The sequence below is a fragment of the Halichoerus grypus genome, chromosome 5 (assembly GCF_964656455.1).
Source record: "Halichoerus grypus chromosome 5, mHalGry1.hap1.1, whole genome shotgun sequence".
Taxonomy (NCBI): Eukaryota; Metazoa; Chordata; class Mammalia; order Carnivora; family Phocidae; genus Halichoerus; species Halichoerus grypus.
The window spans coordinates 87,144,784-87,208,139 of NC_135716.1; the positions used below are offsets into that span (position 1 = coordinate 87,144,784).

General features: G+C 43.3%; 1 protein-coding gene across 1 annotated transcript; it reads left to right on the plus strand.

Moving 5' to 3' along the window:
- Positions 1-18,608: 18,608 nt before the first annotated feature.
- Positions 18,609-44,781, plus strand: ACP6 (acid phosphatase 6, lysophosphatidic). Its single transcript, XM_036099903.2, has 10 exons — positions 18,609-19,292; positions 33,999-34,130; positions 34,250-34,380; positions 34,720-34,799; positions 37,512-37,599; positions 38,428-38,560; positions 39,565-39,665; positions 41,798-41,893; positions 43,789-43,954; positions 44,584-44,781. Exons 1-10 carry the CDS (start codon positions 19,074-19,076, stop codon positions 44,725-44,727), a joined length of 1,290 nt encoding a protein of 429 aa, XP_035955796.1. The 5' UTR covers positions 18,609-19,073; the 3' UTR covers positions 44,728-44,781.
- The last annotated feature ends 18,575 nt before the right edge of the window (positions 44,782-63,356 follow it).

The window sequence follows — 63,356 nt, forward strand, 5'->3', positions numbered from 1 at the left end:
GTACAGTGGTGCTTGTGATGTGTTGTCATTTATGCTTTCTCAATGGAAACTTGATCGTTTTAGCTTAAGACTGTGTCTCTGTATATAGTCGGTTGAACATGAAAATAAGTAACTGTTTTCTAACCTTCATAACAGTTAGTGACTGAGTAATGGATCAATCCCCGGAAGAGTGAGTCACTCTAGTTAGCCTAAAGATTCAAATAACTATGTGAGTTGAGTTGGCATGAGTCAGCCTTCGAAAGCTTGGATACTCCAAAGGTACTGATAAAATGGGCCCTGTGAAGCTGAAAACCACACTCCATATTCCTGATGAGCTCGCACAGTGCAGCCATGGCATGAGAACCTTTCTGAGCCATCACTTGACCTCTCTCTCTTTGACATCTCTTCAACAATAGGAGCACTCAGGTGCCGGTTAAGGATATTTTTCACAAAATAACAAGAAGGACCTTTTCATCAAATGTGGTTTGGCTGAATAATACTCTCAGTTGCAGAATGCCCTAAGATTTATTTTCAGCTCTTGACCACTTGCTGCTGTTGTGGTTAGCCATCAATTATTGAGTTGTTGCTAAGTGTCAATCTCTGTGATAAGCTATTTGTGTATCTCTAATCTTTAAGAAAATCCCAGGAGGGGGGCATTATTTTCCCATTTTATAGATGATAACATGCAAGTTCATAAAGTTTACATGTCTTGTCTGAGGTCACATTGAAGTAAGTGGCAAAACTGGGATGCAAATACACATCTGTCTAGCTCCAAAGCTTTCTCTTTTTCTTATTTCTTTTCTGAGTATTTCCTACCAGCTTTCAGAAAATAGATGTTAGTAGCCATGTGTATAAATAAAAATGCAATAGAGATATCACATAGTAATTTGAACAGGGGAAGTTTAATATGAGGAAATATTAACTATAACAGGGGTTGGAATAACAAGGACTTGCCTAAGTAAAGAAGCCCTCTTACAACTCAATAATAAGAAGAAACACAACTCATTTTTTTAATGGGCAAAGGATTTGAATAGATATTTCACCAAAGAAGATATATGAATGGCTAATAAGCCCCTGGAAAGATGCCCAACATCACTAGTCATTAGGAAAATGTAAATTGAAACCACAATGAGATACCACTTCATATCACTAGAATGTTTATATAATAAAGACAGATAATATCAAGTGTTGGCAAGGATGTGGAGAAACTGGAACCCTCATACATTGCTGGTAGGAATGTAAAATGGTTCAGCTATCTTGAGAAACCGTGTGGCAGTTTCTTAAATAGTGAAAAAACCTTACCATATAACCCAATGATTCCACTCCTAGGTATTTACACAAGAGAAAAGAAAATATACGTGTATACAGACATGAACATGAATACTCAGAGTAGCATTATTCATAACAGCCAAAATCTTGAAACAACTCAAATGAATTGTGAATAAATAAATACATGGGATAGATACATATAGTAGGCCATTATCCAGCCATAAAAAGGAATGAAGTACTGAAACATGCTCGACACGGATGAGCTTTGAAAACATTATGCTAAGTGAAAGAAGCAAGAGCCACATATTGTATGATTCCATTTCTATGAAATTTCTAGAACTGACAAATCCAAAGAGACTGAAAGTAGATTAGTGGTTGCTTGGGGCTGGGGGAGAGAATGGGGACTGGCTGAAAATGGGTATGAGGGATTTTATGGGGTGATGGAAATGTTGATAAAATTGCATTGTATTCTGGCTGTATAGCTCTGTAAATGCACTAAGAATTATTGAATTGTACACTTAAAATGGGTAATATAATTTTTTAAAGAAGTAAAGGACACTCTAAAGAATACAGGCAGAGCAGATATAAGGAGCAGCCACTACATCTGGGGCTCAGAGCCCCCAGAGAAGAGCACTCTCCACACGACAGATTCCATACCCCAATCCTCTCCTCCAGCCACCTGCCCCTCCTCCAACTTCAAAGACATTTGAAGCAATTGAAACTGAATTCCAATTTCCCACCTCTTTACCCGTGACCTTCTTTTCCTTTTTTCCCTACAGGTGAATGGTCCCCTTCTCTGATCTCAAAGCTGGCCATGTGCTCTGCATCCCACCTGCACTGTCCTGGCTCAGCTCCACGCTTCCTCCCCACCCCTTAAGAGTCGTCTTTCCCCACTACTGTCTGCAACATGTCAAAATGCTCACACTTCTTCCACCTGAAGAAAAGGAGAACACCCTCTATAATTCTGCAATTCCTCTGAACTACTTTTTATCTTCTTTCCTTCTTCCTATCTTCTCAAAAGAATAGTTGGCAACTAATTTCCACTCTTCTCCCATTTATGTGTCAACTCACAGCAATAAAGATCCTGCCTCCACTCCTTCAACTATTGCTCTCTGAAAACAAAAAAATGACCTCTTCCTAAACTCCCAATCAGATAGATTCTTTCTTTTACATCTCATATTATGTGGCCTCTCTAACCACTACCTTCCAGAAGCTCTCTTCTCTCTGGGCTTCTGAGACCCCAGCTTCTCCTGATAGTTGCCATGCCACCATGAGAAGAAGACTCTCTTCTCAGTTTCCTGCTGACTCTTCCTCTGCCTGGTGCTCCCTAATATTCTGACCTAAGCCCTATTCTCTTCTCAGACTCCACCCCCTCCCTGGGCAATGTCTTCACTCACTCTCATGGCTTCATCAACCACCTCAGAGCTGGTAGCTCTGCAATCTCTTGGAGTCAGGGATCCTATTGTTTTCTACGTCTCTTTCTCTGGTGGTAACCCAAAACCTGCTCCTCCTCCAGGGCTCCCTTCTCAGTAAATATCACCACAATCTATATAGTTATTGAGCCAGAAATCTTGGAGACATCCTTGTCTTCTTTTTCTCCCTCACTCCCCATAATCAAATTACTAAACTGTATTGCTTTTACAATGCCGTTCATTAATCCCTCTTTATAACTGACCCCTCCTTTCTATCCTTAGTGCCACTTGTAGTGTGCGTGTGTGTGTGTGTGTGTGTGTGTGTGTGTGTTTTCTTTTAAAGCCAGACATGGAATTATCATCACTGGGCATGAGGACCCTGAAACTGGAACCCCTTTGGTAACCCTCTGTTCTGAGTCAGGATTTGTCATAGAACAAGAATCATAAATTCAGTCTACAGGACCCACGCAGGTCACCCTCAGCAGTAAAGCTGGGGAGATGTGTAGACAGGGGAGAGGTGGGGACAGAGGTGAACTGGAGAACACATGCCCTGTCTGACGGCAGTGATACTATTCTGCTTCAGTCAACTGCACTGTGGAAATGCAGGCTGAGCATTGACAAATATTCTAATTTTCCCCCAAAGCTAGAAATTTGGATTTTTTTTTAAATCTAAAATCTTCCCTGTTCAATGTTGCAAACAAATTCAAAATATCTTTTAAAACATCACATAGTCAAACAAAGCACATCTACAGGACTGATATGACTTGCTTATGAGTTCCACCTTAGAAGGTTTTCTATCTGAGGAGGGACACGGTAGAAATGGTGTTTGGGGAAGATGTTTCTGGCAGCAGTGTGCACAGTCCCAACTGCAAGGAGAGGGTGAAGACAGGGAAAACTAGCTGCAAACCCAGGTATGGAGAGGAATGAATCTGGACTAGGGGGATGGTAGTACAGAGAGCATGCCTGGAGCACTCTGCACATCATAAATCAACTGAACAAGACCCAACCAGAGATGAGGTCTCGGTGGCACCATTTCGCAAAGGAATCCAGTGCAGTCTGAGTGCCTGCCTCCATTTCAAAGTCCACTCATCTACTGACATTTGCCTGCATTCCTCAGCCCCGTCCCATCCTCTTGAGGTGCCTCAGGGACCTCGGCACTGTCCATATGGCACTGATGAGGAAGTCTGCCTGCTGGTCCCAGAGCTGCCATTGTCTCATTCCATTACCTTATGCAAACGGCAGGCACGCAGAGCCTGCTTCTCCATCTGGATACCCAAAGGAAAGCCTTCTGGACACCCTGACCTTCCTCTTAGAGACAGAAAAAAAGGAGCAATGAGGAAATATTTGCAAAGCCCCCACACTCACCTGTTGGCAGATGAAGGAGAGTTGCTATATAAATTATTAAGGAAACCGACCTGAGCCAAAGGGAGTCATGGAAACTTCATTGTTATGCGTGGTGCGTGGCTGTCTTTTGAATATTCTGCTTCCTTTGTTTCCAATTTCCTTTTCTTAGTGAATCTTTCTCCCTCATAAATCTTTGCATCTCAATGTTCTGTTCTTTCTTCTTTCGTGTTCTGAACTGGGAGTTCTCACAACCCCTCCACGGTTAATCTACTCCTCCAAACATTGCGGGCTCTGAATGGCACTGTGCACAGTTATTGGTCTTGAAGGCAGGTGACACCCTTCTGCCTCCACTCTCTGGAAGGCCTGCTGCCCTGAAGGACAGGTCCTGGTGGGAAGGCAGGGGAGGGGGCGTTAAGGAGAGCCAGGCGGGCAGGGAATGCTCCCACCACTCTCTCCTCCTTTCCTAGCTGGCCAAGGAAACACTCTCCAACCATTCTCTAGAACAAACACACCAAGCACCAGGAGCTTTTTGTGAATCTGACAGCCAGTGATCACAGAAGAAGGAGTTCCAATTCCCCCAGGAATGGCACTTCGCCCAGAATCAGCATCAAGTGCCCTCTAGTGGGGAATCAGAGGCACCCTCTCTGAGAGGCAAATTCTCTGTCCCACCTGAATTGGGGACTCAGCATTAGCAGATGATGGGGAAGAAAATTGCAATTGGTATCTTCATCACTAAAACCAGAGAGAAAGGCTTCCTTTGGTGTCAAGAGGAATCTAACATTGGGCAAATGTGTGCCGCTCTAGTCAGGCCCCATGTCTCTGGCAGAAGCAGTACATACACATGGGAGGAACAAGTAGTGTGCTCTCTAGTTGGGGTGTGACTGTGTGGCAGGCACATGGGGTGCCAGGCCCGAACGTGTATCCCCTCTGCCCTTGCTTTTGAAATATGTTGAGGCAGACACAGCTGTTTAAACTGGCATCCCTGTTTATCTTTGTGTTCCCAGTGCCTAATAGTTAAGTGACTGAACTGAATTTAAATTGTTCTAGAGCTTGTTAACTGCAAAGGGACAGAAAAATTTCAGGAGGATGGTGGTTGGGGTGGATGGGGCTGCATTTCTACCACTCTGCTTTCTTATAGAGACACCCCACTCCGCAGAGCTTCTGCCAATAATCAAAAGAACAGGGTTGGTGTTGGGCTTAATTTTTTGTGCCTAGAGGATTAACATGATATAATGGAAATCGTGGGTTTTGGAGTCAGATGTGACTCCAGTTCAATGGGAGTTCCTCTACTTACTAGTTGTGGGGCCTGTATAAGTTTGTAAAATTTTCCACACATCAGTTCCTTCACGAACTTCAAAATGAAAATATTACTACCTATTTCAGAACCTATATATTTTATTTAGCCTAATGCAAACTATTTAAATCATTATAGACATATTTAATGACATGGAGAATTTATGATATATTAAGTAAAAAAGAGAAGGCTATGGAACAGTGTTATAGAATATCACCATTTTGTAAAGTGATGTAACACCACTGTGTGGGTGTCCCAAGTTTTCTCTGTTTGGGGTCTATTGCTACCACATGCACACAGCACTGTGATGGAAACAAGGGGACCCACCTAGTCCAGGGGTGCCTGTCCACTGTTGCAGTCTCTGTCTGGCTAGTTCTTTTCAAGGTCACACTCTCTGTGATTTGTCTCTAATCGCTCCCCAGGGAGGAAGCTCTGCACATTTACCATCACACCTATACCTCTTTCCCCACAAAAGCATCCTCTGAGGGTTAGCATTCCATGCATGAGAGTAAAGAACACTGGTAGGCTGATGAGAAGAGCTACTTTGCACTTTGGGGTTTTATAGACATTTGGGCAAAAGAGAACTAATCTAATCTAAGATTCAGGAGACTCTGCACTGTTACAAGTGACTATTTAACCAGTAATTATCTCATCTATGAAATGATAAAGAAAATGCACTGAAATGGGCATCCCATTGCCCTATTGTACTCCACTGATAATAGTAAAAGCTGGTTCAACCCTTTGGAAAACTATCCAACAAGAGCCTTTAAAATAGCATACCCTTTAACTCAGTAATTTTGGGAATCTATCCTAAGAAAACAATTCAGAACACATAAAAACTTTATGCACAAAGACATTCGTTGTAGCATTATTTATGCTGATGAAAAACTAAAAAAAAAAAAAAAAAGAAGAAACAATAATAACCGTTCAAGGCGTAAGTAAATTATGATACACCCAAATATTAGAATAGTTACTTAACACTGTGAGAAGTGGTTTCCAAAGACAGTGGACAACATTATGAATGTTTTTTTCCCTTTCTACTTAAATGTTTACCTCATTCTATAAGAAGTGAGGATAATTTTGAATTTGGAAAAAAAATAACCTCCATTATTTAAAAAAGAGTCCAGATTAGATCATCACTAAGGTCACTCGTCACAGGTTGGGTTCTTCAGGAGCAGATGTTGAGTTGCAGTTCAGGTATAAGATGATTATCAGGGATCAACACTTGGGCAAGGGAGGGAGCGGAAGGAGGACTAAAAGAGTTTAAACTGCAGTACAGACCTGAGGAGACTTTTGCCAACCCACTAGAGAGCTTTACAGCCAGCATTGTCCACATGAGGGTCCCACATTGGGTCAAAATGGCCTGACCTTCCTCAGTCATCAAATGTTGGCTGCACGCAGATGGGCACGACCTCAGGGGAAGAGTGGCCTCTGTAGCTGAGGCAGAATGAGAAGGACCTAACAGCTGGAGGCTCCTTTGGATGACCCTCCTTGCAGCTGGGCAGTCAGGCTTTCCTGGAAGGGAGATCGAGGTAGTGCATTTCCATATCTACTACTTCCCTCCTTCGTCCACGTTCTTATGCTCCCATTTCACATGCTTACTTATTAAACAAACATTAACAACAATACAATCTTATATAGCACTTTGATAATGCTTTCACATATGGCAGCCTTCCCTAATTCACAGAACGGAGCCAAGGAGAAGACTGTGAGAGATATTATTTAAAAGCACGGCACAATTTTTTCATGACATTTGCTTTCCGCACTTCAGTAAGGCCATTTCATCTAAGGTTGGTTCAAATTGTGAACTACGTAATGTTAGTGCTTCTTCTTCTCAATACATCTGTCTCCCCTGCTAGCAACTCTTCCTCTTGTTCCTGTCAGACAGCTGTTGCTCTAATATTGGCAAAAATCCCTTCACTCATTGTAACATCCTACCCCGGCCTCTCCTTCAGGTAGCTCCCTCTTTCTCTTCTACAACTGGCTAAGGCTGGAAAATGACCAACACATTTATGCACACATGTTCTTATGACTAATTACAATGCACTGTTCTTCCAAACACAGTGGCATTTCAAAAGTGATTCCTATATATAACACCAAAAGTGCAGGCAACAAAAGAAAAAAAATAAATTGGACTTCATCAAAATTCAAGACTTTTGTGTATCAAAAGACATTATCAACAGAGTGAAAAAACCCACAGAATGCGAGAAAATATTTTCATATCATATATCTAATAAGGCACCGATATCCAGAATATATAAAGAACTTCTACAACTCAACAACAAAAAACCCCCCAAATAACAGAATTCAAAAATGAACTTTTTGACTTGTATATATTCTTCTCCAAAGAATATATGCAAATGGCCAATAAGCACATGAAAAGATGCTCAACATCACTAGTCATTGGGGAAATGCAAACCAAAACCATAATGAAATACCACTTCACATTCATTAAGATGGTTATTATAAATAAACAAAAATGAAAACAAAACAGAAAATAAGGGTTGTCAAGGATGTGGAGGAATTGGATCACTTGTGCGTTACTGGTGGGAATGTAAAATGGTGTAGCTGCTGTAGAAAATACTACAGTAGTTCTTCAAAAAAGTTAAACATAGAACTACCATATGATCCAGCAATTCCACTTCTGCATATCCACCCAAAAGAACTGAAAGCAGGGACTTGAACAGATATTTGTGCACCCATGTTTGTAGCAGTATTATTAACAACAGCCAAAAAATGGAAATAACCTATTGATGGGTGAAGCGGTATTTACACACAATGGAATATTATTCAGTCTTAAAAAGGAAGGGAATTCTGATATGTGCTACAATGTGAATTAACCTTGAGGACACTATGCTAGGTGAAATAAGCCAGACACAAAAAGCTACATATTATATGATTCCATTTAAATGAAATGTCTATAATTGGTTAATCCATAGAGAAAGTAGATCAGTGGTTGCAAGGGGCTAGGAGAAGGGAGGAATGGAGAGTGACTGCTAATGAGTTTGCGATTTCCTTTGGGGGTAATGAATACATTCAGGAATTAGTGGTGATGGTTTGCACAACTTTGTGAACATACTAAAAAATCACTGAATTGTATACTTTAAAAGGGTGAATTTTATAATATGTAAATTATAGCTCGATTTAAAAATTTTTCAGATAGTTCCAACTTCATGAAGACTTCCCCGAGCCTTCTAGTTAACCACTCCCTCCTGTGCACAGCCTTTACAAGTTTACTGGGGATTCATGCAATTTCTTTGTATTATACCAGCCTCCTCTGATAACTGTGAGCTCCTCCTAGACAGGGCTATGTCTTGTCTTTGCCTGTATCCTCTCCTGCGCACAGTGCTTGAAACACAGCACATATTCAATAAACATAGGCTGAATTGAAGATATTGCCTGCCTTCCAAGACTTTATAATACAAGCAATATTGAACAATCTATTTGTTGGATATGATAAATAATATCCACACATTATGTGTAAGACTTTAGTGATATAAAAACAAAAGATGCATGGTCTCTCCCTTTAAGGAACTTACCAATTTTTGGTGGAAATAAGCATACATAAATACAGGCTCACCTCATTTTATTGTGTCTCACAGACATTTTGTTTTTACAAACTGAAGGTTTGTGGCAACCCTACATCAAACAAGTCTGTCGGTGTCATTTTTCCAACAGCATTTGCTTCATTTCTCTGTGTCACATTTTGGTAATTTTTGCAGTATTTCAAACTTTTCCATTACTATTATATTTGTTATGGTGATCCGTGGTCAGTGATCTTTAATGATATTATTGTAATTGTTTTGGGGCGTCATGAACCACACCCATATAAGATGGCAAACCTCATCTATAAATATTGTATGTGTTTTGACTGTCCCACCTGCTGAGCATCCCCCCATCTTTCTCCCTCTCCTCAGGCCTCACTATTCCCTGAGACACAACAATATTGAAATTAGGCCAATTAATAACCCCACAATGGCCTGTCAATATTCAAGTGAAAGGAAGAATCACATGTCTCTCACTTTAAATCAAAAGTTAGACATGATTAAGCTTAGTAAGGAGGGCATGTTGAAAGCCAAAGCCTGATCCAGAGTAAGGCCCTACTTCTCTTCAATTCTAGGAAGTCTGAGAGAGGTGAGGAAGCTGCAGAAGAAGAGTTTGAAGTTAGCAGCGATTGGTTCATAAGGTTTAAGGAAAGAAGCTATCTCCATAACATAAAAGTGCAAGATGAAGCAGCAAGTGCTATGTAGAAGCCGCAGCAAGTTATCCAGAAGATCTAGCTAAAATAATTAACGAAGGTGACTACACTAAACACGAACAGCCTTATATTAGAAGAAGATGCCATTACTTTGATAACTAGAGAGGACAAGTCAATGCCTGGCTTCAAAGCTTCAAAGGACAAGCTGACTCTCTTGTTAGAGGCTAATACAGCTGGTGACTTTCAGTTGAAACCAATGCTCATTTACCATTCTGAAAATCCTAGGGCCCTTAAGAACTATGGTAAATCTACTCTGCCCATGCTCTATAAATCGAAAAATAAAACCTGGCTGACAGCATATCTGTTTACAACATGGTTTACTGAATATTTTAAGCCTACTGCTCAGAAAAAAAGATTCCTTTGAAAATATTACTGCTCATTGACAATGCACCTTGGTGCCCAAGAGCTTCAATGGAAATGTACAACAAGATTAACATTGTTTTCATGCCTATTAACACAACATTCATTCTACAGCCCATGGGTCAAGGAGTAATTTCAACTTTCGAGTCCTATTATTTAAGAAATACATTTCATAAGGCTATAGCTGCCATAGATAGTGATTCCTCTGATGGAACTGGGCAAAGTCAATGGAAAACCTTCTGGAAAATATTCATCATCTTAGATACCATTAAGAACATTCATGGTTCATGGTAAGAGATCAAAATGTCAACATTAACAGGAAGAAGTTGATTTCAACCCTCAAGGATGACCTTGAGGGGTTCAAGATTTCAGTGGAGGAAGTAACTGAAGGTGTGGTAGAAATAGCAAGAGAATGAGAATTAGAAATGGAGCCTGACGATGTTACCGAATTGCTATAATCTCATGATCAAACTTGAAGGGATGCAGAGTTGTTTCTCAGGATGAGCAAAAAAGTGGTTTCTTGATATGGAGTCTACTCCTGGTGAAGATGCTGTGGAGACTGTTGAAATGACAACAGAGGATTTAGAATATTACATAAACTTCATTCACAAAGCAGCAGCAGGGTTTGAGAGCATTGACTCCAATTCTGAAAGAAGTCGTACTATGGGTAAAATGCTATTAAACCGCATCACAGGCTACAGAGAAAGGAAGAGTCAATCGATGTGACAGACTTCAGTGTTGTCTTATTTTAAGAAATTGCCACAACCACCCCGCCTTCAGCAACCACACCCCTGATCAGTCAGCAGCCATAACAATGAGGCAAGACCTTCCATCAGAAAAAAGTTTACACCTCGTGAAAGCACAGATGATGGTTAACATTTTTAGCAATATTTTTAAATTAAGGTATGTGCATTTTTAAAGATATAATACTATTGCACATTTAATATACTACAGTACAGTGTGATCATAACTTTTGTGCACACTAGGAAACCCCAAAATTCATTTGACTCGCTTTACTGCAGGGGGTCTGGAACTGAACTTGCAATATCTCCAAAATATGCCTGTAACTACGATACAAGGTAGAAAATAAGTGCCATGTGAATGGCATGAAGATCCACGCCTAACAGTTTAGTGAAGTAAAAAATGACTACCTTGGGGGTGATCGTGAAGATTTTGTTGAGGTAGAGGTATGAAAGTGAGCTTTAGGGATGTAACAAGATGTGAAAATGAAAGCCTCTGCTGAGGCACATTCCAAAGCTATGTGTTGGACCAAACTACAAACATCTTCAAAGTAGGTGTAAAAAGTGGGGGAAGAGAGGCAGGTAACTCTTAAATTGTCACCCACACTGATGGCATAGAGGGCCACTGAATCGGAGAAAGGAAGCCTTTTGAAAAAAAAGGATTTCTTTGAACAGAACTACCAGGTGTGAAGAATTCTACCCTCCTTCCCAAGGCTGAAAAAGGAGAGAGAGGGAGATCTGCTCCTTACCTCGAATCAAAGGGGAGGACTTTGAGAGAACCACCTACAGAGCTTAAGCAGTGTCTCTGGCAGTTTGAGGCACACAGGACTGCTGCTAGGCATGCACTTGAGAAACATAAATCTAGAGGGCTGAGGTGTGAGGAAGCAGCTGCACTCCCAGAGTCCACCTGGGCAAACGGTGCTTTCTTCCAGGGGACCAGGGGAGGTCCCGGGGGGTGGGGGGAAGGGACTCAGTGTGGTATTGCTTGGCCTCAGCTCAAAATGACCTCCTGCAGGGGTGGGGGCCTCAGCAGAAGCGAGCTGGAGGTGAACTGCTGCTTGATACCTTGGGCTGCAGAAGCGCGGGGAAAGGGAAGGTCTCTTGGGAACCCATGGAAGTCCCTAAGAGAGCAACCAGCTTTAACCAGCTTCAAGGTCCCCAGATAGCACCAGTTTGATCATTTCCACAGTACTGATCAACCAAGAATTATGCTAATTCCCCTCCCTAATCCCTCTTTACTAATGTCCCTTCCCAAACTCCAGACCCTGAAGGGGTCAGAAACAGGTTAGTAAAATGGACGAAGAGAAGAAGGAACTTGAGAGGAAGAAAGAGAAGAAGCCAAGAACTCTTCTCTTCCTCACCTTCAATCATCAGACTTCTAGCCTACAGTCAGCCCAAGCTGGAGGAGGGGAGAAATTTCAAGGTTCAAGTTCTAATTCTTCTCTGGGACTGCCATTTTAATTCCTGATTGCCATTTTATATTGTAACTTAAAAAGTGACTGAGTACTTTTATTACCTCTGAGGGACAACCTTTGTCTTTTCTAGGGGTAAGAAAGAGATCGCCCCTTGGTGCAGATGTAAAGAGACAGTGGGGGTCAAAAATGAATTTGTTTTAAGATTCCATTCTACCAGCTTCTCCCTCTCACTCTCTCTCTGTGCTCTCTCTCTCAAATAAATAAAATCTTTAAAAAAAAAAAAAAGATTCCATTCTACCAGTTGTCCTTGTTCAATGAAAATATTACAGGCAGAAACAGGAGAAGGAGCCTCCAGAAAAAGAATAGGGGAAGCCAGATCCAAGCTTTCTTTGGAAAAGGAGACATAGACAAGCACGTCTATCCCAGGGATGGGGACAGTGTGAGGGATGCTGTATCTATCAATAGTGCTCTGTTCATATTCCATTTGTTGGAAAGTCTTTGTAATAGACAAGAATTATTTCTGCACTAGAAGCTTTGCTTTGGTGGTTGCGACTTTCTTCTTTTGCTTGAAGCTTGTGGAAGTATAGAAGACAGCTTTCTAAACAAGCTCACCTATATTTTGACTCAAAATTTTAATGAAGCTTATCTCTGGTATGTCTCAAGACACAAATGATTGAGATTTTTTTAAATTCCAAAATAACTGTATGACACCAACAGAAATACCAGTACTCCAGGACTATAATACAGCACGGACACTAGAGTAGTGGACCACTGATGCTGTGAATCATCCCATGGGCAATGGGGAACCAATAAACGTGTTTAAACAAGGAATACAGATGTAGAGGTAGACATACCTCATTAGAGTCGTAAGAGTTACAGAGAGTATTAAGCCCACCTCTCTCTGCTGAAAGGTGAGCAACCTCACTGTGAGCCCCTGACACCGTGCACAGGGGGTTGATTCATGAGAGGAGGAAAGATGGGAGAAAGGCATGAAAGCCATCTGTTGTGTCCCCTCATCACCCATTCTCCCTTTTCTACTAAGAACAGTTCTCTAAGCTCCTTTGAAGAACTGCTTGCACCCCTTGTGGCTCACGTGGTTTGGGAGGGTTTGACTTCCCCTTCAACTCCAGGGATGGTCAGAAATGGTTTGTTCAGGAATTAAGCATGTGTTCCAAATCTGGCAAATGATTCTGAGGCCCAGGATTTCTGTTCGCATGGAGGGGGGGAAAAAGCTCATTGTTTCCGGTTAAGCGGAGTGGGGAGGAGTGAAACCACCATGGCCACCGTGCCACCCAGGGGCAGCCTAGCCATCACCAGTTTGAGAATAAAAGCAACGGAGTGAGAGATGAAGCTGGAGGCCGCAAAAGAAACCAGAAACCATCTGTATGTCTTCTCTGGAAAATGTCTATTCATGTCTTCTGCTCATTTTTTAATTAGAAACCAATGTTATCTGCACTTCTACCCGGCTAAGCCTGAGGCAGTTCTGAAGTTTTCCATAATGTGGGCTAATCGATTACTTTTTTTTTTCTTTTTTCCTGTTAAACCAGCTTGAATCAAGTTTTCTGCCACTTGCAACAGGAAGAGTTCTAAATGATATTCAAGAAAATAAGTTAGGAAGCCGTCAATCAGTGAAGTAATAATAGGAAGAAAGAGACTTACTGGTGAGAAGTCATGAAGGAAAACTAATGTTTTAGTCTCACATGTTGGAGGGATATCATCCATGCTCTATAGCACACAAATTACTAACCCCTCCCCAATATAAGTTTAGCAGTATATTCTGTGGCTCATATTGTAGGTCCAGATGTTACAGAGGCAGGGGTTCTAGTTCAAACGACCCCACAATCCAATTATAATTATATACTTATAATTATATAATTATATTATATATTTATAATTAATATAATACATAATTGACATTATTATTATTATTATTATTACTGATGGTTTTTCTCTTTTCCAAGCTTGTTGGAGAGATCACTAGGGGAAATAATTTGTTGGAGGTGAAACTATCAATCTTATCTGCCTCAATGTGTATCTTTACCTCCTTCTTTCCTATCTTAATGGAAGAGGTGACCCTTAATGAAAGACATAACCCTTCTGTCTATGGCTGATCTTTCTTTCTTTTTTAAGATTTTATTTATATATTTTAGAGAGAGAGAGAGAGAGCACGCACATGAGCGAGGGGGAGGGGCAGAGGGAGAGGGAGAAGCAGACCCCCTGATGAGCAGGGATTGGGGGGTGGCTTGATGCCAGGACCTTGAGATCATGACCTGAGTCAAAAGGAGACACTTGACCGACTGAGCCACCCACGTGCCCCTATGGCTGATCTTAATTGGATCTTAATTGGTGACATTTCTCCAGTCCAAGGCTGATCCTTCCTCCTTTCTTTATCACTGCTTCTCCCACCTCCTGAGGGATTTTGCTCTATCAATGATTCCTTTTTGTCTTGTTTCCTCTCCACTGGCAATTTTCTTCCATTTTTATAAGAAATCCCCCCATACTAAAATAATGCCCTCCTAGACTCTTCATCAGTAGTTCTCAAAGTGTGATCTGAAGAGCTCCTATATCAGAATCACCTGGGATGCTTGTTTAAAATGCAGAGTCCTGGCCCCACCCCAATCTAGTAAGACACATTGGTGCTCTGGAACCTGCGCTCTAACAAATACCCCAGGTGAATCTGATGTGCCATGCAGTTGGAGAAAAGTATTTAGTTACCTATTCATTACCCACTCTTGTATATACTGTGAATATTTCACTTTTCCATAGTCCTCAAATCTTCAAAAGCATCAAGCCCAGCACCCCTCCCCCACACATCCTGATTTTATAGAAAAAAAGAAACCATTAAAGGAAAAAAAAAACCTCTAATTCCCACACTATATATGTAACTTCATTCATATCTAGTCTTTCTACTTTCCCTCCTGTCAACATGGAAAATATGTACTTTCTCCTTCTGAGGCTAACTATGACATCTGAGTTCATTTTTCATCTTTTCCTACACTTCTAAGCACTTCACACGATCTATTATCCTGTCTCTTACATTTTTAATCTTTCCTTATCTAGAGCCTTCTTTCTATCGACATTTAAGCCTATGTACTGTTGATCCTTGGACAACATGGGGTTAGGAGCACCGGCCCCTCCCTCCCAGCATCCGCAGTCGAAAATCCACGTATAACTTTTTTGACTCCCCAAAAACTTAACTTCTAATAGCCTACTCTTGACCAGGAGCATTACTGATAACACAAGCAGTCAATTAATACATATTTTGTATGTTACGTGTATTATGTACCATATTCTTACAATCAAGTTAAGGTAGAAAAAAAGAAAATAATAAGGAAAACACATTTACAGTAGTATATTTACTGAAAAAAAAAATCCATGTATAAGTACACACCCCTGCTGTTCAAGGATCAACTATACAAACTTCTCCCATGGTCAAGATAATTCTCCCTTAATTTCATGAACCAAACACCTCCAGGCACTATACTTGTTCACCTTCTCTTCTCAGCTAAGCTTCTTGAAGATGCCTACACTGACCGCCCATCTGCTGCCCACTTTAATTTCCACCCCATTATTTCCCTGAAACTGCTCTCACTAAAATGACCCAAAATTACTTAGTTGTTAAATCCAATGGACACTCAGTCTGTATGTTATTTGACCCCTCAGTTCCATCTGACACTGTTGTCTATTCCCTTCTTGGAAACTTCCTTCTCTTGGCTTCCTTGATATCTAACTCTTCTTCCCATCTCTGTGCTGCTCCCTCCCACTCTCCTTCTCAGGCTTCTCTCCCTCTGCCCTTCCGTTAAGTGGTGGGCTCCTAGAGTCCTTTCCTAGCACCCTCTTTTTCTCTCCCCATTCATCTTATCCACGCCTATTGTTTCAATTAATAACTATTGCCGAAGAGTCCCATGTATACATTCCTAGTCCAACTTATTCTGAGCTCCGGACCCACATAATCAATTGTGTAGACTGTATTTCTACTTAGATGCCTCCCAGGTACCTCATCACATATATATTCAAAATTACCCTGGTAACTTCCACTCAAACTCCTTCCAGGTAAATGGCATCCTCTGCAAGCTGCCCAAGTCAGGAACTTAAGAGTCATCCTTGACTCCTTCCTCCCTCTCTCTCCTGTTAACTCACAACCAGAATGCTGCAACAGCCTCCTAACTGACCATTCTCCAGTTTTGCTTCCTTCCAATCCAGGGTGATACCCTGGAAGAAAAGACCACAGCTATACTGGCCATTAGGTCCTAAATATTTGCTGTAGTTAGTTTTGAAATTAGGCTCCTGTCAACTAAGGCAAAAATAAAGGAAAAGTAATCTTCATATTTTTTCAATGCTTGTTCTAATGCCATCACATTGCTCTAAAAAAAATTTCTCGGGAGGAGATTTATATAGGGAGCAAAAAGTGATGAAATGGACAATGTCCTCAACAAAATTCCTGTGATATATCCTACGATTTCATTCAGCAAGTATTTATGCAGTACTTACTATAAGCCAAGCACTGTGCTCACTACTGCAGATAAAACAGTGAATGTGGTTGTTTCTTATCTAATCTCATGATTAAAACCAAGTTTTGGCATCATATTAAATGCAACCCTCTGCACACAATTTGGTGGGAGAAGTCTGGTGTTCCAAGTTATCCCTGCCTAATGGCAAAACCTGGGGGCACAACAACAGTAGTTCTGTTCCTCTACCTCCTCCCTCCTCTCCTGGGGCTGTCCCCGGAGCATGATTTCAGGATTTCTAGCCTTTCTTCTAAATTACAGTTTACCACCACTACCAGCACCACCATACATCACATATTAAATATTTATAGGACTCCCCAAGAGTCGTCTTATATGTGCTGACAAACAGTACTCTCAACTACCACATGGAATCTGTCATTTTCCAACCTCACCTGCTCTGGCTTCCTGCAGAGATCTGCTGCTGAGCCATCCCCAGCACAGTCACCCCGACCACGCATTATGTGTCCTGTCCAGACAAGCTGCTGCTATTGCTCATACAGGTCAAAGGTGCTGCTCATAATGCTTGACAAATCGATGCTGAGGCTGCCACAGTGCAGGGTGTGGACTAGGGTGGCCTGTCAATTACTGGTGAAGGTATTGGCACCCAGATGCCAATGTCACATTGCCTTGAAGCTGCACTGATGTGCTAAAACTCCCAGGGCTCAGGGCCCTTCTGCACGAAAGTTGTACCACGTTTCCGCTGACCTGTTGAGAACAGCTCTCTCCAACCACCAGGATTACATTTCATCACACGGTTTCCGAAGCAGTGTTGTCTGGCACTCCTGATGCCTTATTTAGGCTATAGAAAAACAGCTTTTGGTTTGTAATCACATCAGGATGCACAGTAAGACTCTGAAGAGTAAGTCCATCCGTGGGCTAGGCTAGTGGGAAAACTGTGACAATGTGCAGTGTTCCAAAATGACCCTTCCCCCACAGTAGGGCATTCATAACATTCTAGCTTGGTGAACAAGTTTAGACCTAGGTCAGGACTCATACTCCATAATTATGTTGTCTTCACGTTTGATCCAGTTTGATCCAGGACTAGAATTTTTTTTTATTCTTTTTTATTTTTTATTTTATTTTTTATTTTTATTTTTTGCTTTATTGTATTCTTAACGTTACTTCATCTAGTGCTATTATTTTTTTTTGATTTTTTTAAATTTATGTTAATCCCCATACATTACATCATTAGTTTTAGATGTAGTGTTCCATGATTCATTGTTTGTGCATAACACCCAGTGCTCCATGCAGAACGTGCCCTCCTCAGGACTAGAATTTAGAAGGATTTAAGAACTCGTTAGAGGACATATATTCAGACTCTTCTCACAAATGTCCCTCCTCTCATCTTGACTTTTGCCTTCAGATAGACACAGCTGGTTCCATTGTGTCCTGTTGCAAAGATCTGGAACACAGGCTTGAGGTAACCCTATATGCAAGAGAAACCAGACCAATAGGCGGCTGTGTGTTGCAAATTAAGGTGTTTAGTCACTGGGACACCCGCAGGCAAGACCTGGATTTTTCCACAAGAAACGCTATGGATATGAGTAAACACATCAGTGAGCTTAAAGTTCTACATGTTTGCGACAATTTAGGCCTCTTTAAACTTAGAAAGGGTATAGTAAGTGAAGATTAAATATAAAATGCCTAGTTCCGCCCTTCGCAAATGGTCATCACTCAGTAAGTTGGTATCTGGGCTCTTAGTTTCAGCGACCTTCCAGGACTTCAAGAAAATCTACACTCCTTAGGCTTATATTACTCCCTTCTGCCACCCAATTCTACCCCAGTCTTCACTTTTCCTACCCTATCGGCCAGGGAAACTGGCGGATTCACTCCTATTACATTGGCCACCCAGTCCCGGCAACTTGCGCCCGCTGGGGCTCAGGAGCGAGGTCCACTGTCCCGGGCGAGGAAATACTTCCAACGAAGGGGCCCGCCGCGCGCAGCCTTTTGGGAGTTGTAGTTCTCAGAACTCAGAGCCTCCAAACAGGCGTCACCGCGGGACTCGTTTTCCCATGCTCCTATGCGCAGATCTACTTGGGACAAGCCTTTGGATGGGTGAAGAGGTGTGTGGAAGCTTGCTGACAGGAAAGTGGAATCTAGTCGTCTGTGTTCGTGGAGTCGGCTGCCGAGGAACTCAGGGCTGGTTCCTGTCCCTTCGGAGCCCTGGAGGCCAAACTTGGATTCCAAGTTTAAGATTCCCTGGAGGGTGAAAGATTAGGAGCTGAGCTTCCCCCTGCCGGGTCTGCAGCGGGAGTGGCCAACCCCGACCCGAGTTTAAAACTCCCAGGGAGTCTTCGCTGCTCCCACCTCCGCTTCAACCCCTACGCTCCCACTTGGGGTCTCCCTTAGGGCCGGGAGTCGCCGCGGTCGTTGGATGTGCGTGCCGGCGGGTTCCCGGGAACTTGGGGGCGGCCGCTGAGCCCCGGCGCGGGCGGAAAGTTTGTAGTCGCCTTCCGCAGCCTCACCCCCCGAGGGCCGCCCAGCGGCTTCCACCATGATCAGCGGTGTGTTCAGCGTGCGCATGTGGGGGCCCGTGGGCTTCCTGACCTCGCTGGCTTACTGCGTCCACCAGCGGCGGGCCGCCCAGGCAGAGCCGCGGAGCGCGGACGGCCAGCATCCCGTCGACCGGAGTCGGCTGGAGTTGAAAATGGTGCAGGTCGTATTCCGACACGGGGCTCGGAGCCCTCTCAAGCCGCTCCCGCAGGAGGAGCAGGTGAGAGGTCGGTCTGGGCAGGGGCTGGTGGGGCGAGGACCGCGTGGTCGACCCGGGCTGGACCGGGCGCCCTGAACACTCACCTTTGGAGTTTTACTCTCACTGAGCTGGATTCCTCTTGGGTCCAGACCGAGGGAAAACTGCTGTAGCCAGTTCCGCCCCCAGCTCTTGAGCAGAGGAGCTGCTGACCTGGTACTCCTAGCCCTCTTTCTTCCTCGTACCCTCCAGGTGTAAGGCACCCCGGGAACGTCCATCTGTGCCCCTGCTGGCTATGGTGTAGCACAGCTGGTCGCACTGTGCTACTTATGGTACTTATTTACAGCGCCTAGGGATCTTGTTAAGATGAGGATTCTCATTCAAGCAGGAGTGAGGTAGGCCTGAGATTCTGTATTTTAACAGCTATAGGGGTGAACTTGAGAACCAGAGTGTAGTGCATTTCTGTGTGACTGTTTTGAAGGTTGTCAAGAGTTGCAGGAACCTTTGTGACAGGAACCGCGTAGCTGGGATCACAGTGGATAACAGAGCTCAATATCTTTGGGAACAGATTTTTATAGCAGCTTTCTCCCAGGCTTTGCTGGAGACCATCTGAGATCCCTTGAAGGCTGCTTTTTTTTTGTAATAAGTGCTGTATCTTGGGGCTCTCCCTTTCTATTTTGGGTTTCTAAAACTCTTGTGGAAGGGATTTGAAGTAGGAAAATATTTTTAATTGGCTAGTCTTGTGGCTATAATGTCTTAAAATCTACCTGGTTCGGTCAGGATAATTATGACTAAAGCACAAATAACTAGTTGTTGTTTTTTTTTTTTAAGTGATTAACCTTCCTGAATTTGATTTTTGGGGAGAAGCAGTGAAGGTCTCTGACCTTTGATAGCAGGCAGGCCTGTAATTGAAGAACTGGCTTCCCAGTGAGGATAGAGGCAACCTGAAATCCCCAGGCCCCTTAGCCGTCACACTTACCTGTGGAGTGTTTTTGCATTATTGGTCCTCCAGGTTAGTTGGAGCAAGTTAAATAGATGTCCAAACCTGATATTTGGCATACTCTTCATGATCATAGTTGCTTTCCAGAAACCCTTAGGGTTGTGTCCTCACACTGTATGCTGGAAAATCTAGTTTTTAAAGCTGCTCACACATGAACTCAAACTTGCAAAGCACTTCCCACATAAATAAATAAATTTTGGCAGGCACTTAATTCTATTATCAGATTTCTAGTTAGCCTTTCTGAATGGCTATACCACTTTCTAGTATTGGAGTATCTAGTATCCACTTCCTGGTATTGGAGTTTCTTTTTTTCTCTTCCTCCCTTCTTCCCCCACCCCTCTTCCTTCCCTTCTTTTTGATGCTTTTTCAATCCCTTACTCTGCCTTTTTGTATTGGGTCACTAAATTTTCCTTATGATTTTTGTACAAAGCCCATCTCATGTGCACTCTCCCTTCTCCATTTATTCTTGTTACAGAAAAGCTGGAAAATAACATATAGGGGTGGAAGACTCATGTTAAAAGACAAAGCTATCAGTGGTAGCAAGAGAATAAAAGTCTAAATGTCTAGGCTTGGACCTAGTATGTACAGTATATATACTCCCTTAATTTAGATTCTTATAGGACTTTCTCCTGAGCCAGTACGTGTGTGATGGGTACCTTCTGCCATTATGTTGGAAGGGGCAGTTTGTAGCTCCCATAGAATGCCATCTTCACTCATCTTCTGTCTGTGTAGCCACAAAATAAGAACCATCTGAGTCCATGGCTTTGCTTTGCAATTAGGGAAGGCACTTTACTTCTCCTGCCTGCTCACATTCTCAGACTTCAGGCAAATGCATTAGACACCTTTGATTATCTCTTATAAAGTTGTGTGAATAAAAGCCAGGGATGGAACCAAGCCTCTTTCAATTTAGGCTGTGAGCAGGTGTCATCAGCTTCCTGTAACTTGTTTCTGGATGTTTTCTCTCAGGTTTTCTTTTCAAGATCCAGTTTGATAGAGGTTGTTATTGGGATTTTCTGATCTTCCTGGTTCTGATATTAACTGTAGTTAGAAGGGACTACCTGGCAACAATTCTAAAACTAAAATTGCCTTTGATAGATGTCTCCAGACTTGTGACTGGTTTATAGATGACAAGTCACTTCATTCAGTTGTCTCACAAATCTTCAGAAAGTAGCATTGTCTAAAATTAGATGTTTTTTTAAATTCTTAGTTTTCTTTTTTTAAATTTATTTTATTTTATGATGTTATGTTAGTCACCATACATTACATCATTAGTTTTTGATGTAGTGTTCCATGATTCACTGGTATAACACCCAGTGCTCCATGCAGTACATGCCCTCCTTAATACCTATCACTGGGCTAACCCATCCCCCAACCCCCCTCCCCTCTAAAACCCTCAGTTTGTTTCTCAGAGTCCATAGTCTCTCATGGTTCGTCTCCCCCTCCAATCCCCCCCTTCATTTTTCCCTTCCTATTATCTTCTTCTTTTTAACATATAATGTATTATTTGTTTCAGAGGTACAGATCTGTGACTCACCAGTCTTAGAAAATTCACAGCGCTCACCCTAGCACATACCCTCTGCAATGTCCATCACCCAGCCCCCCCATCCCTCCCACCCCCCACCACTCCAGCAACCCTCAGTTTGTTTCCTGAGATTAAGTCTCTTATGGTTTGTCTACCTCTCTGGTTTCATCTTCTTTCATTTTTTCGTCCCTTCGCCTATGATCCTCTACTTGTTTCTCAAATTCCTCATATCAGTGAGCTCATATGATACTTGTCTTTCTCTGACTGACTTATTTCGCTTAGCATAATGCTCTCTAGTTCCATCCACGTCATTGCAAATGGCAAGATTTTGGGGTTTTTGATGGCTGCATAATATTTGTGTGTGTGTGTGTGTGTGTGTGTGTATACACACACACCACATCTTCTTTATCCATTCATCCATTCGTCTGTTGATGAACATCTTGGCTCTTTCCATAGTTTGGCTATTGTGGACATTGCTGCTATAAACATTGGGGTGCACATACCCCTTCGGATCACTACATTTGTATCTTTGGGGTAAATATCCAGTAGTGCAATTGCTGGGTCATAGGGTAGCTCTATTTTCAACTTTTTGAGGAACCTCCATACTGTTTTCCAGAGTGGCTGCACCAGCTTGCATTCCCACCAACAGTGTAGGAGGGTTCCCCTTTCTCCGCATCCTAACTGACATCTGTCGTTTCCTCAGTTGTTAATTTTAGCCATTCTGACTGGTGTGAGGTGGTATCTCATTGAGGTTTTGATTTGTATTTCCCTGATGCAGAGTGATGTTGAACACTTTTTCATGTGTCTGTTGGCCATTTGGATGTCTTCTTTGCAGAAATATCTGTTCATGTCTTCTGCCCATTTCTTGATTGGATTATTTGTTCTTTGGGTGTTGAGTTTGATAAGTTCTTTATAGATTTTGGATACTAGCCCTTTATCTGATATGTCATTTGAAAATATCTTCTCCCATTCTGTCAGTTGTCTTTTGGTTTTGTTTACTGTTTCCTTTGTTGTGCAAAAGATTTTTCTCTTGGTGAAGTCCCAATAGTTCATTTTTGCCCTTGCTTCCCTTGCCTTTGGCGATGTTTCTAGGAAGAAGTTGCTGCGGCTGAGGTCGAAGAGGTTGCTGCCTGTGTTCTGCTCAAGGATTTTGATGGATTCCTGTCTCACATTTAGGTCTTTCCTCCATTTTGAGTCTATTTTTGTGTGTGGTGTAAGAAAATGGTCCAGTTTCATTCTTCTGCATGTGGCTGTCCAATTTTCCCAACACCATTTGTTGAAGAGAATTTTTTTCCATTGGACATTCTTTCCTGCTTTGTTGAAGATTAGTTGACCATAGAGTTGAGGGTCCATTTCTGGGCTCTCTATTCTGTTCATTGATCTATGTGTCTGTTTTTGTGCCAGTACCATACTGTCTTGATGATGACAGCTTTGTAATAGAGCTTGAAGTCCAGAATTGTGATGCCACCAGCTTCGGTTTTCTTTTTCAACATTCCTCTGGCTATTTGGGGTCTTTTCTGGTTCCATACAAATTTTAGGATTATTAGTTCCATTTCTTTAAAAAAAGTTGATGGTATTTTGATAGGGATTGCATTGAATGTGTAGATTGCTCTAGGTAGCGTAGACATTTTCACAATATTTGTTCTTCCAGTCCATGAGCATGGAACGTTTTCCCATTTCTTTATGTCTTCCTCAATTTCTTTCATGAGTATTCTATAGTTTTCTGAGTACAGATTCTTTGCCTCTTTGGTTAGATTTATTCCTAGGTATCTTATGGTTTTGGGTGCAATTGTAAATGGGATCGACTCTTTAATTTCTCTTTCTTCTGTCTTGGTGATGGTGTATAGAAATGCCACTGATTTCTGTGCATTGATTTTATATCCTGCCATTTTACTGAATTCCTGTATGAGTTCTGGCAGTTTTGGGGTGGAGTCTTTTGGGTTTTCCACATAAAGTATCATATCATCTGCAAAGAGTGAGAGTTTGACTTCTTCTTTGCCCATTTGGATGCCTTTTATTTCTTTTTGTTGTCTGATTGCTGAGGCTAGGACTTCTGGTACTATGTTGAATGGCAGTGGTGATAGTGGACATCCCTGCCACGTTCCTGACCTTAGGGGGAAAGCTCTCAGTTTTTCCCCATTGAGAATGATATTCACTGTGGGTTTTTCATAGATGGCTTTTATGATATTGACATATGTACCCTCTATCCCTGCACTCTGAAGAGTTTTAATCAAGAAAGGATGCTGTACTTTATCAAATGCTTCTTCTGCATCTATTGAGAGGATCATATGGTTCTTGTTCTTTCTTTTATTAATGTATTGTATCACATTGATTGATTTGCAGATGTTGAACCAAACTTGCAGCCCAGGAGTAAATCCCACTTGGTCGTGGTGAATAATCCTTTTAATGTACTGTTGGATCCTATTGGCTAGTATTCTGGTGAGAATTTTTGCATCCATGTTCATCAGGGATATTGGTCTGTAATTCTACTTTTTGATGCGGGTTTTTGTCTGGTTTTGGGATCAAGGTAATGCTGGCCTCGTAAAATGAGTTTGGAAGTTTTCCTTCCATTTCTATTTTTTGGAACAGTTTCAGAAGAATAGGTATTAATTCTTCTTGAAATGTTTGTAGAATTCCCCTGGGAAGCCATCTAGCCCTGGGCTCTTGTTTGTTGGGAGATTTTTGATTACTGCTTCAACTTCCTTACTGGTTATGGGTCTGTTCAGGTTTTCTATTTCTTCCTGGTTCAGTTTTGGTAGTTTATAGGTCTCTAGGAATGCATCCATTCTTCCAGATTGTCTAATTTGCTGGTATATGGTTGCTCATAATACGTTCTTATAATTGTTTGTATTTCTTCAGTGTTGGTTGTGATCTCTCCTCTTTCATTCATGATTTTATTAATTTGGATTCTTTCTCTTTTCTTTTTGATAAGTCTGGCCAGGGGTTTATCAATCTTAGTAATTCTTTCAAAGAACCAGCTCCTAGTTTTGTTGATCTGTTCTACTGTTCTTTTGATTTCTATTTCATTGATTTCTGCTCTGATCTTTATGATTTCTCTTCTCCTGCTGGGTTTAGGCTTTATTTTCTGTTCCTTCGCCAGCTCCTTTACGTGTAGGGTTAGGTTGTGTATTTGAGACTTTTCTTGTTTCTTGAGAAAGGCTTGTATTGCTATATACTTTCCTCTTAGTACCACCTTTGCTGCATTCCCAAGATTTTGAACAGTTGTGTTTTCATTTTCATTTGTTTCCATGAATTTTTTAAATTCTTCTTTAATTTCCTGGCTGACCCATTTATTCTTTAGTAGGATGCTCTTTAACCTCCATGTATTTGAATTCTTTCCAACTTTCCTCTTGTGATTAAGTTCTAGTTTCAAAGCATTGTGGTCTGAAAATATGCAGGGAATGATCCCAATCTTTTGGTACCGATTGAGACCTGATTTGTGACCTAGGATGTGATCTATTCTGGAGAATGTTCCATGGGCACTAGAGAAGAATGTGTATTCTGTTGCTTTGGGATGGAATGTTCTGAATAGATCTGTGAAGTCCATTTGGTCCTGTGTGTCATTTAAAGCCTTTATTTCCTTGTTGATCTTTTGCTTAGATCATCTGTCCATTTCAGCGAGGGGGGGGTGTTAAAGTCCCCTACTATTATTGTATTGTTGTTGATGTGTTTCTTTGATTTTGTTATTAATTGGCTTATATAATTGGCTGCTCCCATGTTAGGGGCATAGGTCTTTAAAATTGTTAGATCTACTTGTTGGATAGACCCTTTAAGTATGATGTAGTGTCCTTCCTCATCTCTTACTATAGTCTTTTGTTTAAAATCTAATTTGTCTGATATAAGGATTGCCACTCCAGCTTTCTTTTGATGTCCATTTGCATGGTAAATGGATTTCCACCCCCTCACTTTCAATCTGGAGGTGTCTTTGGGTCTAAAATGAGTCTCTTGCAGACAGCATATCGATGGCTCTTGGTTTTTTTATCCAATCTGATAGCCTGTGTCTTTTGATTGGGGCATTTAGCCCATTTACATTCAGGGTAACTATTGAAAGATATGAATTTAGTGCCATTGTATTGCCTGTAAGGTGACTGTTACTGTATATCGTCTGTGTTCCTTTCTGGTCTATGTTACTTTTAGGCTCTCTCTTTGCTTAGAGGACCCCTTTCAATATTTCTTGTAGGGCTGGTCTGGTGTTCGCAAATTCTTTTAGTTTTTGTTGTCCTGGAAGCATTTTCTCTCTCCGTCTATTTTCAATGACAGCCTAGCTGGATATGGTATTCTTGGCTGCATATTTTTCTCGTTTAGTGCTCTGAATATATCATGCCAGTCCTTTCTGGCCTGCCAGGTCTCTGTGGATAGATCTGCTGCCAATCTAATGTTTCTACCGTTGTAGGTTATCGACCTCTTTCCCGAGCTGCTTTCAGGATTTTCTTTGTCTCTGAGACTCGTAAGTTTTACTATTAGATGTCGGGGTGTTGACCTATTTTTATTGAATTTGAGAGGGGTTCTCTGTGCCTCCTGGATTTTGATGCCTGTTTCCTTCCCCAAATTAGGGAAGTTCTCTGCTATAATTTGCTCCACTATACCTTCTGTCCCCCTCTTTCTTCTTCTTCTGGGATCCCAATTATTCTAATATTGTTTCGTCTTATGGTATCACTTATCTCTGGAATTCTGCCCTCGTGATCCAGTAGTTGTTTATCTCTCTTTTTCTCAGCTTCTTTATTCTCCATCATTTGGTCTTCTATATCACTAATTCTCTCTTCTGCCTCATTTATCCTACCAGTTGGAGCCTCCAGTTTTGATTTCACCTCATTAATAGCCTTTTTGATTTTGACTTGGTTAGATTTTAGTTCTTTTATTTCTCCAGAAAGGGATTCTCTAGTATCTTCCATGCTTTTTTCAAGCCCAGCTAGTATCTTTATAATTGTCATTCTGAACTCTAGTTCCAACATCTTACTTAGGTCCGTATTGATTAGGTCCCTGGCAGTTGGTACTGCCTCTTGTTCTTTTTTTTGAGGTGAGTTTTTCTGTCTTGTCATTTTGTCCAGAGGAGAATAGATGAATGAGAGAACAAAATGCTAACAGGGTAACAACAGAAAAATATACACTGAACAAATCAGAAGAGACCAGAAATGGGGGAAAAGAAAGGGAAAGAAAAAGAAGAAGAAGAAAAAAAAGAATATGATCAGGCTGGTGAATAGATCAGAGCCACACATTAGATTTTGGGTGTATTTTGGTCTGTTAGAAGAAACTGCCTCCCAAAATTTTAAAGAAAGAAAAACTTATATATGTATAAAATAAGGGTAAATACGATGAAGGGATGGAATATGACTGTAAAGATGAAAATTATAAAAGATTTTATAAAAGGAATTGATAAGACGTTGGTTGAAAAAAGAAAGAAGAAAAATTAAAAAAAAAAAAGGAGAGAATGTGATCAGGCAGGAGACTAGAACAAAGCCATACACTAGAGATTTATGGTATATTTTGGTCTGTTAGAAGAAACTGTATCCCAAAATTCTAAGAAGAGAGAAAAACTTATATATATACAAAAAACAAGGTTAACTACAATGAAGGGATAGAATATGACTCTAAAAATGAAATGTAAAAAATATTTAAAAGAAAGAATTGATAAGACGTTGGTTGAAAAAGGGAAAAAGAAAAATTAAAAAAAAAAGAAAATTAAAAAAAATTAACTTTGAAAGACTAAAGAATCATGGGGAAAATGCCATGAATTCTATGTGCCGTATTCTCCTAGTGCTGGCGTTCTGCTATTCTCATTGATCGGTAAACTTGGTCTTGGCTGGCTGTTCTTCCTGATCTTCTGGGGGAGGGGCCTGTTGCTGTGCTTCCTAAATGTCTTTGCCAGAGACAGAATTGCCCCACCCTTGCCCGGTCCGGACTAAGTAATCTACTCGGGTTTGCTCTCGGGAGCTTTTGTTCCCTGCAAGCTTTCCGTACAGCTTTGGAGGCCGAGAGTGAAAATGGCGGCCTCCCAGTCTCCGCCCGGAGAAGCCGAGAACTCAGGGCCCCACTCCTCAGTGTGCCCCCAGAGAAAAGCAGTCAGTCACTCCCGTCTCCCCGGTCTCCAGCTGCACTCCATGCTCACCCGGCCTGTGACCGAGCGTTTCTATTCCTGGCTCACGACCCCGTGTGGAGTCTCCAAACCCAGCAGATCTGTGCAGTGCGCTCCCGCGCTGCTCCTCCCGGGGGAGGAAGGGGAGTCTCCCCGGATCTGCCGCTTGTTGCGTCCCTGCTGGAGGAGCAGTGGCCTGACTGTGCTGCGGATCACGGTTTATGGCAACCCCAAGCTGAGAGCCTGCTCCTCGGCTCTGTCTCTGCAGCTGGCTTCCCCGCTTCGATCCCTGGGAGCTCTGCCGCACTCAGGCACCCCCGATCTTTCTGTAACCCTGAGGGTCCTGAGACCACACTGTCCCAGCGAGGATTCCACCTCCCACTTAGCCACTGGAGCAACGTCCCTCAGCGGACGACTTTTAAAATTTCCGATTTTGTGCTCTGCTGCTCTATCACTTGCCAGTAGAGGCTGATGGAGGCCCCCTCCTCCACCATCTATCTTCCCGAATATCGCCTCGGATTCACTTCTCCGCACGTCCTACCTTCCAGAAAGTGGTCGCTTTTCCATTCATAGAATTGCTGCTATTCTTTTCTTCAATCTCCTGTTGAGTTTGTAGGTGTTCAGAATGGTTTGATCCCTATCTAGCTGAATTCCTGGGACCAGACGAAATTTAGGTCTCCTACTCCTCCACCATCTTGCTCCCCCTCCTAGATGTTTTTTTTTTTTAAGTTTTTTTTTATTTATTCATTTGAGAGAGAGAACGAGTGGGAGCACAAGTGTGGGGAGGGTCAGGGGAGAGGGAGAAGCAGACTCCCCGCTGAGCAGGGAACATGACACAGGACTCGATCCCGGACCCTGGGATCATGACCTGAGCCGAAGGCAGAGGCTTAACCGACTGAGCCACCCAGGTGCCCCTAAAATTAGATGTTTTATTGAGTTGTTTTCTTTTGGCCTGAATGGCTGTTGACTTACCTTCCTTTAGCTGTGCTTGGGAATAAAGCTCTGGAACTTGATTGGCTATTTTTCCTGATTATTAGGTTAGATCCAAGTACACATTGACAAGATAAATGTTTTCAGATTTCCCTCAGCTCACCTCTAACCAAGATGGCCTCCAACTCAGGCAGGTTCCTGAGTTTTTATAAAACAAAATCCAACTTATCTCAGCTCCACTACTGATTAAAGAATTTGGGTTCCCATTTATTTGATAATGTGGCAAGGTGGGAAGCATACTGTCAGTCTCATTGTTACTTAATACTTACCCAAAGCTCAGCTAAGAGAAGCCGTATTCAGGAAGCAGTGCATGAAGGATATGCCAGTGAGTCCATTCATTCCTCTGGAGCAGTGTTCTTAACTGCTTGTTCTTGTCAGGACATTAGATTCAACTGGGGAGCTTTAAAAAATACTAATGCCCGGGTCTCCTTCTAGAGATTCTGATTTAATTGGCCCAGAGCATCCAGACATGGCAACAGCCTCTCTGGTGAAGCTTTAGAATTATCTGGACTAGATAATATTAAAAAAATTGAGGCCCCACTCCAGGAGATCCAGATGTGATGAGCTCAGGATGGTGCTCAGGCATCAGTTTCTTTTTTTTTTTTTTTTTAAAGATTTTATTTATTTATTTGACAGAGAGAGAGACACAGCGAGAGAGGGAACACAAGCAGGGGGAGTGGGAGAGGGAGAGGCAGGCTTCCCACCGAGCAGGGAGCCTGATGCGGGGCTCGATCCCAGGGCCCTGGGATCATGACCAGGCATCAGTTTCTTTTAAAAAACTTTTTCTGTGATGCCAATGTGCAGCCAAGATTTAAAACCATTGCTTTATTCTAAATTCTACACCCAGAAGGGTTTTGTTTACTTCTATGTAGATTTTTTTCTTTTACCTTTGGAATGTAGCATATCAATCCCAGTATAGTATTATCTTCAAGAAATGTGCTTTGGTGAGTTGCCATCATTCTGTGTTTGAGGAAACTTGAGAAACAATCCCACAGAACTCATTGCTGTGACTACTGAGAAGATGTTCATTATATTACTCTATCCTCTTTATGAGGACCCTTGGGAGGAATTTGTCTGTTAGCATTAGAAATGGTGTGCTTCTCCTGAACTGTTGTCTTGCTTTTATCTTTAGGCTTGTCTAGCTGATCGAGTTTCTCCTTTACATAAAAGCCAGAAAGCTTAGTGCCGAATCTTTGGCCCACCTAACAATTAAGTATATGGATCTTAATAGTGTACATTTTTGGGCGCCTGGGTGGCTCAGATGGTTAAGCGTCTGCCTTCGGCTCAGGTCATGATCCCAGGGTCCTGGGATCGAGTCCCGCATCGGGCTCTCTGCTCCTTGGGAGCCTGCTTCTCCCTCTGCCTCTCTCTCTCTCTGTCTCTCATGAATAAATAAATAAAATCTTTAAAAAAAAAAAAAAAAAAAAAAAAAAAAAATAGTGTACATTTTTGAGAAACTTTATTTGTGTCCAGTTTTTGTCCCTATATTTGTTTGCTTCTGTCTTTCTTGCCTATTTTGAATTCGTTGTTTTACTATATTTTAGGTATTGCTATCATCTACCTGATGTTCTTAAAAATGGGGCATAAATAAGTAAGTAAAATTATAAAGTTAGTCTTTGCCGCTAACTTGGAAGCTGAAGAGCAAGAATAAGAATGAAAGTGTGCATGTGGGGTGGACACCATGTATGGACCTGGTGTATCATCTGTTAAAATTTTGAAAACATGTACTGCAGATTTGACATGACCTAGACTTCCAGGAGTCATCTCCTGGGAAACACCAAAGATCCTCTGTTGGTGGATATCCTTAACAAGAGGAGATTTCTCTCTTTCTCTCTCTCTTTTTTTTTTAAGATTTATTTATTTATTTGAGAGAGAGTGCGAGCAGGGGGAGGGGCAGAGGGAGGGAGAAGGAATCTCAAGCAGACTCCCTGCTGAGTGAGGAGCCCACCACGGGGCTCAGATTCTGAGACCATGACCTGAGCCGAAGTCAAGAGTCAGATGCTTAACCGACGGAGCCACCCAGGCGCCCCAGGAGATTTCTTAGTGAGGCTGAATAGGCCCTGTGGACTTGGTGTCAGAACCTGAGCTAAACACTGGACTTACAAGGTTGGATGATTCAGTGTTGGCTGTAAAAGAGATGTGCTGAAGGAGAGAGAAAAGAGATTCCAATTCCAGGAAGCCCTGGGAACACAAAGGAGGTACCTCAAACTTAAAATGTCCAAAACTGAACTCAGCTTGTCACCTGTCTTCTTTGTTGGTCTTAGTTTTAGTCATGGAGGACCTCTTGTCACCTTAGGCACCCAGCCTCAAAATCAAAGTAATTTTTTTTCTTTATTATTCCTTGTTCACCTACCAACATAGCCCCCAAATAAAACTTTTATCTACTCACTTGCCAGGTTTGGCTCACATGTCTTGCATCCACCCCTTCTATTCCTACCGCTCTAGATGAGGCCTTAGGCCCTCATCAGCTCTATTGTAGACATCTTGAAATTGGCTTCTGCATCAGTCTTCCCATTCCAGTTATGATCTGTGCTGCTGGTTTTCAAACTATTCTTTGGAGCCTGTAGCCTAGGGGGATGCCAAGTGGCTGGGGCTCTGTATTCCCACTCCTACTTCAACTGGAGGAACTCCAGTTTTTGCCTTTGTATATGGAAATCTAAAGTCAAATTCTATTTGGTATTTGCTAATTAAAAAGTTTGAAAACTGCTCCCAGGTTGAGGCAAACCAAACCACTTCTTTCGTATATGCATTCTTTGCCATCTCTGCTTTGCTCAAACTTCTGCCTATTCTTGGAATTCCAAATAACACCCTCTCCTTACCTACCTCTTACTCTCAAGTCCAGGTCTTTGCTTGTCTAAATCCTCTTCACCTCAAAGGCCATTCCTGTCATGAAACTTTTCCTGAATTCCCAGCCAGAAGAGAAGGTCATCTTGTCTTTGAACTGCTGTGGCCTTCATCTGGTTTCATGTGGCACATAGTTTCTGTTTTGGTGCTGCTATCATTTTCATTCATAGCTCGCTGTCTCTACTGACCTGAAAACCCAGAAAAGGCAGGGTCATATTATCTCCATCTTTGTGTCTTCCACAAGGTCTGGCAAATTGGTAGAGCTGTTAATTGTACCTACTGTGTACCAAGCCCTTTGCTGGGCCTTCAAAATGCAGGGGTAAATAGACAACCCCGTCTCTGTTCTCAGAGCAGGACTGCTGAGCAGGACAGACTAGTAAAGAAGCTCTTCTAATACAGTTTGGTATGGGCTACCAAAAGAGGCACTGAAGCTACTTTGAGAGCATGGGGCCATGGTCACAGCCTCTGGGAACATTTAAGCCATCTTGTGGAATGAGCAGAAGTCTTTCCAGATGAAAGGAAAAAGAAAATTTCAGGTAGAAGAAACATGAAGTTGAAAGGCCAGGAAGTGTGAGGATGGTGCTATAGGAGACAGAGCTGTATGGCTAGAGACTAAGTGTGTAAGACAGGGAAGAAATGATGAAGAGAGAGAGGGAGGGAGGGGCAGAGTCCATCATGTAGTTGTGAGCCCTTGAAGGGTTTATGCAGGGAAGTTATAGGATCAGAATTTTGAAAGAAGGAGCCATGATTAAAAGACAGTGGGAAGAAGGTCTGTGCTCTGAACACACAATCTTCTGATATCAGTTGCTGTATCACCCTCCCCCCCCCCGGGGGGAAGAGGCTCAGGTTTGGGGGACTGGCTGTGGGTGGGAGTGAGACAATGCCTTTTGAAAGAACGGAGGGCTTCCTTTGTGTGAAAGGAACCTGGGATTCCCAGTGGTACTCCTGATATTTCTGGGAGAGGCAAAGATAAATACAATGATACATGACATAGTAAGTTTACAAATGTTAGTTTTAAAACAAAAAAAAGTAGTGGGGAATTGAACTAGATATTACTGTGACTTTAAGTATTGTAGGAATTCAGATAAGACAACCTACTAAAAGCTGGAGTAGTCACTGATGGAAAGTAAGACTTGAGCTGTCACTGGACTTGAAGAGAAGTTGGATGGGCACTAGGGACAGGAGTCCCTCCAAGCAAGGAAACAAGCTAAAAGAAGATGCAGAGGAAGCGATGGGCATTGTCAGGTCTGGGGAGGGGAGGAGAGAGGCACAGTGACGGTACAGCAGGGGACGGGGGCTGGGCCAAGGTATAGAAGTCCTGGAAGGCCAGGTGCTTATTTCTTGAAACATTAGGAAAAAGCTATTGATAGGATGAAAGTGGCTTAGCAAGATTCATGGGGGTGGTGGAGATAATCTGTGTAATAAGGTTTTACACTCTGACAGTGAGATAAAAGAAGGACCTTTGGGAGTGACTTTTTCTAGCCAGTGATCAACAGAGTTTAGTGCATGGCTGGTGGAGCAGTGGGGGAAAGTCAGAGGTTCAAGTTTTGGGGCCCAGGAGAATTGTGGTATCGTTGCAAATCACATAGTATGTTGGGAAGAGGAGCTGGTGTATGGGAAGAAGAAAAGACTTTTGTTTTTAAAATTGAAGTCATCACATGTGACTCAGTGAATGTAAGAGTTTCGTGGGCAGTTGGAGCTCTGAGACCTGTGGCCACGTGTGATGTTTCGAAGCCTTTATGGTACAATGCAGCAGGAGCCAGACTGCAAGGAGAGAAGGAAGATGCTGAAGAAGTGAAGGTTTCTTGGGGGCAGCTACTTGTTTGAGAAATTAGATGAAAGGAGGGGAAATAGGTGGTAGTTACAAGGGACATTAAGTAGAGCCCTTAAGGGCGGGGAAGCATAGAAACCTGCAGGTCGATTCCTAAAAAATTCTTACAAGTATATGCTCACTGAGATTATATTATACTCATTCATTTGTTCACTCATTCATTCATTCACCAAGTGTTTGCCTGCTAGGCATTCTGGCCATTTCTCCCCTTTACTGCTGTCTGGGCTTAGTGCCAGACAACATCTGAACAGTGAGTGCTAGTGGGGCAATAACAGGACTTGGGCTAAGGATGCCTGGAATAATAAATTACGGTCTTTTCTTCCCTAAATTGGAACTAGAGTTAAAGTTTCTTTCTTTCCTTCCCATGGGAGAGCTGTGGGTGATTCCAGCTGTCTTCGAGGTGCTGCTGGATATTACTGCTGTAAGTTTCAAGAAACTTCTAAACAATGTGTTGTTTTTTGCGGTCACAGCAAGCAGAGTGGAATCTCCAACTATTAGAGGTCCCACCCCAAACTCAGTTTGATTACACCATCACCAATCTGGCTGGTGGCCCGAAACCGCATTCTCCTTTCGACTCTCAATACCGTGAGACCAAACTGAAGGTGAGCAATGCTTCCCTCCTCTGGGAAGCCCACTGTAAAGTTTCCATGGTTTTCTCTGGGCTGAGTTTGGCAGACTGTGAGGTATTTTCATTCTTCTCTATCTTTCTGCCCCACGTTAGGGGGGCATGTTTGCTGGACAGCTGACCAACGTGGGCATGCAGCAGATGTTTGCCCTGGGAGAGAGGCTGAGGAAGAACTATGTGGAGGACATCCCCTTTCTTTCGCCAACCTTCAATCCACTGGAGGTCTTGTGAGTCACTCGAAAAAGGGATGTTGCACGCAGTTTAAGGTCTTAAGCATGAGGAAACCTGACCCCCCCCCCCCACCAGACGGTTCCCATTCTCACCCAACATAGTTTGGGGAAGTTATCCTAGTGTAATAGGATCCTGTGAACATGTGGCCAATGGAGGTGACATTCATTGGCTTTTGGGTCCCTTGGGACAGCCATCGTACAGAGAGATAAAGGATTCTTCCCAGCCCCATAGCTCCCCTTATGTGATCTTAAAGCCTCCCAGCTGCTCTATAGGATAAGGTAGTATATATAATTGAATCTTCCTTCTATGAATGTCTCTACCTTTTTTTTTTCCAGTGTCCGTTCCACTAATATATATCGGAATCTGGAATCTACCCGGTGTTTGCTGGCTGGACTTTTCCAATATCAGAAAGAAGGTTTGAGTTTGGAGTCTAGAAGTCAGCCCCTATCCCAGAGGAGCTTTCTTCTTCCTTCCAAAGCCCTCCCTGCCCTCTTTCTTGGTGCCTGTTCCTTTGGTTTCTCTTCTCCTGCACATGTGGCTTCCATGCTGTACCTACTGTGGTGGGCGCTCCCTTGTCCGGCCATCTGCTGCCCTTGCCAGCTTGACCTCCACATCTGCAGCGATGTGTCAGCCACTCTGATGTGCGTCTGGCTTCTGACTTCTTAAGTTTCTACACAGGCTGCATGAGGCGGCCCTAGCCAGGTCTGGCGAACAATATTGGGGCTTTTTGCTCAGGTAGGACACTGCTGAAAAGGAAGGAGGCAGGAGGGACACTTAGCTGGGACCCAAGCCTACTATTGCTCTGGTCTTGGTGATAATCCACAGCATGACCCAGATGGTATTAACAGTATTCCGTGCAGCCCTTCCTCCCTGAGAAAGTCTAGTGAGTTTGGGTTTTGACATGTTCAACCAGTGAATGATCACAGCTAATGGTACCCAACCTTTTACCACTAAGGACCACATTTATTATTTTCCCTCATGGATCTCATGTGTTGAGGCCCTTTGACTATCAAATGGAACTGCATTTTGTCATTTGTACTTGATTCAAATTTACATTTAATTGCCAGTCTGAGTTTCATATCAACATGACCTCACCAATATTAAAATACGAAAGTGGTGCCATAAGGCAAAGGTTCTTGCTTAGCTTCTTTAGCGGTATCTCAAATAGATATAAAATTTCCATCAGCCTTTAGAAAAATAAACTATGTAAAATAATAGAAACCTCTAGGCCAGAGGAGGCTGGCCTTACCCCATGCTGGGTTGGGTACAGCTGCTACTTCCGGCTGAAGTTGGCTGCTGAACACAAACAGCATGTGTCTAAGTAACATAAAGCAAACAGAGTGGGCTGCCCCTTATTTCCTGGGAGCCCCTGAGCTTTGGAATAATCCACAGTGCCTGGCCTCCTGAAAGCTCTTCACTTGCCGAGTTTCTAAAAGGCAAATGTCCTCTCTTCAGAAACACCAAAAGTATGATTGGAGTAGGAAGGCTGTTTCTTGGAGGCAGCCTGACCTACTGGCAGGTCTCAGACTGGGACTGCCCCACATTCCCAACAGGGAGGGAAGTGGTATCATCACTAGCCACTGGACCCAAACATCCTGGGACTCTAATTTGACCATGTACCAAACCTTTTTTTAATAGCTTTGTGTATACTAACTTGTTTAATTCTTTTTTATAACCCTATGACGTAGGTAATATTATGCCTAATTTACAGATAAGAGAACTAAGGCACAGAGAGGCTAAATGACTTTCCCAGGGACGCAGAGCTGGTAAATGGTGGAACAGGGATTCAAACTCTTGCAGTCTGGTTCCAGAATCCATACTCTTCACCTTTATGCTCTGTTGCTCAGAGGACACATATATTTGGAAAGGCCCTTTGGTCATTTGATCAACAAAGTGTGTCTGAATTTTGATATTATGGTAAAGTTACCATATGCTACTGGAGTTTTGACTATCAACAATTTGTTTGAGAACAATAGCTCTTTGGGGCTTAAATTCACCTAATCACCCCACATATTGACCTCAGTGAATTCCAGAGAGCTGCTGATAGAAGCTCTTTCTTTTGCCATCAGAGGTTAGGCTTGAGTTGTGTAGAAAGGGGAGCTACCACAGGCCCTTGCCACGTCTGGCACAGAGCAAAGCATGGGAAGGTGTTAGAGCACCTTGATGGGAGGGGATAAAGGTGCTTGTAAGCTCTGAGCAGTAGCGAACTACTGGGAGGTATACAGTTGACCTTTGAGCAACATGGGTTTGAACTGTATGGGTCCAGTTACACGCGATTTTTTTTTGGTCAGTACAGTACAGAACTGTAAATGTATTTCCTCTTCCTTATGATTTTCTTAATCACATTTTCTTTTCTCTAGCTTACTTGATTGTAAGAACATAGTATATAATACATATAACATACAAAAGATGGGTTAATCAACTATTTATGTTATCAGTAAGGCTTTCAGTCAACAGTAGGCTGTTAGTAGTTAGGTTTTTGGGGAATCAAAAGTTATATGTGGATTTTCAACTGTGGGCGGGGGGATCAGTGACCATAACCCCCCAGTTGTTCAAGGGTCAACTGTATAAGAAACATTGTTTGTAGCCTAATGTGTGGTTCTTGGCAGTTCACCTGAAAACCTGCCTTTCCTTTTGGGCAACGCTGTGGGGCTGGCAGGACTTGTGGCCTTGTGGTCACTTTTCTTAGATTGTCATGTGCTGAGTCACTGTATTGGTCTATAGGATTGGACTTTGAAAAGCAAGGAAGTCACCTAGTTCTGATAGAGTCAGGGATACCCCATTCTTTGTTAGAACGCCCAAGTGCTGGTAATACCTTAAGGCAGGAATCTTTGGGAATGGGTCAGGAAAGCGCCAGTCTGATCCAGGTCTGTGCCTGCTCTAGTCTATCTGTGGCCCAATAGGAGGGATTGTTCCAGACAGAACAGGCTGCTACTTGCTTTCTCCCTTTCTCAGACCATAGGAGAGCTTCTGCTGGCAAGGCCAGGGCGTGTTGAGGGCAGGTACTGTCCTTAAGGAGTAACCTTGATGATCTGTCTCCTGAAGCAGACAAGAGAAGAAGGGGGTGGGGATGCTGGGAAGAACAAGCTGAAGCCTCTTCCTGCCTGTGCTCCCACCTTCCTTCCAGGACCCATCATCATCCACGCTGATGAAGCAAGCTCAGAAGTCTTGTACCCCAACTACCAAAACTGCTGGAGCCTGCGGGAAAGAATCAGGTAACTTCCCTGGGTTCTTGCTCACCAGTGGGGGACACACAGCCTTTTACTCCTGCTGGCAGACTCTGCCTGAACTCAGGGCCTGCCTAGGCTTACCATGTTGGTGGATAAGGGGTGGGAAGGACTGCTTTACACGAAGGCCTGACATTGCTGTCCAGGAAGTGAAGAAGCTCTTGTTCACAGTGCAGGCTCATAGTGAAGGTACAGCGAGCTCAGGAGTAGCCACATGCTGGGCTGGAGAGATGGTATGTAGAGCCTGAGTGGGGTTTGCCTTTACAAACCATTGTCCTCTCGACCATCGTGCTCTCAGGGGGGGCAGATGAAAACACTGACAGTAAGTAAAAGATGATTAAGCCAGTGGTCGAACTGCAAATCCAGATGGGCAAGCAGAAGACACAGATTTCCCTTCTCTTCCTAATTTGCTGCCCTGTACAAGAGATTGGTTTGGGCTGATGGTGCTTTTCAGTGTTCAGATATTTCTGGACTGCACGAAGACTATATAGTATGTGTTCCACAGAAGAGAGAGAATGTTGTTTTTAAGCAGACCTAGGCCATGGTTGTATTGCTTTTGGTATAGTAGAAGAAAATGCTAGAGTGGAATCTGGAAATTCAGGCTTTTATTCTAGCCCTGGTACCTGCTACCTTACTTTCACAAGTCATTTGAACTCATAGAGCCCCAGTTGACTCATGCGTAAGATGGGAATAATACCAACTAACCCCAATGTCTTGTTATTGAGGAATGAATGAGATCCCAAATGATGAATGAGATACACTTTGTAAACTGTGTATTACTATACAATATACGGGATTACTTTTTATTTTTGGCAGAGGCCGGAGGCAGGCTGCCTCTTTGCAGCCAGGAATCTCAGAGGATTTGCAAAAGGTGAAGGAAGGGATGGGCATCACCAGTAATGATGGAGTAGACTTCCTCAGCCTCTTTGACAATATGGCTGCCGAGCAGGTTGGATGACTGTCCTCCCCCAGCCCTGGGGGGCGGGGGTAGGCACCTGGACTGGCTGGCTCCTGAGTTAGAACTGGGTAGAGGGGAGAAGTGGAGGCAGCTGTGGTAGGACTTACAGGGAATAGCTGTGGGAACTGAGGGCTAGGCCCCAATCAGGGAGGACTCCTCACTTGGTTAGGCGCATGGATACTTAACTCTAGATCAGAATTTCTTGAGGCATGTTCTCCAGAATACCTGTGATGTGAGTGTGTATATTGTGGGCAGGCAGGGGTGGGGTGGGTGCTGGGTAGGGGGGCGGTTGTTGCCTAAAAGTTTTAGAATCCCCATTATATCACTTTTTGGAGAGTCTATATGCGCAGCAGCATATTAAAGATTCTAAGACGTAAAGGAAGCTGGTCGGTCTTTAAATCTATTTCCCCCAAACTTATTTAGCCATAGAATCTTTTTTATCTAATAAATACTGAAGACCACACAATGGGAAAGCCTTCTCTAGATTCAAAAGCCAGACTCCCAAAGGTGCAGTGTAGCCTGGATCCTCCTTCCCTCTCTTGTCAGGATGACAGTGCGCCCTGAAGGCAGAAATGCCCTGTGCTTATGGATAAAATAGGTGGAAGGTTATAAGATGAGGGCTTATATAAAGTATTTACACGGCATACTTTTTAGAAACCCATTTTGGGGAAAATGAAATTCATGTATAAATTTATGAATTCCTTACTGTATATTTTATTTACTTGTTTTTTATGGTTTTAAAAAATACAACTGTTTTTCATTTCGAAGTAGGTGGGAAGCCATCAGAAAGGGAGGAAAAACAGCTTTTTTTCCCCCCTGGGCCTTCAGATCTCTAGGAATTGCTTCAGAAGGGCCTTGGGGATGTAGCTTTTTGAGCTGTTAAGGCCCTCCCCAGGAGAAGACAGGCCCCTGAAGGCTCTGTGGAAGCTGATCAGCTGCCAAGCTCAGTGAACGAGAAGCATTTCTTTGTAAAACTGTCCCCGTGGTCCTTTCAGGTGCACAGCCTCCTGAGCTGCCCGACGCTGAAGAGATTTGCACGGATGATTGAGCAGAGAGCAGTGGACACAGCCTTGTACGTTATGCAGAGGGAAGACAGGTGAGCAGCCTCGTCAGCCGCGGGCATCAGGTCACGCTTGGCCAGGCCTCTCAGTATGCGGGGAGGAGGGTCCCCCCAGCCTGCTCACGCCTGCGAGCTGAGTCTCCACATGTGCTGAGGTAAAATCACCATGTTCTGCTGGCCTGTTGAATGGATTCAGCCCTAAGTCCTTACACTTCTGGAGCTGGGACTGGTGACCTGGGGCTTCCGTTCACTGTTATACAGAACCGGGAGCCACCACTCGATGGGGTTTCTCTTAATCACTGACTTTTTCCCCTTTTGCTTTAAGTTTCAAAGGGTTTGGGTGGGGAGAACTGATGGAAGAATAATGATTGCTCACTTTGGTCATCAGTTTACAACTTACAAGTCATTTCCCTGTTCTCGCTGTGAGGGAGGTGTCAATATCCCTGACCGCATCCGAGTCCTGGCTTGAGAGATGAAGAAACTGGACCACAGTGATGTGGGCTGTCTCACCTAGGCTTGGCTAGCAAGTGGCAGAGCCAGGACTCAGACCAGATCTTCTGTCAGTCCTGTGTTTTTTTACGTTTCTAGGACTTAGGGCTTTGTTTTTAGAAGGTCTGTTTCTTGCCTACCAGAATGGAGAGTTTCTGTCTTACCAAATTAAAAAAAAAAAAAACACAAACAGCACCTTTCTTCGATAGGTTAATAACATTTGACTTGCACTCAGAATAGGTAACTCGGTAGAGGAGGAGATGGGAAGTAGAGGATCAGTCCAGGGAAGAAAAAGAGGATCAGTCCTGTGGACGAAAAAGCAGCTAACATTTCAAGAATTTGCAGGGCCTGGTGCATAAGAGTAAGAACCTCTGGCTGCTTTTCTCCTCCTCAGAGTCAATGCATCCAGAAGGCTCCAGCCGTGCCACCCAGCTTGCTGCAACTCACTATGATTTGCCCCTTTCCCTCATCTGTTCCTGAAGTGGCCGCACCCAGACCTAAATTGTCACTCACTGTCCTCCCCTATACACACACACACACATTTAGTAAATATTTTAGGCTTCACAGCGCATGCATTATCTTTGTAGCTACTCACCTCTACCAGTGTAGCATGAAAGCAGCCATAGATGATATGCAAACAAGTGGGCACAGCTCTATTCCAATAACACTTTATTTACAAGACAGGCAAGTGGGTTGGATTTGGACAATGGCCATAGTTTATTTTCTCCCAGTGTAAAGCATTTTAAACAAGATCTGATTCTTCTTTCCATTTTGGTTAGCTCTAGTTTCATAAAACTGATGTTTCTTCAAGGACAAATTAGATGGCCTCACAGTGCCATCCAACTTGGCTTGGCCTACGTACATTCTTCTGGAAAGTCTATGTTGCGTACGGTGTTGGTTGCCTACTCCTCATCCATTGCTTCAGCATTCTTTGACTTATGATGGCGGTCATTTGTTTACCCGGTCACCATGAAAGAAAGATTGGTCTAAGCCAGTCATGACGACCCTGCTCCGTTTTGTCCATGATTGGGCTCTGGAAGTTCTGGAAGAGGTGTTTTCCCCCTCTTTGATCAAAGGTGAGAGGCACCAAAACCAAGCCTTTTGGTGGCTCACTGGCACAGCTCCCTGCTTTGTTTAGCACCGTGACATGACAGGCTTGGAGTTGCAGTAACCACCTTGTGATCCTGAGGTGGCAAACCCGAGGGTCAGTGCCAGCCCTGCGAGCGGGCCCTGCTGATGAGCTTTGTGTGACACCAAATAGATAAGACATGTCCTCACAGTCCAAACTCGAGAGAAGGGGGACTGGCACCTGGGAAGCAGAGCTCAGGATGCTGTTCCTTCTGATCGCTTTTCTGAGGGCCTTCTGGAATTCCTGGAAATCACTCTACCCTGTCCTTCCCAGCTTTTTCCTGGAGGCCTAGTTCTTCGTGACTTATCCCAGTTTCCAGTCCCATCGCAGATATGTTCCATACCCTGGTGCTTTTGTTGTTGGAAGTGTCTGTGCACAGAGAACCCTCAAACTGAAGGTGGTGCCATTTCTCCCCTCCCTGCCAGTCGCTGTCCCTCACACATTACTTGTCTCCTTCTCAGCTCTGTCTGATTGGGCTCCTGAGGTCCTGGGGGCAGACCCAGCCCACCTTCCTGTGGCTGGCTGTTCCAATGTTGTTAACTTGCCGTAGGGAAAGCCTTCAGATGGCCGTAGGCCCATTCCTTCATATCCTGGAGAACAACCTGCTGAAAGCTGTGGACCCTGCCACTCCACCCGGCAAGACCAGGTACCTGCCACAGCAACTCCGCTTTGTGCAGCTGAGGGCAGGAGGGGCCTCTGGCCGCGGGGAGGCAACGCAGGTTCAAGGGGGGCAAGAACCAGGCTGACAGGGACTGGATGGAGCTTAAGAGGTCATGCGTCCCAAAGATGTTCACAACATTGTTACCTTTCTTCCTGTGGCACCCGTCCTACCGTGGTTTGAAATTTTTATGTTAGCAAGAAAGAACTCTAAATTTGTTTTCCCACCTTTTTTTTTTTTTTTTTTTTTTACTAACTGAACATGTGTGAAAGAGTAGCTAATTATGATGTCGCACCGATACAACGGCTTAATAGATTGTTTAGTTCGAACACCTTCACTGAGTGTCGAGAAGGGTGTGATACCCACCTGGCATTTTTAAATGTTGGAAGTACCTCCTGAACCTCCATCGCCACTTTTATAGCACCTGGAACCCCAGTTAGGGGCACAGATTTGGAGTGTTACATGTCCTGGGCACTTGCTGAGCAGAGCGTGGTCTGCGGATGAACAACTTCACCACTGCGTGGGAGCTTGTTAGAGTCTGACTTACTGAATCAGAATCTGCATTTTAACAAGATCCTCAGGGGATTGGTATGCACCCTACTATTAGAGAAGCACTGTTGTAGGCTGCCTTTTTTTTTTTTTTTAAAGATTTTATTTATTTGAGAGAGAGTGAGAGAGCACAAGCAGGGGGAGTGGCAGTCAGAGGGAGAAGCAGGCTCCCCCGCCGAGCAGGGAGCCCAACACAGGTCTCGATCCCAGGACCCCGGGATCATGACCTGAGCCAAAGGCAGACGCCCAACCAACTGAGCCACCCAGACGCCCCTAGGTTGCCTTCTTTAGAGAGAGAGAGACTGTATGGTAGCTAGAAACTTGAGAAGAGCTTGAGAACGGGAGGGGCCAGTGAGGTGAAAATAGGAACATTCAGGAACTTTGGGCCAGATTTATAATAGCAGATCGTGCCAGTGCCCTTCCCTATCCTTCTCAGCACCTGCAGTGACAGTACCTTTCTAACTGGCCCTTGCCACCTTGCCCCCCCTTGACCTTGTATCTGTAGAATACTATAGGATCCAGTGCTGGTCTTCTTTTTTTTTTTAAAGATTTTATTTATTTATTTGAGAGAGAGAGAATGAGAGACAGAGAGCATGAGAGGGGGGAGGGTCAGAGGGAGAAGCAGACTCCCTGCTGAGCAGGGAGCCCGATGCAAGACTCGATCCCAGGACTCCAGGATCATGACCTGAGCTGAAGGCAGTCACTCAACCAACTGAGCCACCCAGGCGCCCCAGTGCTGGTCTTCTACTTTAGGAGTCAACACATAAAATCCTTGATCTTTCCTAAGAGATAGTTACAGGGGACAGGCAGCTATCGATTAGAATGGCATCTTTCTTGCAGATGAAAGCCACTGGAGAATATGTTGAAGGCCAAACAGGCTTCTTAATACTCCTTTGAAATGAACTTAATTCCCCCAAACTGCAAGCCTCCCCAGCAAGGAGGAGAGCGTGCTCTACTAAACTCATCACACAGCTGAGAGTAGGAAGAACATTTGCCACAGGCAGGCAGATCCAACGGAGAGAAGAGAGGTAGGACCAAGCCATACATGCTTGATTTCTACTTTAAAGGTCACTCGGGGAGGAGTGAGTGGGTGGCTGGGCAAGCAGGTGGGCAGGAAGGGATCAGGAGAGCTACCCCAGTGGGGAAAGAAACAACATAAATTGTTGAATAAGGTCTCCCCCCACCATCTCCTTCAGAGTTTTATACCAAGCTCACTGACTTCTAGATGTCACCTGGTTTCTGAGGCAATGTTGTTTCTTACTCAAAGGGGGCAGATGGTGTCCTGCCTTCCAGAGTCCTGAGGTAAAGGACTGTGGACTGTTTTCTCCTTGCAGAAAGCTGTACCTCTACGCAGCTCATGATGTGACCCTCATGCCTCTCTTAATCACCCTGGGGATTTTTGACCACAAATGGCCCCCATTTGCTGTTGATCTGACCATGGAACTCTACCAGCACCGGGAATCTAAGGAGTGGTTTGTGCAGCTCTATTACCGCGGGGAGGTAAGACCTGTGAGGTGCAGTTGGGTGGTAGCTAGGCACCCTCCCTCCAACCCCACCCACGTGGTTTAGCACCACGTCTCCCTCCTCAGGCTCAGTGGAGTCTCCTTGGTACAGTCAGTTCTCTGGATCCAATGGAATGACTCACAGCCATACCCAGGATAAGGCAGAATTGGAAATATGGTGGCAGGCTGGGACTTGGGCCTTATCGCACGTCTGCTACAGACTCCTTCTAGAAACAGGACCGCCCTCCTCTTCCCCTGAGTGTCTCTGGGATGGTGTCTTTGGGAGGCAGTGTGCGTTGTCAGTGCTGTTGGCGCCTCGGCTGCTTTCACAGGTTGCTGTCCAGGGCAGATGCTAGAGCACCCCCCAGTGATTAGACTTCGCCCTCCCAGCTTAGGGGTACAATGTGACTGTCTCCCCAGTCAATTCAGCAAGCAGTTCTTGAGTGACTGTCACAAGCAGGGCATAGTTCTCCTACCCTGGAAGCTGACCTGGTGGTGGGGCCTTCTTGGCTGTTCTATGTGTGCATGCACACACCATTGGGTCAAAGCCTCTCAGGCCTCTGGGCACAGGTGAAAATAGCAGGCCGGGGTCCTCAGTGGCCCTGCTGAGTTTTGTCTCTTCCACAGGAGCAGGTGCCAAAAGGTTGCCCTGACCGGCTCTGTCCACTGGACAAGTTCTTAAACACCATTTCAGTTTACACCTTGAGCCCAGAAAAATACCACACACTCTGCTCTCAAGTCCAGGTGATGGAACTTGGAAATGGGGAGTAACTGATTTATACAAACAAGATGTGTTGGTTTTTCAATAAATGCCTTTACACACTGCCTCTGGCTGTCATGTTTGGGGATGGCAGGAACAAGGGTTAATGTATTTTAACAAGGGTTTTATTTCCTTCCAGTAGTTATACCGAGGTCTTGTCTTGAAAGGAAGAGTGGTGTTGAGACCAAAGGGGTATTTCCTATTTTGTGGCTTGATTTCCATGTCCAGAAGCCTCTGCTGTGATGCAGGCTGGGGACATCATGACCCTGCAGAATTGTGTTGGTCTGGGACTTGAGTTCGTTTTCCGGTCTTCATTTCACAAACATATACTGAGTACCTACTAAGTAGTGGGCATTATAAAAGTGAAAAGGTTCTGCCCTCAAGTTGTTTTAGCTCAGTGGGAGAGGCAGATAAGTCAGTGATGACAATGCAGTATGTTTCATTCTCTGATAAGGTGGATCAGGGGCTATCTGGGTACAGAGAAGAAACACCCCCAGCCCCAGCTGGCAGGGGCCGGTGGGAGGGGGAGGCAGTTTAGAAAGCCTTCTAGGGAGGTTCCGTCCTGATCTGAGTAGGAAAGTTGAGTAGGAGTTAACCAGGTAAGCAAGGAGGAAAGGGTATTGTGTGTAGGTAGAAAGTAAGCTTAAAGGTCAGGGGACGTTGCTGGTCAGTGAGATGGAGCCCTGCTGTGGAGACCCAGCTGGAAGATGCAGGACAGATGCTCGGCTTCTGGTGGCTGTAGCTCCTGGAGCAGGGATGAGGGCTCCACAGTGGCAGGCTGGAACCACTCTCAACATAAGAACTCCACCTTTAACTGGGCCCCCTAAGGTACGTGATGATCCCCCTATTTCCTTATCCTTATCAATTTTGTCATTCTTCCCCAGAAGCTCTTTCAAACTTGCTTTGATCTCAAACCACCAATCTCTTAGGGAAAATAGCAATCAAAAAACCTCTCCACTTCCGACCATCTTTATGGTGATGACTCCCAGACCTAGTTCTCTAGCTGAGGTTTTTTCATCTGAGTTTCAGACGCTCGTGACCACTTGGATGTCCCAGAGGCACAAAATTTTCCACGTCAGAATCAAACCCCTCTCTCCTCTCAGACCTGCTCCTCCCTCAGCCTTCCATATCTGAGTGAAAGACACCTCCACCATCTGCTCAGTTGCTAAACCAGAAACCCATCCTTGTCTTTTTCCTCGCATGTTTTCCTGTGTCTAATCAGTTAAGTTCTAGAAAGTCTCTCCTGTTTACTGTTCCAATCTATCCATATCTTTCCATCTTTGACCGCCATTGTCCCCTCCCCATCCTCACTCTAATTACTATATTTCTTATTTCACTAAGAAAGTAAAAGCAATCAGAATTCCATATCCCCTCATCCCCAACTACCACCAAATCTCTTAACCCATAAGACCTTCCTTCCTGTTACTAAGAATGAACCATCCCTACTCCTATCTAAGGCCAACCTCCAGCTTTGCACTGACTCCTACAATTAACTTTTTTCTGCATTGTTACTTTCATCTTCCTACCCTAATTATTCCCATTAGCATACAAATACTGCTGTAAAATCTCCTGTCTTAAAGTTTTTTCTCACATTTTTGAACTTTATTTCTTTCCCCTTCACAGCAAAACTTATCAAAAGAGTCGTTTATACTTGCCATCTCTGATTTTTCCCTTCCCTTTCTTTCTTGAACCAACTGTGATTAAGTATTCACCCCACCACTCCATGGAAACAGCTTTTGTCAACATCATCAGCGACCTCTGAGTGCTAAATCCAATAGCCAATTTCCAGTCTTACTCAGCTTCTCATCAGCAGTCATGGAATATTTTCTTCATTTGGCTTCCATGACAAATACTCTCTTGGTTTTCCTCCAAATTCTCAACTTCTTAATTTTTGCTGAATCTACCTTTTCCTAATCTCTGAATGTTGGAGTATCTCAGGGCTTAGTCCTTGGATCTTTTCTCTACCTTTTCTCCTATACTCACCCGCTATGTGATCTCAAGCAGTTCCATAATTTATTTTTTTTTATGGGTCTGATTCTGCTTTTTATTTGTTCATTTATTTTGTTTTTTATTTTTTATTTATTTTTATTTAAATTTTAGTTAGTGAACACACAGTGCAATATTGGTTTCTAAAGTAGAATTCAGGGATTCATCACTTACATACAACACCCAGTGCTCATCACAAGTGCCCTCCTTAATGCCCATCACCCATCTAGCCCATCCCCCACCCACCTCCCTCCATCAGCCCTGTTTGTTCTCTATTGTTAAGGTCTCTTATAGTTTGTTTCACTCTCACCTTTTTTCTTTTCCCCATGTTCATCTGTTTGCTTTCTCGGATTCCACATATGAGTGAGATCACATGGTATTTGTCTTTCTCTGAATGGCTTATTTCACTTAGCATAATACATTCTAGCTCCATCCACATCATTGCAAATGGCAAGATTTCATTTTTTTGATAGCTGAGTAATATTCTATTGTATATACATACCGCATCATCTTTATCCATTCATCAGTCGATGGACATTTGGGCTCTCTCCATAGTTTGGCTATTGTTAATAATGCCGCTATAAAGATCGGGGTGCATGTACCCCTTCGAATCTGTATTTTTGTATCCTTCGAGTAAATTCCTAGTAGTGCAATTGCTGTGTTGTAGGGTAGTTCTATTTTTAACTTTTTGAGGAAACTCCATACTTTTCTCCAGAATGGCTGCACCAGTTTGAATTCCCACCAACAGTGCAAGAGGGTTCCCCTTTCTCTGCATCCTTGCCAACACCTGTTGTTTCCTGTGTTGCTAATTTTAGCCATTCTGACAGTTTTGAGGTGGTATCTCATCATGGTTTTGATTTGTATTTCCCTGATGAGTGATTTTGAGCATCTTTTCATGTGTCTGTTATCTATCTGGATGTCTTCTTTGGAAAGGTGTCTATTCATGTCGGGGCGCCTGGGTGGCTCAGTCGTTAAGCGTCTGCCTTCGGCTCAGGTCATGATCCCGGGATCTTGGGATCGAGCCCCGCATCGGGCTCCCTGCTCGGCGGGAAGCCTGCTTCTCCCTCTCCCACTCCCCCTGCTTGTGTTCCCTCTCTCGCTGTGTCTCTCTCTGTCAAATAAATAAATAAAATCTTTAAAAAAAAAAAAAAAAGGTGTCTATTCATGTCGTCTGCCCATTTCTTAACTGGATTATTTGTTTTTTGGGTGTTGAGTTTGATAAGTTCTTTATAGATTTTGGATACTAACCCTTTATCAGATATATTGCTTGCAAGTATCTTCTCCCATTCTGTAGGCTGCCTTTTAGTTTTGTTGACTGTTTCCTTCACTGTGTAGAAGCTTTTTATTTTTTTAAATTTTATTTGTGTAGAAGCTTTTTATCTTGATGAAGTTCCAACAGTTCATTTTTGCTTTTGTTTCCCTTGCCTCCGGCGATGTGTCTAGCAAGAGTTGTAACGGCCGAGGTCAAAGAGGTTTCTGCCTGTGTTCTCTAGGATTTCGATGGTTTCCTGTCTCACATTTAGGTCTCATCCATTTTGAATTAATTTTTGTGTATGGTGTAAGAAGGTCCAGTTTTATTTTGCTGCATGTTGCTGTCTAGATTTCCCAACACCATTTGTTGAAGAGACTATCTTTTTTCCATCGGATATTCTTTCCTTCAAGTAGTTCTGTAGCTTAAAATATTTTTACACAATTTTTTAAAAATTATTTTACACAAATTTTTACCTTCAATCTGGACTTTTGAATTCTAGTCTCATTTCAACTGTCTCCTCAACATCTCTAAATGGATATTTAAGATAATTTAATTTATATTAAACTTCCCATTGTCCATGATAAATTTTTAGTTCTCCTGCCTCTACAAACCTACTTTCTCCCACAGGCTTCCCCATCTAGGTAAATGGGACTGCCCTTCATGCAGTTGCTTGGGCTAAGAACTTGGGAATTACCCTTGCTTCCTCAAGACTTCCATTGCTACTTAGTCTCAGCATCATCTCTCTCCTGTTCACAGTCTCCCTGTTTCTGCCTTTCCCTTCTCTCCCCAACTTCTCAGCATAGGTGCTTTTAAAATACAGTCAGATCATGTCACTTTTCTGCTCAAAATTCACCCCTACCTTCCCATCTCAAAGAAAGAGCCAGTCATCAAGGCCTTATGACATCCTCTCCTATCTCTTCTCACTGTCCTCCAGCTGCACTAGCCATCTTGCTGTTCTTGTATGCCACATAGCCCTGTGTCATGTCCTCACCTCAGCTCAGGACCTTTGCACAAGCTATTCCTTCTCCTTGGAATGCTCTCCTAGACATTAGCTTCCTCTCTTCATTCATAGCTCAGTACCATCTCAGAGAGGACCTCCCATGTTATCCTACGTAAAATATTTCAGACCCTTGTCTTCCCTCTACCACCAGCCTTACTCTATCCCCTTGTGTTGCAGGCTGAATTATGTCTCCTCAAAATTGATATGTTGAAGTCCTAACTACCAGTACCTCAATGCGACTGTGTATGGAGATAGGGCTTTTAAAGAGGTAATTAAGGTAAAAAGAAATGTGGGTGGGCCCCAATCCAGTGTCTTATGAGAATCCTCATGAGAGGGGAAATTAGGACACCGACCCAGAGGGAAGACCATGTGAAGACACAGGGAGAAGAAGGCTTTCTATAAGCAAAAGAGAGAGGCCTCAGAAGAAACCAACCCTGTCGACACCATGATCTCAGACTTCTAGCCTCCAGAGCTGTGAGGAAATACATTTCTGTGGTTTAAGCCACCTGATCTATAGTATTTTGTTATGGCACGCCTAATCAACCAATACAACTTGTCCTGTTATTTTTTTTTCCTGTGATGGTATTTATCAGTGCTGATATTATACATCTATGTATTTATTTATTTTCTTGACTAGAATGCAAGCTCCGTAAAAGACAGACTTCTCCTTGTGAAGATGTGCCCCCAGGATCAATAGTGCCTAGCTCATACTAGCACCCAAACCTTTGTTGAATAAATGAATAAATCCCCTCTGTCACTACCATCCTGGGGCCCATAATCATCTTCCTGGGTTATTTAGTGGCTTCCTAATGAGTCATATCCTTTCTTGCCTTTTGTTACCCTTTTAGGCCCAGCCTCTGCTTACCTCTCCAACCTCATCCCTCACACCCCAGCCAGACTGAACTGTTTTAGGAAAAGGAAGTCCCACTGCTCTGGCCTCTGGACTTTGGGACAGATTGTTCCATCCCCTGGCCCCTGACACACTCCCTTTGCCCGTCTAATCCCTGCTCATCTAGACGCCTCTCATGTTTCTGCTTGTCTCTCAGTAGAGGGCTGTCTGTCTTGTTTATTATTGTGTTCCAGGTGTGTGCCAAGTACAAGACTTGGTACCAAGTGGGCTTGAGAAAAGATTTAGAGGGTATTATGCTGAGCGAAATAAGTCAATCAGAGAAAGACATGTATCATATGACCTCACTGATATGAGGAATTCTTAATCTCAGGAAACAAACAGGGTTGCTGGAGTGGTGGGGGGTGGGAGGGATGGGGTGGCCGGGTGATAGACATTGGGGAGGGTATGTGCTATGGTGAGCGCTGTGAATTGTGTAAGACTGTTGAATCACAGATCTGTACCTCTGAAACAATACATTATATGTTTAAAAAAAAAAGAAGAAGAAGAAGATAGCAGGAGGGGAAGAATGGAGGGGGGGAAATCGTAGGGGGAGACAAACCATGAGAGACGATGGACTCTGGAAAACAAACAGGGTTCTAGAGGGGAGGGGGGTGGGGGGATGGGTTAGCCTGGTGATGGGTATTAAAGAGGGCACATTCTGCATGGAGCACTGGGTGTTATATGCAAACAATGAATCATGGAACACTACATCAAAAACTAATGATGTAATGTATGGTGACTAACATAATAAAATTAAAAAAAAAAAAAGATTTATTGAATGGATTCTGAACTCCCTTTGCCGGGTACCAAGGCAGCTTCTGTGCACTCTTCCCCGCTCACCACCAGGGGGAAGCCTGGGTTCCAATTCTGGTGCTACTTTGTGCTTCTTTGTAACCCCCGGACGGGGTTTTCTGAGCCTGTTTTTCCTCTCATGTAAAATGAGGTGGTTAATACTGCTAATGAGGGTTGTTGTGAGAATTAATTGAGTAACTGTATTGCCCTTCAGAGAGTCTTTTGTGCCCTTTTGCTGTTTCTGCCCTGTAGATTCTGAGCTGTGACAGGTTTCGTCCCCTGGTGGGGAACTTTGGGAGTGCACTTACCCGCTTTCCTCTGGGCAGACAGCGCGTCCTCTCTCACCCCCCACCAGGGGGAGCGTGAACCTTGGCTCCCTGCTCACCAGTTATGTGGCTGTGGGAAGTCACTTAACGTCTCTGAACTTATATTCTTACAACTACTAAACAGGGATGTTAATATTTGCCTACCTGGCAATCTGTCCTGAGGATGGATGTGAAAAGCACTTCATAAACTCCTAACCTGCCCTTGGCCTTGACTCCTTTCTCTTAATGTTCTTAAAATGACTGCTGTGCTGTTAAGGTTAAAAGGATTTACAGAGTGGGTCTCTCCTTGGATGGCCAAAGTTAGGGCCTCCCAAGATAGAGTAGAGTGGTCACTCTTCTCCCACATACCCAGACTTGTTTGGGTAGATTGACTTCAGCGGGAATTTACCTGACAGATCCTCCTGAGGGCCGCATGGCTTATCTTACTCACAGAGCTCTTGGCTGTGGCAGGCACTGGGATGAAATAACTGTCTTTAGACAAGGCCAGTCACTGTTATGTGCTGAGTCCCCTTTAATAGTATCATGTAGATGGTTCAAACGACAGCCAGGTGTTCAAAACTCTGAAGGGCCCATCTACAGAGAAGGAGGAAGAGAGAGTCCCCATACTGTCCCACCCCCAGTCCTCAGAGCACCGGGACCTGGCATGCTGACCTGTTTGTATTTATTGTAAGCAACTCAGGTCTTTGCAAGTGGTACCCGACACTCCTTCTCCTCAGCTGGAATCCTCTAGGGTGCTGTCCATCCATCTGCAAAGGAGGCTAGGAGGAGTTAAGAGCAACTATTTTGTTTACTATATGCCAGGGAGGTATCATTCTTCAACCTTGGGGCTAAAGCTGTGGTTCCCTGTGTACCCTGAGGCTGCTAGAGAAAATGGGAGTCCCTTTGCCTGGATGGGAAGTTCTCTAGGAAGAGGGCTGTGTGCTCTGTTCAGACCCTGCCCTCTAGTGGCCGAGGGGACTGGCCTCACAGTCCTGACCCTCCCAGTCCATCCTGCCAGCCTCTAGGAACCTGGTCCCTGTCTAAGGGTGGGTAGAGGGAGAGCTGAAAAGCACTATCCTCAATAAAGAGCTGGTCTTCCCAGGACTCCTTTTTCTCTACCTGGCTTTTGAAATGTGAGCTTCTGGGGCACCTGCGTGGCTCAGTTGGTTGGGTGTCTGCCTTTGGCTTAGGTCATGATCCTGGAGTCCTGGGGTCGAGTCCCGCATCGGGCTCCTGGCTCAGCAGGGAGTCTGCTTGCCCTTCTCCCTGCTCATGCTCGCCCTTTCTCTCTCTCTTTCAAAATAAATAAAATCTTAAAAAAAAAAGAAAGAAATGTAACCTTCCCTGAAGGTTGGAGCTGGTGTGAGGAGGGTGGCATGGCCCAAATCTCCATTTTGGAAGCAAAGATCCAAACTAATATCAGAACTTGAGAGAGCACTGGTCTTGGAGTCACAGGCTGTGAGTTCAAGTCCTACCTCTGTATGTATTATCTGTGTGACTTTGGGTAAGTCCGTTAACTTCCCGTTAACAAGCCTGTATATCCTCATTTGTGAAATGAGGATCTGATATAGTGTCTCCTTCACAGAGCTATCCCGGGGTTCTCATAGATTAGGTGTGTCATGCACTTAATAATATGAAGAGAAAAGTGCTATACAAATGTAAGGCATTGCTCATGTTATTGCTCAAAAAGCCTCTTCTAAGTATTTCTCAGGCATTGTTCTGAGTGCTCTCCTGATGCATGGGCACCCAGTCCTAGATAGTGTGACATTGGTAATAAGATCCTGGTGCCTATTTTAGGGGACCTTAAGCCAACCATTGTGGGATGGTTGAAAGAAGCATCTACCTTGGAGTAAAGAGGCGGGGCTTTGGATTCCAGCCTTACACTTTCCTGGGCCCTGTGACCTTGGACAACTCACTTAACATTGCAGAGCCTCTCTTCATCTGTATGATGAGGATGATGATGCTCTCTGTGAGTGGGGGGGGGTGTGTGTGGGGCAACTGGTAGAGAGTGAAAGCAAAATAACTATATGAAAGGTTTGGAACATGGTAGCTGCTCAAGTACAAACTTTGAATCTGCATCTTCATATGTTCGGGCCTTAAAGAAACTAGAATTCATGGCTCGCCCGGAAGTTTGAGTCATTCCTTGTGGTGCTGAGATTTTTAGAGAATGCAGGTGTGTGCTTTGACGTCAAAGGGATGACCAAGGTAAGCTAGGAAAGGATGAGTGCCATGAAGTTGGGGCCAGTGGTGGTGGGGCTGTTTATACCGGTTGGGAAAGCAGGGCATTTTTCTCTGAGGCAGGCTTTCCACAGAGGAAAATCTGGATTCGAGAGAGATTGAAGTCTCAAAGGTAAAGGAGAGATGTAAGGAAATAGCCCGCATTGAATCACTGCAAAGGACAGTATTCATTAGAGAATTAATTTGGAAGGAAATAGAGTGTGAAATAGCAGCGAGGCTTTCAACTCTGGGCACTGTGGCCTTAGAAACCCAGTCGGTGTTTCAGAGGCTTGCCAAGGCCCAGCCTGGGAGCTACCTCCAGAGAAGCAGCCGGGGGATGCCCAGAGACCACAAATTGCTGAGCTCGGAAGGAACTGATTGAGTGTGTAATTAAGGGGAGGGTTGTATAACACTTGGGTAAGTAGAACTTGATGGGGTCAAACCAGCAGGGCTTCTGGGAGATGAGAGAGCAGTCCCTGGGGCTGTTAGTAACCGAAGCCAGATGCATCAAGTTAGATACAGCTTACCTGGGCCTTGTGGAGACGAGGATGGAAGAGCTCGGGAAGGGGAAAGGTTGAGTGATTGCTCCCTAAGTCAAAGTGTCCCCATAAGCTCAGTACCTTAGTGGTTCTGTTCTGGGAGTGAGGTAACATTACAGAGCGATGGGAAAAATCCCCGGAGACTGAAAGAGCAGAGAGGCTGTGACTTGGCCAAGGTCACATAGCATGGAGGAGCTGTACTGGGTTCTGAGTCCTGATTGTGCATCCAGAGTGCGTCTTGCTGTGCCGCAGTGATGGTGACAGCTGAAAGGGAACTGGTCAGAGTGTGAAGAGGGAGTCCTGTATCAGGCAGTAGGGAAAGGGTATCATTCACAGTATATTTGTGGACAAGATGGGTAGGTGTAGGTTGGATACTGAAACAACTAGGTGTATTCATAACTGGTTGAATTCCTATAGCCCAAATCCTTAGTATTACCTAATCCACAAGGCCCCATGTGACAGGACCCCTGACCACCCCTCCAACCTCATCCCCCACCTCTTGTTCTCCCCTCAGATCTTGAGACATTGGCTCCTGCTTGTCATTCAGACTTCAGCTTAAATGTGACTCTCTCTCATATGGGATATTTCCTTGGTGTTTAGGTGTATGTTTAATTTAGCATTTACTTTTGTAGAGATACAACAGAAGCCCGATGGTTAACACAGGCTCTGTAGCCACACTGCCTAGGTTGATGCTCCATCCTATAGGATCTGTGTGATCTTGAGCAAGTGACTTAACTCCTCTGTGTCTCAGTACACTTGATCTAGAAAATGAGAATAATAGTATTTACCTCACAAGAATTTGTGAAGAGCAAACATGTACAGTGTTTAGAACAATGCCTGGTACATAGGAAATGCTCAATAAATGTCAGCTATTATTATTTTTTGTTTTTATTTTTCTTATCCTATGTCTCCCCCTCTGTAATCAGCAGGAACCTTGTCTGGCTTGTTCACTGCTGGACGTTTCTCCAGCACGTAGATCATGACTTGGCACATAGTGGGGTCTCAATACATATTTATTGAATGTATTTGCTGAATTAATAAAGTAACTAATTCAGTAGTCAGTCATTTTTCAGGGAAGTGTTTTGTGCTGTAGAGTAGGCCTCTGCCCGTTTGGACATATTTTTCAATAGTTTGAGGAAAAATACAACTGAATAACCAGAGAGTGCGGGCTGGATATACTTACTAAAGATATAAAACTGGGAGGAATAGCTTATTGAATGACTGAATGAGTGAGTGAATAAATGATAGGCCTATTCGATATGTCCATGTTAATATCTTTTTTTTTTTAATCCTGGGCAAATATTATGAGATGAAACTTACTGGGAATAAATACAAAGTTCTTGATCTCAAAATCAATTGCCTACAACAGGATAAGGGTTATTGTGAGCAATTTATTAGGTGTGAATCAACAGTATGGTGTGTTCCTCAAAATTCTAAATGTGCTATAATACCTGGAATGAAGGAGGTGATGGTCCTGTTCCATCCTGCAACAGCTCAGAGAACTATGCTCAGATCTGGGAGCCAGACTTGCTAGCAGAAATAAACAAACATGCCAACTGGAGAAGGACCATCAAGGGGGAGGGATCAAAGGGGCTGAGGACATATCAAATATTTTATTTATGTGGGCCCCGAGGACCACACTCAGACCAGTATGTAGGCTACAGGGACATATAGACTTTAGGTCAATATAAGGAAAATCTGTGAAATAATCCGAGATGGCCATGGATGAATTGGGCTTACCTCAGAAGATTCCTGTCGCGGAAGGATTTTTGAGCTGATGCTGGCCTTTAGCTAGAGTATTTTAAAGGGTCATACACACCATCCAGGGGGCTGGAATAAATGGCTTTCCCTACCCTGAGAATCTACGGCTCTATGATTCCATAACATCTTTCATTCCCTGTGAACACTCAGAGGCAGGCCCATTTTTCTTTTCATGTGGTCAGGGATGGGGTTTGGTCCTCTAATTTGATGATTCTGAACTTTAAAGAAGGAAGAGGGAAGTGCCTGAGAATCTGGTGACCTCACTATAACCCTTTAAAAGTCCACCACATTGGGCCAGATGGGCTTGGAGGTGCCAGGGAATAGTAGCTCTTGAAAACACCTTCTTGCTGTTGCTACCACCATCCCATCTTACAGTTTCCACTCTGGTGCAGCTTTCTCTAAGGTTTTTCTGTGCTACCTTTCAGTGCCCAGGAGGGCAGCGAGAGGGCTCCCTGAGTCTCCCTTTCTGAAAGAAGAAACAGTTTCCAGCTCCAGCTAGAACCTTCTTACTGCCCAGCCAGCACATCTGTGAAGCTTTCGAATTTACTCTTTAGAACAGCCATTTCAGATCTCTGCATTGCAAGCCCTGGGGTAAATCTCAAAAATGTTCTGATAACTCAGGTTGTACTAGGCATATGCACATTTGTTATCTGATATCCATCTCACAAAAACTCAGTGACACTGAAATATAAAGCAGCTGGCTCAGAGAGATCGAAGTCAATGAACCAGCAAGAGGCAGAGGCAGGACTTAGACTCCCACCTTTGACCTTGGGGTCAACTTGATTTTCTCCTTATATCCCCACATCTCTCCTCTGGGATGTTGCTTTCCCTTTGCTTTGTCTCCTTCAGCACATGTGGTACCTCCTTCCTTTTGGTATCTTCCTTTCTCCAAATCTTACTTCCACCTGTGCTCTGGTTCTTTACCTGCTTCTTGTGATCTTCCTGCCAAGGATGGCATGAGTTCTCTTGTATCCTCAATCCGTCCCATTCAATTGGTTCCTTTCTTCCGGTGTTAAAATAATAATATTTCCATTATCTTAAACTTTATTTGTTTTCCTTTTAGCTGTCATCCTCTTTCTCTTGCCTAGTACTGTCAAACCTACTAAGTGAGTATAATTCAGTGTCTCCTTGTCTTTTTCATACCCAGACCCTTTTCCCTGGCAATCTGCCTTCTATTTCTTTACCGGAAATGCCCTCCAGGAGACCAAAGCATCAATTGATCAATTTTGAGAGCCATTCTTAGTGTCCTCAACCTTCCTTGATTTCTCAGTAGTATTTGGCCCTGTGGACCACCCTCCTATTTCTTGAAAGCCACTCTCCCAACTCCTCGGGATTTATGTAACTCTATACTTTTGTAGCTACCCCAGTGACTGATTCTTTATCTGGACAACCAGTTCCCCAGCAATTACATGAGAGAGGTGGGCTAGGGTCATTTCTAAGGTTTCTTCCTGTGCTATGAATTTCAGTTTCTTTTGCTGGAACTTCTTCCACCCCTTCTGACTGTGTCAGTCCTTCATGACTTAGTTTTTCTCCCTCCACTTAGTTCTCTCTTCTCTCACTTCCATGGAGAGATAATCCATACTTGTCTCCATGTGGAGGAATTCACATTTCTATAGCTATTCCAAACCTCTCACTCCCCTGCCCTTATGTCCAACTGTCTGCATGTAGATGCTATATCATCCCTTCATACTTAGCACTTCCTCAACTCCAACAAGCACTGGCTTCCCAGCTTCCCCAATTTTTACCCATGATACCAGAGGCTTGGATGAGGTGTGGCAGAGAGAGGAAGCTAAGGGCCTCTAAGCTACATTCTGAGAAAATAAGAAGTAAAAAATAGGCCCAGTATCTGGGGAAAAGGATTTAAGAGAGGAGCAACAAAATGAAACCATTTAACTCTAGATCCTTCTCTCTTCCCTAGTCTTTCCTAAGAAGGGAACCAATCTTCAAGCCAAAGAAGGCCAAACATTGTTGGGATGGATGAAAACCTTAGACAGATGAGCATATAGCACCTGGTTGTTGTTCATGAGGTCAGATCTTCATGTACAGATGCATAATGCCCTGAGGTAGAGAAAGAAGTTCTAGATGTTACTTCAGAGAGTAGTCTAGAAGAAGTTAAGATACTTTTGGATTTTTAGTCTCAGAGAGCCAAAATACAAACGCAACTGTGGTCCTAGTATTTCAAAACCCATAAAATGAGAGACTCCAAAATCTGAAGACCAAGAGCTCTTTGTCCCCAGTAGCGTCTAGAGTGAACTCTTAAATAAGTAAAAGTCTGTGAGCACTTAGGAAAGAAAGTAGTAATCAGCATTTGGAATCAATAGTTAGTGAAACTGTCTCTTTTCTGTTTGGGTTAATAGACCAGTGAATCAAATATTACCAAGAAATTTGATAAAAGTCTTTCCAGTTAGTTTATGTTTCTCAGTCTTCATGTTGGCAACTTCTTTGTCTTTAGTCGTGTCATACCTGTGTTTGTAATCACTTGTTCAATGTCTGACTTCTTTAGTAGACTATGAGTGTGATGAGGACAGGATGCGACCATGCCTGACCAGTTTGCTGTCATATACATAGTTCCTAGCTTTGTACATTCTGACAAAAAAATAAATGAAAGAATCAGTTACTTAATAGGTAGATGTAAAATGTGAGCTGGATGATAATAGACTTATAAGTGATTGTGAAAGTACATTTAAAAATTAATAAATTACTGAATTGATGTCAATCTAAAGATTAGCTCTAACTATAAAACTCTTAGAAAAAAACAGAAGAAAAGCTTCATGGAGAGGAGGGAAGATGGCAGAAGAATAGGTGACCTGCATTTCATCTGGTCCCTCGATTCGGCTAGTTATCTATCAAATCATTCTGAACACCTGTGAATTCAACCTGAGATCTAAGAAAAGAATTGCTGCAATTCTACAAATAGAAAAGCAACCATTTTTTTGCAAGGTAGAAGGTGCGGAGATGTGAATCTGAGCAGATATATGGGAAGACAAATTGCAGAGGGGGGAGGGAGCCTCCTTTCCGGCTACTGGAAAGTGATAGAGCAGCAGAGCACAAAATCAGAACTTTTAGAAGTCTGCTCCAGTCAGGGACCTCCCTGCCTAAAAGGTGCTCAAGTGGCAAAGCAGGGTGGAATCCTAGGTGGGACAGTGTGGTCTCAGGATCCCTGGGGTCACAGAAAGAACCAGGGTGCCTGAGTGTTCCCAAGCATTGGGGCGGGGAAGCTGGCTACAATCAGCGAGCCCAGGAGTGGGCTCTCAGCTCGGTGTTGCCATAACCATGAACCCCAGCATAATTGGGTGACAAGCAGGAGCCCAGCAAGCAGCAGAACCACAGTGAGACTCCCCTCCTTCCCCTGAGAGGATCCACATGGGTGTGAACTGCAGGAGTCCACAGTTTGGCACACACAAAAGTGATTGCTTTTCCCTGAGGGCACACTGAGGAGGGGGGTCACGATCTTTCAGCTCCGGGGTTGGAGATCAGGGTGCAACCATTTTAATTTTCATCCTCTAAAGAGGTGTGGAAAGCCTTCAGGGAACAAAAGCCACATAGAGCAATTGGGGAAGCAGCTTACACTGAGCCTGGCCCCCTGGCAAGGGCAGTGCAACTCTACCTAGGCAAAGACACCTGAGAAGCAGGGCAACAGCCCCACCCGCAGAAGACCAGCAGGAACATCAGGCTAATGCCAAGTTTATGGATCACACAGAACTGAAAAACTCCAGCACTAGGGGAAAATAATATATAGAATTTGAGGGTTTTTTCTCATGATTCTTAGTCTTTCAGTTTAAAATTTTCTTTTTCTTTTTTTCTTCTTCAACTTGTTTCTTATTTTATCAACTCTTTTTTAAGTCCTTTTTTAATTTTCATTTTTACATTTATATTTTATAGATATATTCTTCATTTTTTACTTCCTTCCACTATATTTGGTTTTATTTTGTATATATGTATATGTTTTTCTTTCTTGTGGCGCCTGGGTGGCTCAGTTAAGCCTCTGCTTTTGGCTCAGGTTGTGATCTTCGGGTCCTGGGATCAAGCCCTGTGTTGGGCTCCCTGCTAAGCAGGGAGCCTGCTTCTCCCTCTCTCTCTGCCCCCCCCCCCCCCCGCTTGTGCTCAATTTCTCTCTTTCTCACTCTCTAAAATAAATAAAAGCTTTAAAAAAAATAAGTTTTTCTTTCTTTACAATTTTGGGATCTAGTGTCTTCTAACAAACAGACCAAAATACACCCAGGGCCAAGTGTTTCACCCTGCTTTGTCCACCTGTTAGATTATATTCCCTTTTCCCTTTTTTTTCTTTCTTGGTTTCTCATCTCTTCTGATTTGTCTAGTGTATATTTCACTGGGGTCACAGTTGATATTTTTGATTAAGTTCTCTTGTTCATCTGTTCTTCTCTGAACAAAATGACTAAAAGGAGAAATTCACAACAAAAGAAAGAACCAGAGGTAATACTCTCTGCCATAGATTTAATTGATATGGATATAAGTAAGATGTCGGACTTGGAATTCAAATTAATGATTATAAAGATACTAGCCAGGGTTGAAAAATCATAAAGGATACTAGAGGATCTTAGTGCAGAAATAAAAGAACTAAAATCTAACCAGGCCAAAATTAAAAATGCTTTAACTGAGATGCAAGCTAAAATGGACTAACAGCTAGGGTAAATGAGGCAGAAGAGAGAGTCAGTGACATAGAAGACAAAATGGTGGAAAGTAAGGAATCTGAGGAAAAGAGAGAAAAACAACTACTGGGTCATAAGGGGAGGCTTTGAGAAATCAGTGCTACCATAAAGCAAAACAATATTAGAATAATTGGAGTCCCTGAGGAAGAGGAAAGAGAGAGAGAGGGACAGAAGGTATATTTGAGTGAATCATAGCTGAAAATTTCCCTAATCTGGGGAAGGGGATGGGCATTCAAGTCCAGGAGGCAGAGAGAACCCCCCTCAAAGTCAATAAAAATAGATCAACACCCTGACATATGACACTGAAGCTTGCAAATCTCAGAGATAATGAGAAAATCCTGAAAGCAACTGGAGACAAGAGGTCCTTAACCTACAAGGGTGGAAACATTAAACTGGCAGCAGATCTATCCACAGAGACCTGGCAGGCCGGAAAAGGACTGGCATGATATATTCAGGCTACAAAATGAGAGAAACATGCAGCCAAGAATACTTTATCCAGCAAGGATGTCATTCATAATGGAAGGAGAGATAAAGAGCTTCCAGGACAAACAGAAACTAAAAGAATTTGTGATCACTAAACCAACCCTGCAAGAAATATTAAGGGGGATCCTGTAAGCTGAGAGAGAGCCCAGAAGTAACAAAGACCAGAAAGGAACAGAGACAATATTCAGAAACAGTGACTTTAGAGGTAATACAATGGCACTAAATTCATATCTTTCAATAGTTACTCTGTATATAAATGAGCTAAATGCTCCAATTGAAAGACACAGGGTATCAGATTGGATAAAAAAGCAAGGCTCATCCATATGCTATCTACAAGAAACTCATTTTATTTTATTTATTTATTTATTTTTTTTAATGTTTTTTAAATTTTTTTTTTTTATTTATTTATTCATGAGAGTCAGAGAGAGAGAGAGAGAGAGGCAGAGGCAGAGGGAGAAGCAGGCTCCCCGCCTAGCAGGGAGCCCGATGCGGGACTTGATCCCGGGACCCCGGGATCATGACCTGAGCCGAAGGCAGACGCTTAACCATCTGAGCCACCCAGGCACCCTACAAGAAACTCATTTTAGACCCAAAGACACCTCCAGATTGAAAGTGAGGGGGTAGAGAACATTTTATCATGCTAATGGACATCAAAAGAAAGCTGGGGTAGCAATCCTTATATCAGTCAAATTAGACTTTAAACCAAAGACTGTAGTAAGGGATGAAGAGGGACACTATACCATACATAAAGGGTCTATCCAACAAGAAGATCTAACAGTTTTAAATATTTATGCTCCTAACTTGGAAGCAGCCAATTATATAAACCAATTCATAACAAAATTAAAGAAACACATTGAAAATAATACAATAATAGTAGGGGACTTTAACACCCCACTCACAGCAATGCACAGATCATCTAAGCAGGAGACCAACAAGGAAACAAGGGCTTTGAATGACACAATGGACCAGATGGACTACACAGATATATACAGAGCAATCCATCCTAAAGCAACAGAATACACATTCTTCTTGAGTGCCCATGGAACATTCTCCAGAATAGATCACATACTGCATCACAAACCAGGTCTCAACTGGTACCAAAAGATTGGGATCATTCCCTGCATATTTTCAGACCACAGTGCTTTGAAACTTGAACTCAATCACAAGAGGAAATTTGGAAGGAACTCAAATACTTGGAGGTTAAAGAGCATCCTGCTAAAGAATGAATGGGTCAACCAGGAAATTAAAGAAGAATTTTAAAAATTCATGGAAACAAATGAAAATGAAAACACAATTGTTCAAAACCTTTGAGATGCAGCAAAGGCAGTACTAAGAGGGAACTATATAGCAGTACAAGCCTTTCTCAAGAAACAAGAAAGGTCTCAAATACACAACTGAACCTTACACCTAGAGGAGCTGGAGAACAAACAGCAAATAAAGCCTAAACGAAGCAGGAGTTGAGAAATAATAAAGATCAGAGCAGAAATCAATGAAATAGAAACCAAAAGAACAGGGGCACCTGGGTGGCTCAGTTGTTGGGTGTCTGCCTTTGGCACAGGTCATGATCTCAGGGTCCTGGGATCGAGCCCCGCATCAGGCTCCCTGCTCTGCAGGAAGCCTGCTTCTCCCTCTCCCACTCCCCCTGCTTGTGTTCCCTCTCTCACTGTGTCTCTCTCTGTCAAATAAATAAAATCTTAAAAAAAAAAAAACAAAAAAACCAAAAGAACAGCAGAACAGATCAATGAAATTAGGAGCTAGCTCACTGAAAGAATTAATAAGATAGATAAACCCCTGGCCAGACTTATCAAAAAGAAAAGAGAAAGAATCCAAATTAATAAAATCATGAATGAAAGAGGAGAGATCATGACCAACACCAAGGAAATACAAACAATTATAACAGAATATTATGAGCAAGTATATGCCAACAAATTAGGCATCTGGAAGAAATGGATGCATTCCTGGAAAAATGTAAACTACCAAAACTGAAACAGGAAGAAATAGAAAACCTGAACAGACCCATAACCAGCAAGGAAATTGAAGCAATAATCAAAAATCTCCCAACAAACAAGAGCCCCGGGCCAGAAGGCTTCCCAGGGGAATTCTACCAAACATTTAAAGAAAAATTAATATCTATTCTTCTGAAGCTGTTTCAAAAACAGAAATGGAAAGAAAACTTCCAAACTTGTTCTATGAGGCCAGCATTACGTTGATCCCTGCACCAGACAAAGAGCCCACCAAAAAAGCTGAATTACAGACCAATATCCCTGATGAACATGGATGCAAAAATTCTCAACAAGATACTAGCCAATAGGATCCAACAGTACATTAAAAGGATTAGTCACCATGACCAAATGGGATTTATTCCTGGGCTGCAAGGTGGTTCAACATTCACAAATCAATCAACGTGATACACATTAATAAAAGAAAGTACAAGAACCATATGATCCTCTCAATTGATGCAGAAAAAACATTTGACAAAATACAGCATCCTTTCTTGATTAAAACTCTCCACAGTGTAGGGATAGAGGGAATATACCTCAATATCATAAAAGCCATATGTGAGAAACCCACAGTAAATATCATTCCCTTTTTAAAAAAAAAAAGATTTTATTTATTTATTTGACAGAGAGAGAGAGAGCGAGCACAAGCAGGGGGAGCAGGAGAGGGAGAAGCAGGCTCCCACTGAGCAGGATCCCAGGACCCTGGGATTATGACCTGAGGCAAAGGCAGTCACTTAACTGGCTGA

What these genes read in the sequence shown, in the direction of transcription:
- ACP6 (XM_036099903.2), top strand. Translation starts at nt 19,074, where the DNA reads ATGATCAGCGGTGTGTTCAGCGTGCGCATGTGGGGGCCCGTGGGCTTC. An exon ending in ACCGTGAGACCAAACTGAAG is followed by an intron (nt 34,131 to 34,249) that starts GTGAGCAATGCT and finishes GCCCCACGTTAG; the next exon opens with GGGGGCATGTTTGCTGGACA. An exon ending in ACTCCACCCGGCAAGACCAG is followed by an intron (nt 41,894 to 43,788) that starts GTACCTGCCACA and finishes TTCTCCTTGCAG; the next exon opens with AAAGCTGTACCTCTACGCAG.